Genomic DNA, 72,089 nt, shown 5'->3' on the forward strand with positions numbered 1-72,089 from the left:
AATTTTTCATTTACTCAAGTGAACATTACAATCTCAATTCCAGTTTTTATGTTTTAAACATACAATGGCACTATGTGCCAAATGATTTTGAATCACATTCTAGATACATGAAAATTTTATTCTGGTGACCTAAGCAATTCTAACTATTTTGCAGTGTAGCAGAGTACAGGCTTCAGATTCAATACCATTTTTCAGGGGAAGTAAGAAAATCTGCTTTGCGTTTAAGACTATGATGTAATGTCTCACATTTGCAGATTATTTAAAATGAAAAACAGGTTTTCACCACTTGGAAGCTTGTATTTTCAGTGGTATTCATGACAGGCAAAGCACATTTGAGGCAAAAGTATATATATGTATATACAAAAATATGTATGTATATATTTATATATTTATGTATATAACTTTCAACTGGTGGGCCTGATCAGAGCAGGTGACATTAAATAATTAACAAGTTCTCTTTCCAAACCGCAAACCATGCTTTAATTAATATCATTCCTTAAAAAAGGGGTTGTTTACCAATGCTGCCTCTGCAAGCTGATTGCTGCTCACAAAAAAACCTCTGAGACATGACTATGCCCAAGGGATTGCTTTCATTTCATTGTTTATAATAACTACAAACAAAGAGCTGCAAAAGCTCATCTCGCCATGAGGCATCCTGACAATCTGCCAGTTTAGTCACCAATAATAATGAGACTGGCACCAGCAATAAGCTCAGTGCTAATCTAATGAGGGCCTGTTTCATTCCCCCATTGATATTGCAGCAGCTGCTAAGCACCCAATGTTTAGGACATACAAACAAGAGGTGTGTCTCCAACTAGTTGAAAGATAATTACCCCCACAATATGGCCTTGATAGCACACACAAGTAGCAGCGCCGTCTTATTTTTCTGCAACATTTCCTAGAGATAGAATATCTTGTCAAGAGTACAAAACTAATGAGGTCATCTGCCTATGCTAAGCTTGAAAAGGGCTCAATTAGTTGTTATTGTTGCTGGTGGGGTTTTGTTGTCACTGTTTTGCTTTTTTTTCCCTCCAGTCATCCATGCAGATATGAACATACATGTGATTTACAAACTTGTGTATATAAGGAACATGTGATGTCACTTCCTTCACTTAGTTCCTGGGGTGAATGCAATTATGAACAGATGGGCAAATGACATGATTCCACTGCTAATGAACTTCCCTACTGAGGAAGAGGACAGTGCATTACCCTTTTGTACTTCAGACTCTTAATTATCACTTTTTTTTTCCAGTGTGAATATTACACATGCAAACATCTTTGAATTTAAGTCATGTTGATGGAGCATTATGGACATCATTAACTGCCTCTGTTCTGGTTGGGAAGCAACAAATGCTTCTGAATGCTGCAGAATAAAACATCTAGTATGGGCAGAATTGTCGTACTGGATTCTAAATTAATCGCCTGTAAGTGAGGAGAGATCTTAGTAAACATGTCATTTGTTTGTTAAGGAACAAATGTCAGAAAGATCCTTTCATTCTCTATGTTTTACAAGAGAAGGAAGGACAAAAATGTAACTAAAAGCATTCTGCTCAAGGTGGGGACATTTTGTGCACGCTCTAGTGCATGTGTTAAAAGCTAACTGATCCTTTAATTTAGCCATAGTTATAATCAAGTACAGTCAGCATTAGAAATTATTCATAATGCACTTATAATTTTTTAAAACAGATCTAACATCTTTTCCTGAGAAGATATCATAATTACCCTGTCAGTAGGCCAAGGGAATTGGGTCATTTCCATAGTATTCAAAGAGGGGTGTTATGAAACCTGGGTCACATCCTTATCCTAAATATCCAAAGGATAGAGGGTTCTACAAAAATATATTGATTAATGAACATTCCTCATATACCTAAGCAAATCAGACTTATGGGTCTATTTTAGACACTCTAGATAATACATCAATGTAGGAAATGGCTTGGTTTGCCTGTGTTAAATTCAAGCTCCTATCTAAAGTTTTGCATGTTTGAAGCCCTGGGATGAAATTTTGTGTTCTTGCATATTAATGACATGCTACATCTTATGTTCCTCAGATTTAGGACTAACATTTATCAAATACAAATACAGATCACTCAGTTACATTTGAATTTCAGGTACAAATAATTTTTAGTATAAGTGTGTTTCATGCGAAATTTTGGACATACATATACCAACTTTGTATCTGAAATTCATATTTAATTTAGTCCCCCGTACTTTATCTGGGAACCTTACCCAGTATAAAAAGAGTATGTTTCCTTTTTCAGGTTGGTTATCTAATTTTTAGTGTTAGCATCACGTAGAATTAAAGAGAAACATCATTATTCCTTAATTATTTAGCCTCAGTCATTTATTTTGGGATTTTGTATGTTCTAGATTACTTAATTCGCCATATTTTCTTAATTTGAGCTGATTATTAACAATTCCTCAACTGGAGAATATAAAAATAAAACGAACAAGAAAATTTCTCTGTGAGGACAATGTCAAAAATGAAGCCTAGTTTGCTGCAGATACAGAAGAATGAATACTGGGAGGTGAATCATGAGTTCTGATGCCACCATACTCATTTATTGTGCGTCCTTAGACAAATCAATAAACTTCTCTGAGACCCATCTTTCTTGTTAATAAAATAAAATAGGTTAATTTAAAACATTTTAATATTTTATTGATTTTAAAATAGTATTTTTTAATTATAGTAAATCCACCCAAAAGATATTTTGTTCCATTTGGCCTTAAAGATGGCAGAAAAACATAAGCTGATTGCCTCATCTCAAATTGTTTAAATCCGACAATAAAAAATTATTGTACATTTTTTCCTGTTATATGCTATGGAACTGATAACATAAGCCGTTGTGTTCTTTTTCCATTTCTGTAATAACAAAGTACAGTGGGCCCTGTGTATCTGAAGGTTTCCCATCCACAGATTCAACCAACTATGGATCAAAAATATTTGGGAAAAAAAAAAACACCAAAAAAATAACAATTCAACAATAAAACTACTACAATTGAAAAAGTAATACAGTGTAACAACTATTTACATAGCATTGACACAACATTAGACATTACCAGTAATCTAGAGAAGATTTAAAGTACACCAGAGAATGTGAGTGGGTTATATACAGCTACTAAGCACTTTACGTAAAGACATAAGCATTTATTGATTTTGGCATCCACAGGGAACCTGGAATCAATCCCCCATGGATACCAAGAGACAACTGTACCACAAATTTAGTGACTTGAGGCAACACACGTTTATTATCTTATACTTCCAGAAGTCAGAAGTTTGAGATGGATTTCACGGGGCTAAAATCAAGACTTCTGAAGAATTTAGTTCCTTCTGGAGGTTCCAGGGAAAAATCTATTCCCTTGCCTTTTTTGGCTTTTAGTTGCTACCTGCATCCCTTGACTCATGACTGCTCCCTTCATCATCAAATGTGGTTGGGTGATGTCTTCAAATCTCTCTCTGACTCTAATGTCCCTGCCTTTCCCATAGAGAGACCCTGTGATTACATCAGGCCTGCCTGGCTAATCCAGGATAATTTTCCCATTTCAAAACTCTTAATCACATCTTCAAAGTCTCTTTGCTGTATAAGGTAACATATTAACTGGCTTTGGAAATCAGGGTGTAGCAATCTCAGAGGGCCATTATTCTACATATCACAGGCATTTATTCACAGATTTCATTTATAGTTGCTAAACACCAAAGATTTTTCAGATTTTCAGACAATGGACTTGCTTATAAAGAGACATAGATAATACATAGAATTTGTGCCCTAAAGAATCTCAGTGGAAGAGACTGATAGAGAAGCTGACAATTAAATTATAGACAATTAGGACTAGAAGTCATGTGATGATAATGGAAGACACCTAACTCATTCTGAAAGATGGAATGATGAAAATAATACTATCAGAAGGTGGGATTATCTAAGGTAAGTTATGGAGGGTAAGAGTGGGCTTGGGCAGGAGATTCACTAAGAGAGAACAGCATGAGCAAAGGCAAAGTCACAAGTAGGTTTCTTAAAGATAATAGAAAGTAATTAGACATAGGCATATACACTGTAGAGAGGTGAGTGGTGATCAGTGAAGCTGAAACTGAAATCAAAGTCCTAGATCACAGAGGGCTTTATATATGTTAAGGAGAAGGCACTGCAAACATTGAAACAATTCAACGAGAGAAGTACATGATCAAGTGTGCCTTTAAGGAAAATGGGTATTGTTGTATGAGAGTGAGTCAACCTAGAATACAGGTAATATAAATATTGTTGTGGATCACTTATGAGATTGACATTATTTTAGGCAGTGGTAACAAATATGGAGAGAAGAAGGTGTATTTCAGTGAGACAGGCACAATTGTATTTCAGGAGCAACTGAGTATAAAGATTAAAAGTCTTGATGAAAAGTTTTTCCATACTTATTTGGTTAAGTAAAAAGAGTTCCATTTGTGAAAATATAGAATATGGAAAGAATATATTGTGGTGTAAAGATGATAAGTTTAGTTTTTATTAGTCTAAAATTAGGGTGCTAACAAAATTATAAGTTGAGTTGTTTGGTAGACAATTAAATTTATAGTGTCTAAGGTTCTTTGTAAAAGTCAGCATTCGAAATATAGATTTGAAATTTATCTAAATACAGATGATAGAAGCCATGACAGTAGATGAACTATTCCAGGAAACACTGTTAGAGTAAAAAAGTCATGAAAAATGAATAGAAGGATATGATGAAAACTAATTATCTAAAGGACAGACAGAGTCCATAAAACAGATTGAAAAAGACAGGCCAGCTGGTTAGAGGGAAAACAAATTGAGACTAAATCATGAAAGGAGGGAGTTTTAAGGACCATAGAGTGATCAAATCAAGTATGATAAAAGCTAATAAATATTGAATGTGATTTAGAAACTAGAGGCCATTGTTGACCTTGCCAAAAATAAGACCTTATTTACAATGAACAGATAATATAGTTGAAGAGATGATATAAAGATTAAGGATGTTACATACACGCCTGTGCATACTCACATGCACAAAGTATATAATCACATGAAGTTGGGTTAGCCTATAAATGAAGTGACCACTTATTTCTTCCTCTTCTGACACCTTTGCCTGATCTTTCAGTTTTAGCATTGTGTTTTATTTATCAAGTGGCCCAATGGACACACATTTAAATGAGCTGTTTTCTCTTTTTCTCTGTCATTTCAGATTTATTTCCTCATTTCTGAAAATCATAGGTGTATCTGCCACTGGGAAAAACATGAAAAATAATGCACTTGCTTCTTTGAAAAATATTGATTTTAGTTAAAAACACTTGGACAAGACATGACGCTTCAATGAGAATTTTATTATTTTTTGACCCAAGAATTTTCTAAAACTAAAATATTAGAATTTTTTCTATGCTTTTACAATTTTTAATTATTTTATTTCAGTAGGTTTTGGGTGAACAGGTGGTGTTTGGTTACATGCATAAGTTCTTTGGTGGTGATTTCTGAGATTTTTGTGCACCCATCACCTGAGCAGTGTACACTGTATCCAATGTGCAGCCTTTTATCTCTCGCCATCCCCCACCCTTTCCCTTGAGTCCTCAAAGTCCAATGTATCACTTTTATGCCTTTGCAACCTCATAGCTTAGCTCCCACATATGAGCGAGAACATACGATGTTTGATTTTCTGTTCCTGAGCTACTTCATTTAGACTAATGGTCTCCAATTCCATCCAGGTTGCTGCGAATGTCATTATTTTGTTCCTTTTTATGGCTGAGTAGTATTCCATGATGTGTATACATATGTACATATATATATATATAAACACATTTTCTTACCCACTCATTGATTGATGGACATTTGGGCTGGTTCTGTATTTTTGGAATTGCAAATTGTGCTGCTGTAAACATGCGTATGCAAGTATCCTTTTTTGTATAATGACTTATTTTCCTCTGAGTAGACACCTAGTAGCAGGATTACTGGATCAAACTGTAGATATACTTTTAGTTCTTTAAGGAATCTCTACAGTGTTTTCCATAGTGGCTGTGCTAGTTTATATTTCCATCAATAGTGTAAAAGCATTCCCTTTTCACCACATCCACGTCAACATCTATTATTTTTTGATTTTTTGATTACAGCCATTCTTGCAGGAGTGAGATGGTATCGCATCGTGATTTCAATTTGCATTTCGCTGATAATTAGTGATATTGAACATTTTTCCATGTGCTCATTGGCCACTTGTTTATGTTCTTCGGAGAATTGTCTATGCATGTCCTTAGCCTCTTTCTTTTTTTTTTTCTTTTTTTTTTTTTTGTAATAGAGCCTTGGTCTGTCACCCAAGGTGGAGTGCAGTGGCACAATCTCAGCTCACTGCAAACTCTGCTCCACGGTTCAAGCCATTCTCCTGCCTTAGTCTCCTTAGTAGCTGGGACTACAGGTGCATCCCACCACACCCACTTAGCCCACTTTTCGATGGGATTGCATGTTGTTTTCTTGCTGATTTGTTTGAGTTCTTTGTAGATTCTGGATCTTAGTCCTTTGTCAGATATACAGATTGTGAAGATTTTCTCCCACTCTCTGGGTTGTCTGTTAACTCTGGTGATTATTTCTTTCGCTGCACAGAAGCTTTTTAGTTTTGTTAAGTCCCATCTACTTATCTTTGTTTCGTTGCATTTTGCTTTTGGGTTTTTGGTCATGAAGTCTTTGCTTAAGACAATGTCTAGAAGGATTTTTCCGATATTATCTTCTTGAATCTTTATGGTTTCAGGTCTTAGATTTAGGTCTTTAATCCATCGTGAGTTGATTTTTGTATAATGTGAGAGATGAGAATCCAAATTCACTCTTCTACATGTGGCTTGCCAATTGTCCCAGAACTATTTGTTGAATAGCGTGTCCCTTTCCCACTTTATATTTTTGTTGGCTTTGTTGACGATCAATTGGCTGTACTTGGCTTTATTTCTAGGTTCTCTATTCTGTTCCATTGGTCTATGTGCCTATCTACAGGCACATAGACCAGTACCATGTTGTTTGGGTGAATATGACCTTATAGTATAGTTCGCAGTCAAGGTACTTGATGACTCCAGATTTGTTCCTTTTGCTTAGAATTGCTTTGGCTATGTGGGCTCTTTTTGGTTCCACATGAATTTTAGGATTGTTTTTTCCAGTTTTGTGAAGAATGATGGTGGTATTTGCATGGGAATTGCATTGAATTTGTAGGTTGCTTTTGGCAGTACAGTAATTTTCACAATATTGATTCTACCCATCCATAAGCATGGGGTGTGTTTTTATTTTTTGTGTCATCTATGATTTTTTTTCAGCAGTGTTTTTTAGTTTTCCTTGCAGAGGTCTTTCTAATTCGTAAGTATTTTATTTTATTTTTATTTTTTGCAGCTATTGTGAAAGGGGTTGAGTTCTTGATTTGATTCTCAGCTTGGCTGCTGTTGGTGTATAGCAGAGCTACTGATTTGTGTATCTTACTTTTATCTCCTGAAACTTTGCTGAATACATTGACCAGTTCTAGCAGCTTTTTGGATGAGTCTTTAGGATTTTTTAGGGTTAGCAAAGTTTGAGCCTAAGTTCCAAAGCTGTGGACACTAGAAAATTGGATTATATCACCAGCAAACAGTGACAGTTTGACTTCCTCTTCTCTGATTTGGATGCTTTCTTGTCTGATTGCTCTGGCTAGGACTTCCAGTACTATGTTGAATAGAACTGAAAAAGTGGAGATCCTTGTCTTGTTCCATTTCTCAAGGGGAATGCTTTAAACTTTCCCCTGTTTTTGCTAAAATACACCTATGCTAATATTATTCTCTCCTCTTTAGAATGAAAAATTTAAAAATAAGATGTCATCGTTTTTAAACAGGAAATAAAGAAGATTCTCAATAGCATCTAGATATATTTGCTTTAGAGTCAGAAAAATTCTAATGTTGTAATTTTCCTCAAGATATTTGCTCTACGTGAGCATTGCCATTGAGGATTTTTTCACTGATAGAGGTAAAAGACATTCTGTATTTTTAAGGCAGTCATTCAAATTTCTATTAAAAATGCAAAAAGAATACAGGAGAGACACAAAATTTATACAATTTTCAATTGACAGGCTTATTTTAAAATAAGAATTGGAAGTCCTGCTTGAGACTTAATGCATTTTTAAGCTTTTAAATCACAACAGAAAAATGTCAAATGGGATGTGAAAATTGTCAAACTCTGTTTTTGAAAAAATCATTTACACGGTCTTCCTGATAACATTACATATAGTTCTCTTTCCTTTCTTTTTAAATATAAGCCTCATTAAAAGTAAATCCAACATTCGAACTCTGGAACAGCATCATAATATGTAAATTGATTAAAAAAATTTTAGTCTCACAGATACAATATTTCTTTTTGACAAATGCTACTTTCAGTGTTATAAAATATTCGTCTCATAATTTACTATGAGATAGACATAAATATTCTACCTACTGTGAATGCAAGGGATGTAATGGGCTTCTCAAATGGAGGAACCGAAGTATAGGAAACTGAAGTAATTTGCTCAAAGTAACACAGGTGGTCAATATCTAAAGTAATCTGAAAGATTCAAAGACCCTTCCTGAGGTATATGAGTGTAAAGTCACTATATGGGTTAAGAGGTTAGTTTGTGTGAATGCAAGTTTCTTAATGATTTAGCTTTATCCTATATTTGGTAGAGGACACAGCCCAATAGCAAGTGAGAGAAGCCTATCTCTCCACCTTTTGTAGCAGCCAAGTGGAGGACATTGCTCTATGCAGGAAAACAATGGTAAGACTACGGGTAATGCTCTCTCTCACTGTCATTCCTGAATTGAATTTTGTATTGCCTGGTGTCTTAGATTAATTTATTGTTTATTTGGATGTGTCTGGAGCTTCTTCCTGCTTGTGGGTTCGTGGTCTCGCTGTCAGGAGACAAGCTGCAGACCTTCGTGGTGAGTGTTACAGCTCTTAAAGACAGCGTTGAGTTTTTCCTTCTTTCCAGTGGGTTCGTGGTTTCGCTGGCTTCAGGAGTGAAGCTGCAGACCTTCGAGGTAAGTGTTACAGCTCATTAAGGCAGCTTGGACCCAAAGAGTGAGCAGCAGCAACAGTTATTTCAAAGAGCAAGACAACAAAGCTTTCACAGTCTGGAAGGGGACCCCAGTGGGTTGCGCCTGGCTCAAGCAGCCTGCTTTTATTCCCTTATCTGGCCCCACCCACATTCTGCTGATTGGTCCATTTTACAGAGAGCTGATTGGTGCATTTACAATCCTTGAGCTAGACAGAGTCACAGAGTGCTAGTTAGCTAGATACAGAGTTGGCTAGATACAGAGTACCAACTGGTGTATTTACAAACCTTGAGCTAGACACAGAGTGCTGATTGGTGTATTTACAAATCCTGAGCTAGACACAGAGTGCTGATTGGTGCATTTACAATCCTTGAGCTAGACACAGAGTCACAGAGTGCTAGTCCTCCAAGTCTCCACTAGGTTAGCTAGATACAGAGTACCAATTGATGTATTCACAAACCCTGACCTAGACACAGAGTGCCCATTGATGCACATACAATCCTCTGGCTAGATATAAAAGTTCTCCAAGTCCCCATGAGGTTCAGGAGCCCAGCTGGCTTCACCCAGTGGATCCTGCACTGGGACTGCAGGTGGAGCTGCCTGCCAGCCCCGAGTGGAACTGCACTCCTCAGCCCTTGGGCTGTGGATGGGACCAGGCGCCACAGAGCAGGGGGTGGCACCCGTCGGGAAGGCTCAGGCCGCACGGCAGCCCACCACAGCGGGAGCAGCTCAGACATGGCAGGCTGCAGGTCCAGAGCCCTGCCCCGCCAGGACGAGCTAAACCCAATGAGAATTTGAGTGCAGCCCTGGCGGGCCGGCATTGCTGGGGGACCCTCCGCAACTTCCGCAGCTGCTGGCCTGGGTGCCAAGCCCCTCAGTGCCCTGGGCCTACGGTGCCTGCCAGCAGCTCTGTGTGCTGGGCCCGCTGAGCCTGCGCCCGCACCCGCCCCGCCGGAACTCGCACTGGTTCACAAGCGCCACGTGCAGCCCTGGTTCCGGCCCGCGCCTCTCTCTCGGCACCTCCCCACAAGCAGAGGGAGGCAGCTTTGGCCTCCGCCAACCCAGAGAGGGGCTCCCAGCTAGCCTTGGCGGGCTGAAGGGCTCCTCAAGCGCCGCCAGAGTGGACGCCGAGGCCGAGGAGGCGCTGAGATTGAGGGCTCCTAGCACATTGTCACCTCTCATGAGGAATGGAGGTGGTGTGGAGGTGGTGGGACTAGAATGACAAATAGATTCTTATGGAACCTCTTTTGAGATTACGAGCTTGAGATAAATAGATGATGCTTTTTCCTTTTTCTTTCTTTCTTTTCTTTTTTTTTTTTTTTTCTGATACAGCGTCTTGCTCTGTCGCCCAGGCTGGAGTGCAGTGGCGCAATCTCGGCTCACTGCAAGCCCCACCTCCCAGGTTCAAGCCATTCTCCTGCCTCAGCCTCCCAAGTAGCTGGAACTACAGGTGACTGCCACCACGCCTGGCTAATTTTTTTGTATTTGGTAGAGACGGAGTTTCACCGTGTTAGCCAGGATGGTCTTGATCTCCTGACCTCATGATCCACCCACCTTGGCCTCCCAAAGTGCTAGGATTACAGGCATAAGCCACCGTGCCCGGCCCCTCTTGTTCTTGTTTAATGCAATTTTCTACAGTCCTCAGCTTTGGAACTTAGGCTTAAATCTTGCTAAGAAAAATCTTAATATTTCTCTCTTTTGTCATATATATATAATTGAATATATATATATATATATTTTCAGCCATCTTTCAGACACATTGGGAGGCATTTGCTTGTGACTTGTAATAAGGCTCAGATTTAGGCATCTCTTGGATATTGAAGTCAAATATTACCTAAAAGTCTCCAAATAGCACCCCAAATTCTAAAGTATACTTAGGAACTATTAAGAGGATAACTTCCATTCAAATTAGACACACAATCTAGATATAATGAAAGAAAATATTGATAGATTCAAATAAAAACTTTTCCATGGCCAAAAAATTAGCAAATAATAAAAATCAACTGATGACAAGGAGAAAATATTGCAGAGATAAAGTTCTAAAAATTAGAGAATTTTAAGGTAAAAAGTATAAACACCTGACAGAAAGAAATTAATAGAAAATTTGTAAGAAAATCAGTATAAAAGTGATTCTCCAATGCCAGAAGAGATATTAGCTCTACCCATATGAGAGAAATACAAATTAAAATTACTGTGTGCTGGGGGGCAGTGGCTCACTCCTGCAATCCCAACACTTTGGGAGGCTGAGGTGGGAGAATCACTTGATCTCAGGAATTTGAGACCAGCTTTGGCAACATGGTGAGACCAGGTCTCTAAAAAAAAAAAGTTTAAAAATTAATCATCTGGGTGCATGGCACCTCACTGTAGTACCAGCTACTGGAGAATAAACAATCAATGGTAAAACTAACTCAAAGAATGAAATACTTTAGTTAGGTAACACCATACAAATTAGTGTAGACAAATGATTAGTGTAGACAGGGATACTGAGGCAGGACCCCCAGAGGTCCAGGCTATAGGGAGCTATAATTGTGCCACTGCACTCCAATCTGAGTGACAGAGTGAGACCCCATCTAAAAAGCAAACATACAAACAAAACACAACACACACACAACTACATATCAACTTGGCAAAAGTTAAAAAGCTTGACAAAACATTCTGTTGGTAAAAGCTGTGGAGAATCAGACATGTTTTACAAATGGGAATGCAAATGGGAATACAAACAGGTCTTGTGAAGTAGAAATCAGAAATATCTAGCAAATTTGCATTTATGTTTTATCTTTGATTCAACAGTTCCACTACTAGAAATTTACTCTGATGAGTAAAGTATGAAAATATGAAGTATGAAAAGACTTCTGCACAAGATTATTCATTGCACAGTTTTTTAATTGCAAAATATTGCAAACAATGTAAATGCAAATAAGCAGGATACTGGTTAAGTTAACTGTGGTACATATGTAAATGCAAATATACAGGATACTGGTTAACTGTGGTACATACACAAGGAAATATTGGATAGCTTTTTAAAAAGAGCTCTTTGACTAATATAAAATGTAAAATGATTTGTCAGAATTTTTTAGTGAAAAAAAGCTAAGTGTAAATAATATTGACAACCTGTTATTTCTATATAAGAAAAAAGAGAAAATATGTAAAAGAATCAACCTACTTTTGAAAGAAAAAGCATAGGAAAGAGAAGTTATAAACTCATGAGATTTGGAATAGGAAGACGCTAGAAGGAATTAGGGGGCAATATGATTCTCTGAATATACCTGTTTTGTACAGTTTTACTTTTGGAGCCACTTTAATATTTGACATAGACAAAAATAAGTAAAAATTAAAAATTGGGGCATAAGAGCTTAAAATATAATATAAAGAAATTAAGCAAATTGTATTTCAAATAAAAAAATACGTATGTATTTCAAATAAGTAAATACCTTCTTTTATCAAAAAATAAATGTTCAAGGAAGATAGGGCAGGAGCAAAAGACAAAGGAACCAGGCTGAAGGTGCTTCCACTGGGCAGATCTTAGACAATCTAAGCCTTAAAATAGGTAATGAAATTAATGGATGCTATGGTTTGAGTGTTTGCCTACCACCCAAATTTACCTTGAAATACTAACCCCAAGGGGATGGTATTAAGTGGTGGGTTTTTGGAAAATGATTAGGTAATGAATGGCATTAATGTGCTATAATAGAGGATCTAGAGATCTCACCTCTTGCAATATGTGAGGATAGAGGAAGAAAGTGTCATCTATGAACTAGAAAGTGGGTGCCCTCTAGACCTCAAATTTGCTGGCACCTTGATCTTGGACTTTCTAGCCTCCAGAACTGTAGGAAATAAATTTCTGTTGGTTATATGTTACTCAGTCTAGAGAATCCCAAAAGGATCAAGACAATGGATTATAACCCATTGAATGAAAATGAAATCTATGTGTCCTTAGTGATGTCAGTTACTAAGTATACAAAGGCTTAGGGCAGAAGGAAAAGTTCTTTACATACAGCATAATGCCAATTACTAAATGCAAAAGGAATGATGGAATTAGAAAATCACCATTTGAAAAACATTGTCAGAATAATTGATTCTGATACAGACAATTAATGGGGATAAATTAATGGGTAAGAAGGGAGAGGGTATTTATGTTATTTCAAAATATATCTCCCCAAATATTCATTAATACAAGGGAACTTTACCCTGCAGAAATCTGCTGACTTCACTTAATCAAGTAATAAGAGTTATTTCTAGTTATGGAACAAAGCAAAATCACTTGCACAACCTCCAATTAATCAAAATGAAGCATCAGACACATATAAATAGGGGGAAATTCTACAAAATAACTGTCCCATAGTCTTTAAAATTTTCAAGGTCATAGATGGATGAAGAATGACTAAAGAACGGTTACCGATTTAAAAAATACTAAACAGATTAATCCTGAAGGCAACATGTGATTTTGGATTATATTGTGGACTTTTTCGGTGAAAGACATTATTGAGACAATTAGCATTTAGGTCTGTAAATTAGATCATGAACTTGCATCAATTATACAATTGGAGTACTTATAATTAAGCTATTATACAAATATAATAGCCAGATAAGTATGTATTTATCCTGTTGGAAAATCTACACAGGCATCATATCTGCAGCTTACTCTCAAATGGTTTAGAAAAATATGAAATGTCCTTGTATAAGGAGAAAATTCTGAGAGAAAATATGGTATATGTTAATAATTGGAGAACGTGGGTTAAAGGCATGCAGGACTTTTATGTGTTACTTTTTCAAGGTTTCTGTAAAATCATTTAAAATTTAAAAACTATAAAAAATGAAAATATGAAAGTTATAAAATAAAAATATTTAACTCTTCACAGACAACTTTAAGGATAGACAACACGACTGAAAGCTTATGAGCAAGTAAGAACTCTGGAGCCAAATTGTCCTAGAGCTACAATACCAGCTCTAACATTTATTTGCTGTAATATCTTGGGCAAGTTACTTCAAAGGTTTTGTCTCAGGTTCCTTATGTTTAAAATATAAGTGTTTTACATGGGGGCTATTAGGAAGATTAATTGAATAGGTACGTATATATCACTCTCAGACAGAGGCTGGCACATAATGAATAATGTATAAATGCTTGTAAAATAAAATGAAATGTATTTATTTTGATATCTATCATGAAGCAAAGAACAAAATATTTATAATATGTAATATATATCATCAATATGGTCAAAATAGGAACCAAAATACATCTTGTTGAGAAATGAATTCCTATTCAAGATAGTGCATACAGCATTAATTTTAAAACAGGAAAAAACTAATGAGAACTAAGACAAATTAAGTAATAGCACCTAAGAGCCATAAGACAGCCTGGTTGAATCAGGACCCACCATTAGTGTAATGCAAATTAAAAATTGGCATTCCTAAGTTCTATAATTAGAATAAAATCTGAATACCAGTCTAAATTTGGACCATACTTTTAACAGTAAAAGTTAAGGAATGGAGTTCTGAGAAAGATAGAATAAAATAGATAGAGTAATTTTTTTCAGAGGTAATACATGAACATAAAACCACTATATATATTGAAAAGATCATAAAACAGCTGAAAAAAAAGTTCTGAAAGATAAGCGTGAAATCTTTGTATTGTATTGTTTATTATGTATGTTTTGGAGGTGTTTAGTCTGGATGTAATTTGTTTATGGATGTTTAAAAACTTTGTATAGTTCTATCAATTTAGAAGCGTATATATGCGTGTATGTGTGCGTATTTGTATGCTATTTCTGTGTTGCTTTTATATGGAATCAATAAAATGGATAAATAGATGCCTAACATTCAAAGGAAACACGGGAAACATTAGCTGAAAAATGGGAAAGTTTAAGCAAAGATGAAAGGAATGCTTTTGTAATTTCATCACTTGAAAGGGAAAGAAGAAATAGGAAAGGTATGGAGAGGTTAGAACGATTCTAGGGAAAGTGCCCAAGGAGTGTATGCTGATCTCCAAGAGCCAGGAGACTAGGGCAAGAAGCAAGCACTGTGGATGCAGCACATCTGCATTCAATCAATCCTTTTTTATAAAATGCTCTGTTTCTCCTCTCCTTCTGTGAAATCACCCTTCTAAAAGCCCTGAGGCGGTTGGAACGTGTGTGCTTCCTCCTTACAAACCTCTCTTGGCATCAGGGGACATGTCTCTGTTAATTTAACACAAAACAAAAAGTATACGTAGAAAAAGTTTACCTCTCTTTTTCTGTTGTTTGGAATAGTTTCAGAAGGAATGGTACCAACTCCTCTTTGTACCTCTGGTAGAATGCTGTGAATCTGTCTGGTCCCAGGCTTTTTTTGGTTGGTAGGCTATTAATTACTACATCAATTCCAGAACTTGATATTGGTCTATTCAAGGATTTAACTTCTTCCTTGTTTAGTCTTGGGAGGGTGTATGTGTCCAGGAATTTGTCCATTTCTTCTAGATTTTCTAGTTTATTTGCATAGAGGTGTTCATGGTATTTTCTGATGGTAGTTTGTATTTCTATGGGATCAGTGGTAATATCCCCTTTATCATTTTTTGTTGTTACTCTTTGATTCTTCTCTTTTTTCTTCTTTATCAGTCCAGCTAGCGATCTATCTATTTTGTTAATCTTTTCAAAAATCCAGCTCCTGGATTCACTGATTTTTTGAAGAGTTTTTCGTGTCTCTATCTCCTTCAGTTCTGCTCTGATTTTAGTTATTGCTTGTCTTCTGCTAGTTTTTGAATTTGTTTGCTTTGCTTCTCTAGTTCTTTTAATTGTGATGTTAGGATGTCTCTTTTAGATCTTTCCCACTTTCCCCTGTGGGTGTGTAGTGCTATAAATTTCCCTTTAAACACTGCTTTAGCTGTGTTCCAGAGATTCTGGTATGTTGTGTCTTTGTTCTCATTGTTTTCAAATAACTTACTTATTTCTGCTCTAATTTTGTTATTTACCCAGTAGTCATTTAGGAGCAGATTGTTCAGTTTCCATGCAGTTGTGTGGTTTTGAGAATTTCTTAATCCTGGGTTGTACTTTGATTGCACTGTTGTCTGGAGACTGTTTGATGTGATTTTCGTTCTTTTGCATTTGCTGAGGAGTGTTTTACTTCCAATCATGTGGTCAATTTTAGAATAAGTGCGATATGGTGCTGAGAAGAACATATATTCTGCTAGTTTGGGGTGGAGAGTTCTGTAGATGTCTATTAGATCTGCTTGGTTCAGAGCTGAGTTCAAGTCCTGAATATCCTTCTTAATTTTCTGTCTTGTTGATCTGTCTATTATTGACAGTGTAATGTGAAAGTCTCCCACTATTATTGTGTGGGAGTTAAGTGTCTTTATAGGTCTGTAAGAACTTGCTCTATGAATCTGGGTGCTCCTGTATTGTGTGCATATATACTTAGGATAGTTAGCTCTTCTTGTTGCATTGATCTCCTTACCACTATGTAATGCCCTTCTTGTGTGTGTGTGTGTGTTTTGTCTTTGTTGGTTTAAAGTCTGCTTAATGAGAGACTAGGATTGCAACCCCTGCTTTTTTTTTTTTTTTTTTTTTTTTTTTTTTGCTTTCCATTTGTTTGGTAAATATTCCTCCACCCTCCTTTATTTTGAGTCTACATGTGTCCTTGCATGAGAGATGAGTCTCCTGAATACAGCACACCAATGGGTGTTAACTGTTTATCCAATTTGTCAGTCTGTGTCTTTTAATTGGGGCTTTTAGCCCATTTACATTTAAGGTTAATAATTGCTATGTGTGATTTTGAGCCTGTCATCATGCTGCTAGCTGGTTATTTTGCTCATTAGTTGATGCAGTTTCTTCATAGTGTCAATAGCCTTTACAATTTGCTATGTTTTTGCAGTGGCTGGTACCAATTTTCCCTTTCCACATTTAGTGCTTCCTTCAGGAGCTCTTGTAAGGAAGGCCTTGTGGTGACAAAATCTCTCAGTATTTGCTTGTCTGTCAAGAATTTTATTTCTCCTTCGCTTATGAAGCTTAGTTTGGCTGGATATGAAATTTTGGGTTGAAAACTCTTTTCTTTAAAGATGTTGAATATTGGCCCCCACTCTCCTCTGACTTGTGGGGTTTCCTCAGAGAGATCTGCTGTTAGTCTGATGGGCTTCCCTTTGTGGCTAACCCAACCCTTCTCTCTGGCTTCCGTTAACATATTTTCCTTCATTTCAACCTTGGAGAATCTGACAATTATGTGTTTTGGGGTTGTTCTTCTTGAGGAGTATCTTTGTTGTGTTCTCTGTATTTCCTAAATTTGAATGTTGGCCTGTATTGCTAGGTTGGGGAAGTTATCCTGGGTAATATCTTGAAGAGTGTTTTCCAGCTTGGTTCCATTCTCCCTGTCACTTTCAGGTACACCAATCAAACACAGGTTTGGTCTTTTCACATAGTCCCATATTTCTTGGAGGCTTTGTTCATTCCTTTTCATTCTTTTTTCTCTAATCTTGTCTTCACACTTTATTTCATTAAGTTAATCTTCAGTCTCTGATATCCTTTCTTCTGCTTGATCAATTCAGCTATTGATAGTTGTGAAACTGGAAACATTCCCTTTGAAAACTGGCACAGGACAAGGATGCCCTCTCTCATCACTCCTATTCAACATAGTATTAGAAGTTCTGGCAAGGGCAAACAGGCAAGAGAAAGAAATAAAGGGTATTCAAATAGGAAGAGAGAAAGTCAAATTGTCTCTGTTTACAGATGACATAATTGTATATTTAGAAAACCCCATTGTCTCAGCCCCAAATCTCCTTAAGCTGATAGGCAAATTCAGCAAAGTCTCAGGAAAAAAAATCAATGTGCAAAAATCACAAGCATTTCTATACACCAATAACAGACAAACAGAGAGCCAAATCATGAGTGAACTCCCATTCACAATTGCTACAAAGAGTTAAAATACCTAGGAATACATCTTACAATGGATGTGAAGGACCTCTTCAAGGAGAACTATAGATCACTGCTCAAGGAAATAAGAGAAGACACAAACAAATGGGAAAACATTCCATGTTCATGGATAGGAAGAATCAATATTGTGAAAGCAGCTATCCTGCCCAATGTAACCTATAGATTCAGTGCTATCCCTATCAAGCTACCATTGACTTTTTTCACAGAAGTAGAAAAAACTACTTTAAGTTTCATATAGAATAAAAAAAGAGCCCATATAGCCAAGATAATCCTAAGAAAAAGGAGAAAGCTGGAGGCATCTTGCTACCTGACTTCAAGCTATACTACAAGGCTACAGTAACCAAAACAGCATGGTACTGGTACCAAAACAGATATATAGGCCAATGGAACAGAATGGAGGCCTCAGAAATAATGCCACATGTCTAGAACCTGACACATCTAGATTTTTGACAAACCTGACAAAAACAAGCAATGGGGAAAGGATTCCCCATTTAATAAATGATGTTGAGAAAACTGGCTAGCCATATACTGAAAACTGAAACTGGATCCCTTCCTTACACCTTATATGGCAATTAACTCAAGATGGATTAAAGACTTAAACATAAGACCTAAAACCATAAAAACCCTACAAGAAAACCTAGGCAATGCCATCCAGGACACAGGCATGGGTGAAGACTTCATGACTAAAACACTAAAAGCAATTGCAACAAAAGGCAAAATTGACAAATGGGATGTAATTAAAGAGTTTCTGCACAGCAAAAGAAACTATCATCAGAGTGAACAGGCAACCTACAGAATGGGAGAACATTTTTGCAATCTATCCATCTGACAAAGGGCTAATATCCAGACTCTACAAAGAACTTAAACAAATTTACAAGAAAAAAATGAACAACCCCATCAAAAAGTAGGTAAATGATATGAACAGAAACTTCTCAAAAGAAGACATTTACACAGGCAACAAACATATGAAAAACAGCTTATCATCACTGATCGTTAGAGAAAGGCAAACCAAAATCACAATGAGATACCATCTCATGCCAAATAGAATTGAGATCATTAAAAAGTCAGTAAACAACAGATGCTGGAGAGGTTGTGGAGAAATAGGAACACTTTCACACTGTTGGCGGGAGTGTAAATTAGTTCAACCATTGTGGAAAACAGTGTGGCAATTCCTCAAGGATCCAGAACTAGAAATACTATTTGATCCAGCAATCTCATTACTGAGTATATGCCCAAAGGATTGTAAATCTTTCTACTATAAAGACACATGCACAGGTATGTTTACTGCAGCACTATTCACAAAAGCAAAGACTTGGAACCAACCCAAATACCCATCAATGATAGACTGAATAAAGAAAATGTGGCACATATACACCATGGAATACTATGCAGCCATTAAAAAGGATGAGTTCATGTCCTTTTCAGGGACATGGATGAAGCTGGAAACCATCATTCTCAGCCAACTAACCCAGGAACAGAAAAACAAATGCCACATGTTCTCACTCATAACTGGGAGTTGAACAATGAGAACGCATGGTCACAGGGAGGGGAACATCACACACCTATCCGGTGGTGGTGGGGGGCTAGGGGAGGGATAACATTAGGAGAAGTACCTAAAGTAGATGACAGGTTGATGGGTGCAGCAAACTACCAAGGCTCATGTATACCTATGTAACAAACCTGCACATTCTGCACATGTATCCCAGAACTTAAAGTGTATATATACACACACACATATATACACACACACACACGTATATATATATACACACACACAGGTATATATGTATATACACACGCATATATGTATATATGTATATACACACACATATACACACACATATATGTATATATGTGTATATACACACACATGTATATATGTGTATATATACACAGACATATATACATTTATATACACACAGACATATATACATTTACATACACACATACATATATACATATATATATATGTAAAAAGTTGACCTCAACTTTGTTTGACGATTTAATAATATTGATCTGAAAATCTTGTCTTCAATTGCTGGATTTGAAATCTGCCCAAGTCACTAGTCTGTCTAGCTATATAACCAGTGGAAAAGGTGAAAACTGCAATAAAATCTATCTGATCTCATTCATGGTTTATAAGCCCTCTCTTACACCTTACACTTCATATTTTTTTTTTCTCTCCACCTGTTTTTCTTTTTTTTTTTTTTGTTTTTTTTTTTTTTTTTTTTTTTCGTCGGAGACAGAGTCTCTCTTTGCTGCCCAGGCTGGAGTGCAGTGGCACAATCTCAGCTCACTGCACTCTCTGCCGTCTAGGTTAAAGTGATTCTCTTGCCTCAGCCTCCCAAGTAGCTGTGATAACAGGTGTGCACCACCATGCCAAGCTAATTTTTCTATTTTCAGCAGAGATAGTGTTTCACCATGTTGGCCAGGCTGGTCTTAGACTCCTAACCTCAGGTGATCTGCCTGCCTTGGCCTCCCGAAATGCTGGGTTTACAGTCACGACTCGCTGCACCTAGCATCCCCACTTGGTTTTATTTGAAAGTTTGACTTTTTTTTTTTTTTTTTTTTTTTGAGACAGAGTCTCACTCTATTGCCCAGGTTGGAGTGCAGTGGCACGATCTTGGCTCACTGCAACCTCTGCCTCCCAGGTTGATGCGATTCTCCTGTCTTAGCCTCCTGAGTAGCTGGGATTACAGGTGCCTGCCACCACACCTGGCTAATTTTTGTATTTTTAGTAGAGATGGGTTTTCACCATGTTGGCCAGGCTGGTCTCGAACTCCTGACCTTGTGATCCACCTGCCTCAGCCTCCTAAAGTGCTGGGACTACAGGCATAAGCCACCGCGCCCAGCCAAAAGTTTTGACTTTTGAACATTAGACCATGTTGAAATTTTTTTCTCAGATCTCCTGTATTTCTTCATTCCTGTGTTTCAAGTGTAGACATGGCATTGATGATGCTAAAGTAATAAAGTATTTTTAAAGTAAAGGTTTTCTTTAATTTTCCTCTTGCATCTTTGTAAGTCAGTTTATGATAGCCCCTATCTAAAACAAACAAACAAAAAATTGTATTTTCATTAAGGTCATTGGTCCTAGAAATGATTGTAGGGCTTTATCCTTAACATTTCTAATCTCTGTGTTTCTATTCATAGGGTTAATATTTTTTTCTTTTTTATTTGTCTTGCTTCAGATTTGATTAGCACACTTGTTCTATTTCTCCCACTATCTGTTAAACTGTTCTGCTAGTTTTGTATTCATAATTTCCCCATGACATACCTTCTCTGATATCTTATCACTAGCTCTGACTTTACAAGGTGATTCCTCCTTGATTTATCTCTATTTTATTTTATTTTTTATTTGTTGGAAAGTTCCCCAAAATATAGACAGCTATTTACAATATTTATATAAATATTTTGTTTGTTCCTTATGACAAAATTTCATCTATGCAATGAATATTCTTGAGCACTCTCCCTCATTCTAGTGTTCCAAATAATGGTAGGTGTTTGTGATACAAAAATGGAAAATATGTTCCAGGATTGTTCTCCAAAAGAGAGTGAAAAAATGTGGTATTATTTGAGGGGTTTTAACAAGAAATGTATGTGCAACAAAGAAAGAACACTCTACTATGTCTTTTAGCATAAAATGTAGTAGGTATTTACAGACAATGCCAGAAAAACAGAGGAATAACATTCCATGAGATGAAGATATTATGAACAAAAATGCATATGTGTCAGATAGTGCATAGCAGAATACATCAAGAAAAATCAGATATTTTCAGTGTTGCTAGAGTATAGCATGCAAAGGGAAAAGATGAAAGGAGATAAGAATCAAAAGATAGAGAGGTTTCCCAGTATTTTGAAAGGAACCTTGACTATATTTTGGGGAGTCACTGAGAGACTTTAAGCAAAGTAACAGTGAGATCATGTATATAATTCAGAAATATTGCTAGAACTTCAATATCAAATGAATTAAAGAGAAATAAAATTAAAGGACAGGAGGCCAATGTGGAGATCATCGAATAATTAATACATACTTACATGTGGTGACTACTGAACTATTAATACAGACTTGATAAAAATATGAACTAAAGAAGTGGTTAAAAGAATTAAGAGAAGGGGACAAACGTGAAATTCACTAAGAGGATAAACTCTACGGAATTGTATAATCAATTGAATACAGGTAATGAGAAGTCAGATATGGTTTCCATATTTTTATTTAGTAACTCGATTGACAATTGCTCTAGGAAAGGTGAAGGAAATGGGGAGTGGCAGATAGGTTCTGGGGAGTAACAGTTCAAATTCGAGATTTCACAATCTTTGAGTCTGTGGAGTTGTCAATAAGGCAGGAACAATTGGTAGAGGTCTGAATTAGAGGTAATATTTGGGCATTTATTGCACATTTATAATAGGTGAAGGTCTGGTCATGGAAGACATTGTCCAGGCTGAGGTTAGCATAGAAAAAAGAACATGTGAAGCCCAAGGCAGTGATCTCTGAAATAAAAAGAGAATCATGATAGTCAGATATGAGAGAATTTCTTGAGAGATGACAGGAAAACAGAACCCAATGAATCAGTGAAGTTAACAAGTAAAGGGCTAAAGTATGTTTATTGAACCTGAAAATTCTGAGGTTATTTGTGCAATCATCAGGATGATTTTTAGTGGAGTAGAGGGAGCATAAGCCAGATTACTGGGATTAGGAAGTAAAAAAATAGAGACAGAGATCTTTCAAGAGGCTTAGATTTGATAGAATAAAGAAATTGGGAGAGTGCTATAGGGGAATAAAAAATCAACAGAGAGAAATTGTTAATATTAGCAATAACTTGAACTTGTTTCTGGATGGAAGAAAAATTGCCAGAAAGGTGAAAGATTGTTGAATATTACAACTGCTTCTGCTACTAGTAATATTATAAGAATTACAAGAGAATTCACAATTCCATTTGAGAGGACATTAGGCAAAGATATGAGAGGGAGGAGCATGTTCTTAAATCAAGTAAACTAGCATTTGCTAACATATTGCATATGTGCATGTTTATAGGAAACTTCTGGAACAATGTCTAAACCCAAACAATGACGAATAGTTGAACATTCAGACATCATAATTGGCAAAAGAGGAAGTGTCTTGGCAAGCAAGCCCTACTTGCAATGTCAATTGTTATTTATTCTAACAATTCCAGACACAGAAATTTCATTTCAGAAATGAGGGCCCTCCTAATCCTACACTACTTTAAGCACCTAACTTTCACTGAGTAACTTTCTTTTGTAATCAAGCCAATTTATTTATTTCAACTATGTCCATCTACATCCCTACATTATTTTTTATTATTCAACCTTATATTTTTATCTTTGCTTCTCATTTTCTTCCCTCACTCTTTCTTGAAATCTCTCTCTTCTTTTGCCAGCAAGTTCTGCAGTATTTCTAACTAAATTCAACTCTATTGTAGTAAGTAATTAGAAATGTGTTATATGTAGTCACTCTTCCTAATTATTTTCAATCTATGGATGGAAGAGTATTTGTCCTTTGAGCAGCGAGAGAATCTTAAGCCTCTTTTATCTGCAGGACTTGAAACAGTACATAGCTGAATGCTAGAGATATACTACTCATTTAATAAGCTGATTTTTAATTGAAAACACAATACTGATATTATATAAATGGTCACCTATTTTGCCTGCTATTAAAGTGAAATATTTCTTGTTTACTCCTTATTATATAGCTCACTCTCTGACTTTCATCATCTTCACTCAAACGATACCTTCTCAGTGTCATTTCCCTTGACCACTTTATATGTAATCACAGTATCTACAAACATATTGTTATGTTCCTATTCTCTCCAAATTTTCTTCCTAAAGTATAAAATTATTTATTTATTTATTTATATTCTATATCCTGAATTAAGCTGTTAATTACATGAATGTTAAGATTTTAATTGGTTTTATTTAGTGATGTATCTTCAAATACCCAGAATGAAGCCTAACATGTAAAAAAAATTCAATAAATATAAATATACCCAGAAATTTATAATTAATCTTATTACCAAGTTTTTCTTCTTCCTTTGCAACTCTACATTCTGTTTTTCTTATTTTTGTCCTCTATATTCAATATTTTCACAAGAGCCTGCATTACTCCGTTCTCATGCTGCTAATAAAGACATACCCAAGACTGGATAATTTATAAAGGAAAGAGGTTTCATTGACTCACAATTCAGCATGGCTGGGGAGACCTCAGGAAACTTACAATCATGACAGAAGGGGAAGCAAACAGGTCCTTTATCACATGGCAGCTGCAAGACGTGCCAAGCAAAAGAGGGTAAAGCCCTTTATAAAACCATCATATCTCATGAAAAGTCACTGATTGTCATGACAGCAGCATGAGGGTAACCACCTCCATGATTAAATTATCTCCCACTGGGCCCCTCCCATGACACATGGGGATTATGGGAGCTACAATTCAAGATAAGATTTGGGTAGGGACACAGCCAAATCGTATAATGGCCAAACTACCACCTCAGTTTAATATATTTATATACAATGCTGTTGTTCTTAAGTATTTCACCAATGCCAGAAAAGATATTTGGGAAGCTCTATTAATTCAAACAACTAGTATAAGACAAGTTTAAACTAGGAATAAACTGGAAACACTTTTTGGAAACTTTTCTCTTAATGAGCCTTGAAGTAAGTTAGGAAACAACATTAATTCCTTAGAGCCACTCTGGTTCCATTTAATGTATTACAAGTTCGCTGGTTAAATAGTACCTTAGTGGAGGGAAGCTGAAACAACTTTTTTATACTAATGGCAAGGGCTAATTTAATTTTTCTTTCTTTAAAGTTGAGAACAAATTAGGTCAGAGTGATGGATTAGAGCCAAACATAGTACCTTGGCTTGTCATAAAAGGAAAGTTCTGGTCAAGAATTATACAGAATCTGTACTTGTAGCGCTAAATTTGTGACTATGTAGAGTTAGTGACAAGACTCATGGGAAAGGAGAAATAAAAAGAAATGAGTCCCTTAGAAAATCTAATCAGAAAAAAAATTATGTTTTTAAAGAGTTTATAAATTAGGAATTCTTTGATGCCTAAAAGTCACACATTCTTCATTCACCGAGCAAGCTACAAGTTAGTATAAGCTCATGCCCTGTCTAGAGCTTGCACAGATATGCACCAAGCTTGTCATAAGGGAAAAGTATGTTTGACTTGCATTAACCTCCATGGATCTTGATTCATTGTCCGAGCAAATTGATAGTGTAGCATTCTGAACTGATGTCTAAAATAGATGCTGGCACACTGTCGTGACTAGCTCTGTCTTTTGTTTGACTGGTTTCAGACAGATTCCAATAGGTTGTCGAGGAATAGACACAGCGAGTCTTGAGACCTGGTTCTGCCAAGGAACAGGAAGCCACAACTCATGGGAGGCTGACCTTGAATTCCCTTACTTGAGCAATAAACACTCAGGAATGTGTTGGGATTGTTTTGTACCAGTGATTTCACTTGGTGAGCAGGCAGGCACACAGCCAGTTTCAGAAAAATCCAGCGTAACCAAAAAGAACCAAGAGTGTATGAAAACTCTCTGAGCTTGGCAAATATTATTTCTCAGATCTGGTAGAAACTTATTCTATGAAGGCACTATCTGGAGCTGTGTACCTCCTTGAGGGCTTTGGGAACGTGGTAGGCTCTCATGATTGGGAGTATGCCGCAATGTTTCTTCTTGTAGCTGTCTCGGTTGACAGAGGTTTCTATATCTTCTGCCACTAACGAAAATTTAAAACAATTCTTTCACCCTGCAAGTTGGCATCTTTGCATCAGTCAGTTCTTAACTCATTGTAACAGGTTCTTGCACTCAAGGTCACACAGCAAATTAAAGGTGAAGTCAAATATATAGGTGTAATTTAGTTTTATTAAACTCCAAACTACTTATCCATACTACATTCCTTCCTATCCCTGTCATCTTCTTCAAAACCCAAAACAAACAAATCATTAAAAACAAAACTAAGTTAAACTAAAATTTAAATAATTTGTAACTTTAAAAGGAAGCACACAAGTTATTTAATATTTTTTGGACTTATCTTTTGAGGCATAAACACCAGCCAAGGCTAAATAAATGGAAGACCTATTAAAACTTATGTAATCCTGGTGGGGTAAAACGTGGTTCCTCCCCCAGGCCTGTTTCTGCTCATGGCAGGATTGAAGCATGAGCATCCACACATATCTTGAGCTCCTACTGCGGCTCCCTCTGTCCTATCACCTTTGTCACTGCTTTTAGCAGTGAAGTATCAGGAAATCCATTTTTTGATAATGATGCAATTAAATTTAATTGATAAAAGTAAGATAAATAAAAAGCCACACTGTTTGGAAATTTGACACCTCGTTTTGTAACATCTATTAAGATATAATTCTTGCAGCATAAAATTTGCCCTTTAAAATGTATTAAAAACTAAATTTTAAGTAATGCATATATCTCAAAGAAAGCACAAGCGTAAATAAAGCATATTTTAAACTGAATGATAATAAAATCGCAACATTTAAAAACTGGGGCAATACAGATCAAATATTTAGAGAAAAATTTATAATCTTAAAGGCTTTTAGTAGAGAGAAAGAAATGTTTACTAACATCTATCAAGTTTTCACCTTAAGAAGCTAGAGGAAAAAAAGCAAATTAAACTCACACAAGCATAAAAGTACAAATAATGAATAAAGAGCAGAAATCAATGACAGATCAGAAAAACAATAGTCTAAGTTAAAAAAGCTAAAAGTTGTTTTAATGAAAAAATTAATAAAATAGAAAAGTATCTTGATACACTGATTTGGAGAAAAGAAAGATAGAATACAAATTAACACTATCATAAATAAAAGATTTACTACAAAACATACTACTGGTATTAATAAACACAAGATATTTTTTAGCATGTCAACAAATCATGTCAACAAAATCAACAATTGTGATGTTGTATGAACTCCCCAAAAAACACAACTTACCAGAACTGACACAAGAAGAATTTTTTTAAGAAAACAATATAACTTTATATCTGTTAAATAAATGACTTTACTATAAGTCATTATAAAATGTCTCACAAAAAATTCTCAGCCCTGATGGTTTTCCTGGCAAATTCTATCAAACATTAGGGAAAACTAATATCAATCATGCACAAACACTTCCAGAAAGCAGATGATAGAAAGAAACTTCAAAATTTATTTTATGTGATCTGCATTATTCCAATACGAAATAAAACAGAAGTATTACAATAAAGGTACAGAAAAATAATTATTATGAATACAAATGCAGAAACTTTTCATAACATATCATCAAATTGAATTCATCAATATATAAAAAGAAGATAAAATAAGATGATCAGATAGTATAATTCATTGCATGACTAGAATGACGGAGAACAAAAACATACAATCTTTTCAATGGGTGCAGAAAATTTACTTGGCAAAGTTCAACATTTCCTAATGAAAACTATAAATAAAAGAGTACTCCTTGAATTTGATAAAGAGCATTTCTAAGAAACAAAACAAAACAAAAAACTAATGCTAGAATATTACTTAAAGGTAAATTATGGAAGGCTTTCCTTCAAAGATTGGGAGTAAGGCAAGTATAGTCACTCAGCTTTTATTCAACAGAGTACTGAAAGTTCTAGCTTGCGCTCTAGGGCAAGGGGAAGAAATTAAGAGACTGAAAAGATAAAAATAAACTCTCTTTTTCATAGCTGGTATATCGTATGTCATACCTAGCAACTCATATGGAATCTTCATAAAATTACTAGAACTAATAAATAAATTAACCAAAGTTATTGAATACCAGGTAATGTCCTCAGTCCTCATCCCTACATGTAAGAATCAACTCTTCCCTTAGGGTGCCATAACTCTCATGGCCTCTGTGACATTCAGTACCCTTTTTTCTCCATATGTCTTTCCTTTTCTATGAACTCTTTGAAGGGAGCATCTATGTTTTATTAGGCTTTGCTTTTCTGGGACTTGGCATAATTTCTCCCTCAGAGAGACACTTAATACATGTGTATTTTAAGAACAAATAGGTAAGTTAATCTGCCACTTAACTGGATCTGATGCTTTTGCAAGTAATTTTTACAATTACATTTTGAGTAGAGTTAAAAACACAAAATTTCAACAAATGTAGTATAAACATCTGATTGTCATTATTAATAATTTATGAATTAGGCATCATCCAACCTAAATAAAATGTGGTCTGGTGGGCATGTCAGAAAAGTTGGTTTTTGAAGGTATGTTGAGGAGGAACAAGGAAAGAGAATAATAGCAAAAAGAAATGGATTAGTTAACATTAGCTTGATTCAGGTGACTTTCCTCGCAAGGGATAAAGCAGAGGAGACTTCCTTTTCATGTTGGCTCAGGCTGATTAGGCCCTTTCTGATCGGTTGCTGGGAATCTCTTGATTTTAGAGAAAAAAAAAAAGTCTTTTAGGGGATTTTCCTGCTTTCTTTCTTTCTTTCTTTTCTTTTCTTTTCTTTCTTTTCTTTTCTTTTTTTTTTTTTTTTAATTATACTTTAAGTTCTTGGATACATGTATAGAACATGCAGGTTTGCTATGTAGGTATACATGTGCCATGGTAAAGTTATAGTTTGATGGCATGGCACTTAGCTTAAGCAACTTGATTTTGATTTGGTCTATTGATGTATAGTAGCTGATGTATGTATAGTAGCTCAGTTCACGACAATGACGTCTTATAATTTTATTGAACAGTTGGTGTTATAACCTCAATTTTTGAAGAAGATCTTGAAGCCAAAAATAGATTTTCAACTAAAACTTCATCAATTAGCTTGGAATTAACAAAATGAAAGCTTCCTGATTTAAGGATATTTCTCTTTCTACTATAAGTTGCTGCCTAAATCAATAGATTACTCTGTTGTCTTTTATATTATAAGCTGCTGCCTAAATCAATAGACTGCCTTGTTGTACTTTTGAAATTTGTTTACATCTGTTTTTAATTATGAAATAAATTATCTCTGAAAAAAAGGAGGAAACCTGAGTAATGAATAGGCAGCTTCTCCACAGTAGATTTGTTCTTGCTAGGCTCGCTATTCTTTATAGGTCATGGTGCCCACAAATAATCTGATAAGTTTTTCTCTTCTCTACATGCCTGGGTACATACCTTAAGAGATTTCACTACAAATATTTGTTTTAAATTAGTCCACTAATGTCCTTAAAGCTCAATCTTTTTAATACAATTCTAATACAAGCTTTAAACTCCATAATATTTTTGCCAATTTTTTTCTTTTATTACTGATATAGGAAGAGATCCCTTTTATACCTTATTTGAATATTTGTTTTATTTAAAGGCAACAGAATGTGAACTTGCAACCTCTTTCTCATTCTCTTATACTCTGTGGATTCACCTGCTTTTTGCAAGAAGTAGTTCGATAAAGCATGCCATGGAACCATATCAGATATTCGTTCTACGTAATTATTTAGTTACTCTGTTCTGCCTTTAGACTGTCTTAGAACACATTTCTGAATACTTCCTAATTAGTTATTTTTATAGCCATATTAGATATTTTCATTAGGCAGAAATATTTTAGGAAATTAAAATACAGTTCAACCAGATTGTCTCTTTTAAATCATGTATTTGTATGGCATCATTACCAATCCACATACACACACTTAAATAATTTTTCAGCTAATTTAGACCTTTTGCCTTACAGCTCCCCATACATTATTGTCTAATTTCACAGATAGTTAAACCACACATTCAATCCTGTGCACCTTTGGCTAAACAGAAATCAGTGGTAACTAATAATTAGAGACTAAAGGGCCTTAACCCCAGCATTGGTTCGTTTTCTTATTATTTCTCTCAGCCCGTGAAAGCATTTGATTTTTGTTTCTGGATTACATTTGCTTATAGAAAATGGAAGTATCTTTCCCTTTACGAAAATAGACCCTATCCAATTCTGCAGGTTGCTTGGTATATGCCTAAATGAGACAGAAACTTCACTCATAGCTCAGGCATTTTATTTAAACTTTTATTGTCTTTTCATATCATAGTAACCAACATGTATTTTATGTTTCCACTATTGCTGCATTCAACAGCCAAACCTATTTAAAACTATACATATTTAGGATCTTAGCACAGTGGTGGTATTGGAGGCCATTAAAGCATTCAAAAATATAATGCTTAGCAATGGGAACAGAGGGCTGAGCAATAGAGACAAGTCGGATTCTCTCACCTTGTATGAAATAATCTGAATTGCCTGTTAGGACAAGAGAAAGAGATTTCTGCTGTAAATTTCACTTGTCTTTCATTGAGCAGGAATAAAATTCATTAAATATCAGTAATTTTTTCTAGAATGTGATTTGTTTTTAGCTTTTAAGTGAATACCCTTCCAGGTTTTCCTATTTTTTTCCAGGTTTTCACTTTAGTACTTTTTGTCAATCAATGTCAAGAAAAATAACTAAATAGGAAACAAATAAGGTGACAAAAGAATAGAATAATAGTTTGAAGTCAGGTAGCGTGATGCCTCCAGTTTTGTTCTTTTGACTTAGGATTGTCGTAGCAATGCGGGCTCCTTTGTGGTTCCATATGAACTTTAAAGCAGTTTTTTCCAATTCTGTGAAGAAACTCATTGGTAGTTTGATGGGGATGGCATTGAATCTATAAATTACCTTGGGCAGTATGGCCATTTTCACAATATTGATTCTTCCTATCCATGAGCATGGTATGTTCTTCCATTTGTTTGTGTCCTCTTTTATTTCACTGAGCAGTGGTTTGTAGTTCCCCTCGAAGAGGTCCTTTACATCCCTTGTAAGTTGGATTCCTAGGTATTTTATTCTCTTTGAAGCAATTGTGAATAGAGGTTCATTCATGATTTGGCTCTCTGTTTGTCTGTTACTGGTGTATAAGAATGCTTGTGATTTTTGCACATTAATTTTGTATCCTGAGACTTTGCTGAAGTTGCTTATCAGCTTAAGGAGATTTTGGGCTGAGATGATGGGGTTTTCTAAATATACAATCATGTTATCTGCAAACGGGGACAATTTGACTTCTTCTTTTCCTAACTGAATACCCTTGATTTCTTTCTCTTGCTTGATTGGCCTAGCCAGAACTTCCAACACTATGTTGAATAGGAGTGGTGAGAGAGGGCATCCCTGTCTTGTGCTAGTTTTCAAAGGGAATTTTTCCAGTTTTTGCCCATTCAGTATGATATTGGCTGTGGGTTTGTCATAAATAGCTCTTATTATTTTGAGATACATTCCATCGATACCGAATTTATTGAGAGTTTTTAGCATGAAGGGCTGTTGAATTTTGTCAAAGGCCTTTTCTGCATCTATTGAGATAATCATGTGGTTCTTGTCTTTGGTTCTGTTTATATGCTGGATTACGTTTATTGATTTGCATATGTTGAACCAGCCTTGCATCCCAGGGATGAAGCCCACTTGATCATGGTAGATAAGGTTTTTGATGTGCTGCTGGATTCTGTTTGCCAGTATTTTATTGAGGATTTTTGCATCGATGTTCATCAGGGATATTGGTCTAAAATTCTCTTTTTTGTGTGTCTGTCTCTGCCAGACTTTGGTATCAGGATGATGTTGGCCTCATAAAATGAGTTAGGGAGGATTCCCTCTTTTTCTATTGATTGGAATAGTTTCAGAAGGAATGGTACCAGCTCCTCTTTGTACCTCTGGTAGAATTCAGCTGTGAATCCATCTGGTCCTGGAGATTTTTTGGTTGATAGGCTATTAGTTTTTGCCTCAATTTCAGAGCCTGTTATTGGTCTATTCAGGGATTCAACTTCTTCCTGGTTTAGTCTTGGGAGCATGTAAGGGTCCAGGAAATTATACATTTCTTCTAGATTTTCTAGTTTATTTGCACAGAGGTGTTTATAGTATTCTCTGATGGTAGTTTGTATTTCTGTGGGGTTGGTGGTGATATCCCCTTTATCATTTTTTATTGCATCTATACTACAATGCTACAGTAACCAAAACAGCATGGTACTGGTACCAAAACAGAGATATAGACCAATGGAACAGAACAGAGTCCTCAGAAATAATACTACACATCTACAGCCGTCTGATCTTTGATAAACCTCAGAAAAACAAGAAATGGGGAAAGGATTCCCTATTTAATAAATGGTGCTGGGAAAATTGGCTAACCATAAGTAGAAAGCTTAAACTGGATCGTTTCCTTATTCTTTATATGAAAATTAATTCAAGATGGATTGGAGACTTAAATGTTAGACCTAATACCATAAAAACCCTAGAAGAAAACCTAGGTAGTACCATTCAGGACATAGGCATGGGCAAGGACTTCATGTTTAAAACACCAAAAGCAACGGCAATAAAAGCCAAAATTGACAAATGGGATCTAATTAAACTAAAGAGCTTCTGCACAGCAAAAGAAACTACCATGAAATTGAACAGGCAACCTACAGAATGGGAGAAAATTTTTGCAATCTACTCATCTGACAAAGGGCTAATAGCCACAATCTACAAAGAACTCAAACAAATTTACAAGAAAAAAACAAACAACCGCATCGAAAAGTGGGCAAAGGATATGAACAGACATTTCTCAAAAGAAGACATGCATACAGCCAACAGACACATGAAAAAATGCTTGTCATCACTGGCCATCAGAGAAATGCAAATCAAAACCAGAATGAGATACCATCTCACACTGGTTAGAATGGCGATCATTAAAAAGTCAGGAAACAACAGGTGCTGGAGAGAATGTGGAGAAATAGGAACACTTTTACACTGTTGGTGGGATTGTAAACTAGTTCAACCATTATGGAAAACAGTATGGCGATTCCTCAAGGATCTAGAACTAGATGTACCATATGACCCAGCCATCCCATTACTGGGTATATACCCAAAGGATTTTATTTTATTTTATTTTATTTTATTTTATTTTATGTTATTTTATTTTATTTTACTTTATTATTATACTTTAAGTTCTAGGGCACATGTGCATAATGTGCAGGTTTGTTACATATGTATACTTGTGCCATGTTGGCGTGCTGCACTCATCAACTCGTCAGCACCCATCAACTCATTATTTATATCAGGTATAACTCCCAATGCAATCCCTCCCCCCGCCCCTTCCCCATGATAGGCCCTGGTTTATGAGGCTCCCCTTCCTGAGTCCAGGTGATCTCATTGTTCAGTTCCCACCTGTGAGTGAGAACATGCAGTGTTTGGTTTTCTGTTCTTGCGATAGTTTGCTGAGAATGATGGTTTCCAGCTGCATCCATGTCCCTACAAAGGACACAAACTCATTCTTTTTTATGGCTGCATAGTATTCCATGGTGTATATGTGCCACATTTTCTTAATCCAGTCTATTACTGATGGATATTTGGGTTGATTCCAAGTCTTTGCTATTGTGAATAGTGCCGCAATAAACATATGTGTGCATGTGTCTTTATAGTAGCATGATTTATAATCATACCCAAAGGATTTTAAATCATGCTGCTATGAAGACACATGCACGCGTATGTTCATTATGGCACTATTCACAATAGCAAAGTCTTGGATTCAACCCAAATGTCCATCAGTGACAGACTGGATTAAGAAAATGTGGCACATATACATCATGGAATACTATGCAGCCATAAAAAAGGATGAGTTTGTGTCCTTTGTAGTGACATGGATGCAGCTGGAAACCACCATTCTGAACAAACTATCGCAAGAACAGAAAACCAAACACCGTATGTTCTCACTCATAGTTGGGAACTGAGCAATGAGATCACTTGGACTCCGGAAGGGGCCTTTTATGGGGAGGGGGGAGGGAGGAGGGGGGAGGGATTGCATTGGGAGTTATACCTGATGTAAATGACGAGTTGATGGGTGCTGACGAGTTGATGTGTGCAGCACACCAACATGGCATAAGTATACATATGTAACAAACCTGCACGTTATGCACATGTACCCTAGAACTTAAAGTATAATAATAATAAAAAAACTCAAAAAAATGAATAGAATAATAAAAACAGAAATAAACATATTTAGTATTATAGTGGATGGAGAGCAATAATTGATATAGTGATAGAAATAGTTAAATAAGAGTTAAGTTAGGCAAAAAATGTCATTTTTAAAAGACATTTGAGGTGAGGAGTTAGGACATAAAATATGGAGAAGATGAGAGGAGGAGATGATAGATTTTTACCCCTGAAAATTGGCATACAGTCATGCACTGCAGAAGGACATTGTAGTCAAAGATTAACTGCATATATGACAGTGGTCCCAGAAGATTATAATATCGTATTTTTACCTTACCTGTCCTATGTGTAGATATTAAATATATCTAAATGATACACAAATATATACCATTGTGTTCCATTGCCTGCAGTGTTCAGTACAGCAACATGCTGTACAGGTTTGTTGCATATTATAAAAGTAGGCAATACTGGCTGGGTGTGGTGGCTGACGCCTGTAATCCCAGCAGTTTGGGAGGCGGAGGAGGGCAGATCACGAGGTCAGATCAAGACTATCCTGGTTAACACGGTGAAACCCCATCTCTACTAAAAATACAAAAAAATTAGCCAGGCATGGTGGTGGGCACCTGTAGTCCCAGCTACTTGGGAGGCTGAGGCCGGAGAAGGGCGTGAACCTGGTGGGCGGAGCTTGCAGTGAGCCAAGATTGCGCCACTGCACTGCAGACTGGGCGACAGAACTAGACTTCTTCTCAAAAAAAAAAAAAAAAAAAAAAAAAAAAAAGACAATATCATCTATTCTAGGTATGTAGTAGGCTTTATGTACCTCCTAGTAGGTTTGTGCAAGTAGACTGTATGATGTTTGCAAAGTGATGAAATTGCCTAATGACACATTTATCATATGCATCCTTGCTGTTAAGTGACGTGTGACTGTGTTTTAATTAAGGGATGCATGGATATATTTGTGAACTCAGAAGGTTATGAGCAGAGCAGGTGAGGGTTCCTTGAGGGAAGAACAGTCAAGGATGGAAGCAAAATGAGAGAATCACTTAATACATGTGATGAAGAAATCCCAGCTCTAGTTTACAAGATAAATTGTGTTGCCTCTCTGGGAAAAGAGCAGCTGCTCCTTCCTCTTTTAAATTTGGCTTATATAGTACTTTGTATAGCAAATTTAATTTATAGCATTGCTAACATTACTTTGTGGGAATGAGTTCTTCTAACATACTCTAAATAATGAACTCTCTTCTATATAAGATTTAACATTTGCTTATCTAACCAACATAAAGATTGCTGTCCATTTAAAGTAAGTACAAGTTGGGACTTCAACGTTGACCAATAAGCAAATTTACCACCACCAACTCCACCCTTCTTCAAAAAGCATAATATATCCAGTTTCCAGCTCAGTATTAACAATGGAAACTTTTGAGTTAAATACTGGTGTAAAACATGAATCATGTGTGCTATTTTTAAGAAGATTATCCTTGGTGCTAGAGTATTTTGGATACTATGTATAGAAATAGGATTTTTGTGCTCTCTGGTTATACATTGAAGAAGCTGAGCTTTTTGGAAATCAATATTCAAATTTAGAGCTTATCCTCTCCTAAAAGAAAGCAACATAAGAATAAAAGAACATCTTCTTTCAGAAACTTAGTCTTGCTAACGTTAATGAAGGCATTAATTCTCAATAAAGTAATTTATAATGTGAAATGGAGGCTTTTCTCTCAAATCTGTTAAGATTCTCTTAGTACACTGTTCATCTGTGATAGTTTTATTCCAGATTATGCCAGAATTATGTCTTCAGTAGTAAATGCATATGTAAAATAATTTGCACACACAATTGTTTCAGATTTGGATAAAATGAGTGATGATAATTTTATTGTCATTGCCTATGGACCCCTATATATATATGTACACACACACACATATATACACACACACACATATATATACACACACACATGCATACATATATGTGTATATATACACATATGTATATATACACACATACATATGTAAATATACATATGTCTATATACAAATAGCTATGTATATATACGTACATGCATACATACATATAGGTATGTACATACACATACAGCCATACCCAAGATATAGCTATTTGTATTTCTCTCCTGGTCACAAAAACAAACAATTATGCTGTGTTCAACATTTTCAGTCTAAATTATGCAAAGTGTTTAAAGAACAATAAAGACTTGCAAAATTTAAATTTACTGGGTAGATAGCAGTTACATTTTAACAACTATCTTCAGCATCTAAACCCATTGGCACAATTATAATAATCCTACATCACAGGTCAATGGGCTATTTTTGTTACCATTAGACTTTTCGCAGATTCAGCTCCTTGGACTCTTCCAGAACCCTTATTATACTTGTGGAAATCTCTTAAGACCTAAATACATATTAATGGCTATTCTTTAGGATATATCAGAGTCACTATGTGAGTAAAATCTGTTCTTACTCAGGAAAGGCTCTACTTATTCAGGAAAGTTTGAGAATTGCCTAGGATAAATGCAAGTAATTTGGAGGGAGAGATGGAATAGCATGGTCACTGGCACAGAGATTAAAGAAAAAGGAACCAGAAAAACAAAAACAAGCAAGTTTGTCAAGTCAGCTAGATTGTATATCAGGGAAGAAATATATTACTATTTGAATTTGAAGGAGGGAGGTGGAAGTGAGACGTTTGAAGAAATCTTGAAATCCTTTAACAAGGATTTGACACTTTACCATTTCAAGGCACCTTATGTGCTTGTGGTGCACTATTTGTAAATGTTATAACCACCCTTAGATAGATGCCAATGGAAAGATCTAGTGACAAGGAAGGGAGGAAAGAACAGCTATTTTTAAATCATTGTTTCTATTCTGAAAATTTAGTTGACCTTTTTTCCTGCTATGAATGCTTACATACTTTTATATAACCATTCTATTTATAGTGAAATGGGATGATAAAACATAACGTATGATTTTTTTAATAATAAAAAGAGCTGTGAGTCCTACTGTTTATGTAGGACAAGTGCCGTGGCACGGACGTTGCCTGCTGTGTCAGTGACATTGGAAGAAAGCAATGCAGAGTGGGGCAAAAACATAACAAAACTATTCAGAGCCTCTACAGCCTTTTATAATGAGATGTTGTTGTGTAAACTAGAAATAAGGGGACAGGAGAGGTTCTCTCATATTCTATTATAAATATTGATGGTAGTTTGCGATGAGTGGTAGGGCGTATGGAAAAAAAGATAAAATAGGAAATGAAATCAGCTTTAATTTCAACAGGTCAGACCTCTGGAATTAAATATCAAAAGATAAGATTCCAATTGGGTGAATGCCTTTGGATTTTGTTTATAAAGAATGAAAAGCCTTTTAAAATGTGAAGAAAAGCAGCTTAATATTTTTTTTCCTCTAACTTCCCTCCTTATAAATTGTGACTGTGGAGATTTGAGTCCTATTATTCTATAAATATGGGAATTATGATTATATGTGAAATTATGAGTTTTTAAAATTTTACTGACACTTCAGAAACTACTGTTTCGATCAAAATATGTGTTAAAGATCTCAATGAAATGAACATTGAACATGCAAACTAATTTTCAATACCTTGCATTACTCAACACATAGACTGTGATTTTATATATATTATTTTATTGCTATGATTGTTATTAATGTATAGCTGGGAAATTTGATTTAATTAGATCAATGCTCTAATTATGAACACAAAGCAAGTGAGTAGCATGTTGAATCTGATACCCCTTCAACATCACTATACCATTCAGAATGAATTTATAGTAAGAATCCAGAATGGATTTTATCAAATTCAGAGAGATAAAGAGACAGCTGAAGAAGGAAGGGGTATATGAGAATGTCAGTTAACTTTAGAGATATTAGAGAAAAAATATAGTGATACAGTTATAATCAACTAAGGGCTGCCATGTTAGTACTTAAAATATATTGAGCAAATTAAGCTTCTGTTTGAGTTGTTTTCAAGTCAAAAATCACTGAGTTGCTGTTCTCCATACAAACAGCTCAGTTACACTTAGCAAGCTTAACATGTGGAAAGATTGACAAATGGTAACAGTAGCAGTCACTCAAAAGCAAAGCTGTCAAATAAAGAAGGAATTGTTCCAAAATCAGAAGATCAAAAAGATAAGGCTCTCAGAGGAAGGAGATTACTGACCATGGCAGCACCCACACAAATATTTTATTGTATTTGCTTTCCAATTTCATAAGATTTTAATGAGCTGTGGAAAAACAATAGGTTTAGATTACACTATATTGAAGCTACCTTCAGCAGCTGTCTCTGGCCTTGAATGGCATTTAATTTCACAATAAAATATTTCAAAGAATATGAGCACATGCATGAAACTGCTGATTTTAAAAACGCCAATCAAACTAGCATATTTGTCATTTTTTAATGCCTATGAAACGTATTTATCTGAATAGTATAGGGAAAACAACTTTTTTTCAGGCAATCAGAGACCCTTTATGAGAAAAATAAGTTGTTAAAAAGCAGTCAATAATTGGGAATGCTAAAGGTATTTTTTAGGGCAGCATGTTTCCCGAAACTAATTTAAAAAGCAAATAATATTAATAAAAACATTGCGTCATTTTATTCTGCTGTATCCTATCTGACAAAGAACATAAAAATGTTTTTAAAATTAAAAAATGAGAAAATAAAATATCCTGTCCTATTTTTGGAAACAGACCAATGACCTTCCTTGTTAAAAGCACATTTATTCACACGAATCTTACTAAATGCTTTCTGGCCCAGTTCTAAAATAACCACTGTCATGATTATATTTGTAATATGCTAAAGAACATTGTTTAGTTCCTATTTTAGAAAGAGAGAATACTGCAGTTTTGAGTTAATTCCATTAGTGTACATTAACAAAATAAAAAGATTTTAAGTATAACATTTATATATTTTTAAAATATGTTATATTGACTTCTATAATTTCAGGAAGATATAATCATAATTATAAAGTTAGATTGAGTATTTGTGCTGTTTTACGATACCCATCTTTTCAGAATCATCAAGGTCGTTAATGAATTTTTGAAGTTTAAATAATGAAATACATTTATAGCCATATTCCTTAAAAATCTTTCTAAATCATTGGAACGATAAAAATCAGTTAATTTTGAGAAACTTTAAGGAGTATTGTTTCTTAAGGAAGAAGGAATCATGACTATCTTAAGGGAGATAAACATATTTTTGCGTGAAAACTCAGTATCTTAAAGTACAAAAGGAGGACTAATTAATTTTGGGTTTATTATGTACTTAGATGAGATTCTATGCCAATTTATTTACCCAATTTATTTCACGTAATAGTTGCAAACACCCTACTAGGTCAGAATATTTTTTCTGTTTTTCAGATGAAGAAACTGAGGTGCAAATAGATAAGGTTACTTGTTCAAGGTCCAACAGCTAAACAGCACTAGAGTTCATGCTTACTTAATTTTAGTTTTTTCTGACTCCAATTTCTGTGTTCTTCCTAGTATACGATAGTATATTTCTCACCTTAAAAATTATGTAGGCATTTGGCAAATTTGGAAGCTGCATCACTTTTTTCATCATGTAAAACTGGTATCTTCAAAGTTCCTTGGTCAGAAATACTATTTTTTTCCATATAACACTTCATGTAATTCTAATTATTTCTTTTTCTCATACTTTTCACAAAAAACAAGGCAAATATATCCACAAGGTATTTTATTAAGAACTAGGAAACTTTCTAGAAAAGTTAAAAAGTAGTCCATTTCACTTCCAAAAAATTCTAGAAAGACGTTAAATCCAAATAAAAGGAGATAGATAGTAAAGATAAGCAAAGAAGTCATGAAATTAAAAACAATACAAACAACAACTATAAAAATATAGACTATAAATTAACACAAAGCTAGTTCTTTGAAAATATTAAAATTACTAAAACTTTAGTCTAACTGATGATAATAAGGCAAAAGACAGAATTTATCAGTATTAGAAATTAGGAGTATCAGTTCATATTTCACTGAAAATAAGGGAATAAAATAAAAGAATGATATATATTTTATATTAATAAACTAGGTAATATAGATGAAACTGTCAGATTATTTGAAAGATACAAAATATCAAAGCTCCCTCAAGACCAACTAAAAAAACTAATATCCCAGTATCTATTCAGAAAATGGAATGTGTAGATAAAAACCTTTCCATAGGAAAAACTCAAAGTCCAGGTAGCTTTCCTTTAGAAATTTATCTAATATCTAAGAAGGAAATAATATCAATTCTATAGAACATTTCCTAGCAAATATAAGAAAAATAATCTTCCCACTCATTTTATTAAGCCAGCATTGCATTGATGCAACAACTAGACAAAACGTAACAGGAAAAAAGTATACACCAACCTTATTTCTCATCAACATAAATGCAAAATCCCTTAACACAACATTAACAAATTGAATCTGGTAATACATAAAAAGAATGATACATCATGATGAAGTGGAATTTACTTCAGGAATGCAAGTTTAGTTTAATACCTAAAAACAATTAATCAAATAACCATATTCAGAGGATAGATTTAAAAAAGAAAAAACATATTATCATCTCAATAAAGTCATTCAACAAAATTTAGCACTATTCTTGATAAAAACGAAATAGGAGAAACTTTTCTCAACCTGATGAATTTAAGTTGTAAAAAAATCTTGTGCTAACATCATAGTTATGGTGAAAGATTGAATGATTTACCCCTAAATCTGGGAAGGAGGTGGGGAGGTCAACTCACATCATTTACATTCAAAACTATACTGGAAGCCCAAACAGGTACCATAATGCAAGAAAAAGAAATACAAAAGATATGGATTGGAAAAAATAAATCATTATTTGTTTGTAAACGGCATGACAGACTCTGTAAAACAGTCCATCTTTGACTGTTCTTCCCTCAAGGAACCCTCACCTCCTCTGCTCATAACCTTCTGAGTTCACAAATATATCCATGCATCCCTTAATTAAAACACAGTCACACGTCACTTAACAGCAAGGATGCATATGATAAATGTGTCATTAGGCAATTGCATCAGTTTGCAAACATCATACAGTATACTTGCACAAACCTACTAGGAGGTACATACAGCCTACTACATACCTAGAATACCTAGAATAGATGATATTGCCTTTTTTTTTTTTTTTTTTTTTTGAGACGGAGTCTAGTTCTGTCGCCCAGTCTGCAGTGCAGTGGCGCAATCTTGGCTCACTGCAAGCTCCGCCCACCGGGTTCAGGCCATTCTCCGGCCTCAGCCTCCCGAGTAGCTGGGACTACAGGCGCCCACCACCATGCCCGGCTAATTTTTTTGTATTTTTAGTAGAGACGGGGTTTCACCGTGTTAACCAGGATAGTCTTGATCTCCTGACCTCGTGATCCGCCCTCCTCTGCCTCCCAAACTGCTGGGATTACAGGCGTCAGCCACCACACCCAGCCAGTATTGCCTACTTTTATAATATGCAACAAACCTGTACAGCATGTTGCTGTACTGAACACTGCAGGCAATGGAACACAATGGTACATATTTGTGTATCATTTAGATATATTTAATATCTACACATAGGATAGGAAAGGTAAAAATACGGTATTATAATCTTCTGGGACCACTGTCGTATATGCAGTTAATCTTTGACTACAATGTCCTTCTGCAGTGCATGACTGTATGCCAATTTTCAGGGGTAAAATCTATCATCTCCTCCTCTCATCTTCTCCATATTTTATGTCCTAACTCCTCACCTCAAATGTCTTTTAAAAATGACATTTTTTGCCTAACTTAACTCTTATTTAACCATTTCTATCACTATATCAATTATTGCTGTCTATCCACTATAATACTGAATATGTTTATTTCTGTTTTTGTTATTATTCTATTCTTTTTTTTTGAGATTTGTGTTTTATTATTATTATACTTTAAGTTCTAGGGTACATGTGCATAATGTGCAGGTTTTTTACATATGTATACTTGTGCCATGTTGGTGTGCTGCACTCATCAACTGGTCAGCACCCATCAACTTGTCATTTACATCAGGTATAACTCCCAATGCCATCCCTCTCCCCTCCCCCTCCCCATAATAGGCCCCAGTGTGTGATGCTCCCCTTCCTGAGTCCAAGTGATCTCATTGTTCAATTCTCACCTATAAGTGAGAACATGTGGTGTTTGATTTTCTGTTCTTGCTATAGTTTGCTGAGAATGACAGTTTCCAGCTGCATCCATGTCCCTACAAAGGACACAAACTCATCCTTTCTTATGGCTATATAGTATTCCATGGTGTATATGTGCCATAAATTTAATGAAATGTGTATAAACATGTATACTGAAACATGCAAAATGTTGCATAGAGAAATCAATGAAGATTTAAATTAAAGGACTAATATACAATGTTCATGGATCAGAAGACTCAGTATATCTGACATATCAACTATCAAGTCAAAGGAATCCAAATCCCCATTAGACTTTTTGTGTGTGTGACACAAATTGAATGGCTGATTCTAAAAACAGAAATTATAATATATATTCAAGTTTTATCTGTAATATATATTATATACATATACATATATATATAGTCAACCTTTAATATATATACCTAACAACACATAAATAAGTTAACTAGAAATAGGTCATAACTCCAAATATAAAATAAGAAAGATATAAAATTATAAAGCTCTAGTAACTGTGGGTAAGCAAATATGATTTAAATTGGATCAAACACATGTAAGAGAAAAAATGGACAAGTTCAACTTCATAAAAATTAAAAACCTTTTTCTTCAAAATATTTGTTAAAAAACAAACTGCAAAGTCATAGTCTAGAAGATTATTGCAAAACCTACAGGACAAAAGTTATGTGCCAGAATCTATAAATAAATCTTGTACCTTTACAAGAAACTAAACAACCTCATTATAAAATAGACAAACAGGACCGGGCGCGGTGGCTCAAGCCTGGAATCCTAGCACTTTTGGAGGCCAAGATGGACGGATCACGAGGTCAGGAGATCGAGACCATCCTGGCTAACACGGTGAAACCTCGTCTCTACTAAAAAATACAAAAAACTAGCTGGGCGAGGTGGCAGGCACCTGTAGTCCCAGCTACTCGGGAGGCTGAGGCAGGAGAATGGCGTAAACCCGGGACGCGGAACTTGCAGTGAGCTGAGATCCAGCCACTGCACCCTAGGCTGGGCGACTGAACGAGACTCCGTTTCAAAAAAAAAAAAAAAAAAATGGACAAACAATTTGAACAGAGACTTTACTAAAGAAGATATGCTAATGACCAATGAGCACACAAAAAAGAAATATAACATAATTAATCACTGGAAAACACAAATTGAAAGTATAATGATATACTGTTACACATACTCTTAGAATGGCTAAAATTAGAAAGACTGACAATACCAAGTGTTGGTGAAAAAGTAGAGTAATTTTAACTTATGAACTGTCAGTGAGAATGTAAAATATTACAAACACTTGGTAAAACATTTTGGACATTTATTATACAGTTAACATATATTTGTCCCATAACCAGTAGTTTCACTGCCAGGTATTTATTAAAGATAAATTAAAACAAAAAACGTCCCCAAATATTTAAGGCTGCTTAATGCATAGTAGCTTTACACTGGAAAGAAACTTACTAGTCCCCAATTTGTGAAAACTGTGGTATATTGAAATTGTGCTATATCTACGTTAAGCAACAATATCCAGCATTCAAATGAATTACCTACCGATACATGCAGTGACATGGATTAATAACAAGAGCTATATAATAAATCAAATAAATGACATAGAAAACATGAGATATTTTATGTTTACATTTACATAAATGTCTAGGAAATGCAAAACTAGCAGATCATTGGTTGTCAGAGTCCAGGACATTAGGAAAGGGAATTGACTGTGAAAGGGCATTAGGTTACTTTTTAGAATGTTGGAGGTGTCTTATGCCATAATTTGATGGTGGGCACATGGCTATGTATAAATTATCTTATCAAATTTTACACTTAAAATTTTGATGGATTTTATGGCATGTATATTATACCCCAATAAAACTTATCTAACATAAAAGTATGTTAGCCAAGGTCACATATTTTGTAAATGGTAGAAGCAGTTCTTAAACCCAGATATGCTGCCTCTGAGTAAACTATGATATATATTTCTGAAATTTAGTACTACTATCAAATATGAAGGAGTCCACTGAACATGGTGAACATGGGCTCTTCCAGTTGAGAGGGAAAAAAATGAACTGAAAGTATCATTTATCTCATGATTCTCATTACAATTAATATTGTGCTACAATTACAAAAGAGGTACATACCACATAGACATGATATTATTTATGTGAATGGGAACCTTTATGGGTTAAATTGTGTCCTCCACCAAATTTATATGTTAAAATCCTAACCTCTAGTGCCTCGCAATGTGGACTTAATTGAAAATAAGTCATTGCTGATGTAATTAGTTAAGATGATGTCATACTCATGTAAGGTAGGTCCATAATTTCGTAGAACTGGTATCCTTAAAAAAGTGGAACATTTGGAGACAGATCTGCACACAGGGAGGACATCATGTGAAGATGAAGGAAAAGATTAAAGTAATGCAGAGGCCAGGGCATGCCAAAGATTGCCAGTGAGCTGCAGAATCTAGGACAGAAGCATGGAACAGATTCTCCCTCACAAACTTTAGAAGACACCAACCCGGCTGACACCTTGGTTTTGGACTTCTAGCCTCCAAAATTGTGAGACAATAAGTTTATGTGTTTAAGACACCGAATTTCTGGCATTTTGTTATAGCAGACCTAGCAGACTAATAGGGATTCATGAAGTTGTGCAGTGCACAACCTGCACTGATATAAGTGGTCTCCCAGCAGGTTGCCAAGGCTTAGGTCTAGGTCATGCACGTGAAACTCAGTAAACTTTTAATGCTTTTTCAAAGTTAATTTATTTTGAAAATGAGAATAAATGTGTAGCTCAGACTATATCTTGAATAATATTTTTCTCTTATAAAAACATTGTTCTTCTTGAATTGTAGATCCTTTTTAAAGGATGACATTTATTGTATTCTTTTTTTCCTCCATCACTGACATTATTATGCCTGTGGAAAAATAACCAACTCTGATGTCATTTAGCATGATTTTCCAATAGTATCAATTTCAAAAGTTTCCATTTACTTACTAAAAAGTTTTGTTAATCAAGGACATGGTTCATATAATTATGAATATTAGAGTTACTGGGAGAACTCTAGATGCTGTTATCAATTTTTTTGATTCACATTTTTGGCATGTAGCTTTAAGATAGAACATTAATGTATCAATAGTAGATTATTATAATTGTTATTGCTTACTCTTAACTACATACTTAGATGCTTAGTTAGTTAAATTTGTTTATTCAGCCAAGAAATTTCACTACATTCAAATCTGATTTTCTCTACTTACATAGAATATATTTGTTTGTGTGTAGATTATGAAGCAGCTTTGTTAATTTTGATTTTGATTATTTTTTAAATTATACTTTTAGTTCTAGTGTACATGTGCACAATGTACAGATTTGTTACATATGTATACATGTGCCATATTGGTGTGCTGCATTCATTAACTCGTCATTTCCATTAGGTATATCTCCTAATGCTATCCCTCCCCCACACCCCCACCCCATGACAGGCCCTGGTGTGTGATGTTCCCCACCCTGTGTCCAAGTGTTCTCATTGTTCAATTCAGACCTATGAGTGAGAACATGTGGTGTTTTGTTTTTCCGTCCATGTGATAGTTTGCTGAGAATGATGGTTTCCAGCTTCATCCATATCCCTACAAAGGACATGAACTCATCCTTTTTTATGGTTGCATAGTATTCCATAGTGTATATATGCCACATTTTCTTAATCCAGTCTATTATTGATGGACATTTGGGTTGGTTCCAAGTCTTTGCTATTGTCAATAGTCCTACAATAAACATACGTGTGTATGTGTCTTTATAGCAGCATGATTTATAATCTTTTGGGTATATACCCAGTAATGGGATGGCTGGGTCAAATGGCATTTATAGTTCTAGATCCTTGAGGAATTGCCACACTGTCTTCCACAATGGTTGAACTAGTTTGCAGTTCCACCTACTGTGTAAAAGTGTTCCTATTTCTCCACATTCTCTCCAGCACGTGTTGTTTCCTGAGTTTTTAATGATCGCCATTCTAACCGGTGTGAGATGGTACCTCATTGTGGTTTTGATTTGTATTTTTCTGATGGCTTGTGATGATGAGCATTTTTTCATGTTTCTGTTGGCTGCATAAATGTCTTCTTTTGAGAAGTGTCTGTTCATATCCTTTGCTCAATATTTGATGGGGTTGCTTGTTTTTATCTTGTAAATTTGTTTGAGTTCCTTGTAGATTCTAGATATTAGCCCTTTGTCAGATGAGTAGATTGCAAAAATATTCTCCCATTCTGTAGGTTGCCTGTTCAGTTTGATGGTAGTTTCTTTTGCTGTGCAGAAGCTCTTTAGTTTAATTAGATCCCATTTGTCAATTTTGGCTTTTGTTGCCATTACTTTTGGTGTTTTAGACATGAAGTACTTGCCCTTGACTATGTCCTCAATGGTATTGCCTAGGTTTTCTTCTAGGGTTTTTATGGTTTTAGGTCTAACCATTTCCATTGTTATATGTGCCCGTTTCCACCTTTAAATGCCCCTGTTTCCACTGTTATATTTGCCTGTTTCGACTATTTTTATAAGTATCTGTGTAAATCAGGAGATGAATTGGGTGGGATGTTAGTCTGAGTGTAATACCAAGTTTCGAGTGGGGAAGCAAAGTAAAGGATGAGTGATGATCAAGGTGACTAATGAAAGCTATGGAGAACTAAAAACTCTGGTGGATACAATGGCCTAACAGAAGTCACTGAAGATTAACAATTAAGTTGCCCAGATAATCTCTGGTTTGGGTAAGCCAGAAGCATAAAAACAGATCTGATCTGTAGCTTGGGACTTGTTTATTCAATGAATGTGGACAATATCACCATTGCCAATTATTTCATATTTATTTGTTAGTAATGATTTAATTGAACAGGTAATATTGTAAACCTGAAAAAAGAAATCTTAGTTTTAAATAGACTAGAATATAAGATGGAAGGTAGAACAAAGATATGGAAACATGCTTTAAAATAATTTTGTTTATATATGAAAATGGCATTACTCCCTTTTGGCCCAAATTAATATATCTAGCACATAATAATTCTATCTCAAGTCATTTTTTTTGTTGTTGGCCATTGGGATGGTGAATCAACTTAGTTACTAGGTAACGTGGCATAAGTCTTTGAGATAAAATTAAAGTCAATAGTTCTACTACTAATAAACCTTGGCTTCATTAGTTATATCAAAACCAGAAGGTTATAGAATAGAAAAGATACTAGATAATGATTGAAAATGTAGCAAGTAATATATCTTACAAGTATGAATTGTTTTACAGGCTAATTGTTAATGCTATAGCTTTTAATACCCAAAGGAACTATAATGAAGACCTTTAAATTGCCATGTCCTTAAGCTGAGATTAGAATTGTTCAAAGGAGTACTTTCATGTCTATGTCACGTCTAGTTTTCTCCAACATTCCTTATCTCCCTGTGTTAGATTCAACTGGTGTATTCTTTTAATCTATACAGACAATACATTTATAACACTTACTTGACTTTAAATCCTATAGTTCTCAGTTGCAAATGTTAATGCTTCCACATATGTTAAACTCCTCTTCTTATCCAGGCTGTAAGGCTCAAAAGCAAACCCTGTACTACACCTTTTTGTCTCCTCTTCCAGTTTCCGTTCATTCCCAGGCATATTATAAGTATGTTGCAGTAATATAAATGTAGAAAGTGGCACATATTTTTACCATATAGGTTGATACATTCTCACAAATTGAACTTACTCAAGTAAAGTGTTTCCAGGTTAAGAAACAAAACATTACCAGCACCCTCAGAAACATCCTCATAACCCTATCCAGCCAAGACTCAATCCCCAAGGAAAATCAATATCTTAACATCTCATGGGATTTATTGTGTACTTTTTGGAAATGAAATTATACAAGATACAGTCATTAAATTTGGGTTATCTCTTTCATTATCATTGTAAGAATTGCCTGTATGTTATGTGTAGTTTTAGACTGTTCATTCTCATTAATGTATAATACAAAATATTTTAGCTCTTCATTTTACTGTTGATGGGGTTTTCATTAATTTCTAGTTGGGGACTATTATACTAAATGTAGAGTTAAAATATAGTGATGTGTGCTGTGCTGTTTGATTACATTGCTCTGAGGTCAGTCAGTTCTAAGATATGAAAAGCAAATGATAAATTATTCATATTACGTGTGCCAATATCTATTGTACTTTTAAATAAGCATTTTTTAATATTGGGAAAGTATATTTTGAAAATATTAAAATGGAGTATGTGGGCTGCTTTCTCAAGCAGCCACTTTTATTTAGTCCAAATTTTCAAGTTTTCTATTAAAACCTAGTCTTGCATCTTAGATCAAAATATATTATTTTTGCTAAGAAGCTGCCATGTCATATGGAAATTCATATGTTGAAGTCCTATCCTCCAATGTAATAGAATTAGGAGGTGAGAGGTGATTAAACCATGAGAGTAGGACCCTCACAATTGGCATCATTGGCTTTATAAAGGAGACCACATTTAGCTAGCTCCTTCTATGGTGTGAGCATCAAGCAGCACAAAGTCATCATCTGTAAGGAACAGGTCCTCACCAGACACCCATTTGCTGATAACTTGATCTTGGAATTCCCAGCCTCTAAAACTATGAGAAATAAATGTTTATTGTTGATGCAATTTATGGTATTTTTATTATAACAATCTGAACAAACTAAGATAGAAGCATTTAAGGATTAGTATACATGTTCCCGCTTGACGACATTCAGAAATAAAACAAGCCTACAGAAAGAATAAACCAACATGTGTCCTATCACATTCCCACACACCACCCAGTCTACTCTCCATAAAAATCTCGGCATGACTATTGTGAAAAAATATGTGTATGTCTACATATACGTATACATATAAACAGACATATATGAACATATGTCTGTATGTCTACATTTTAATAGACATTTTTTAGAGAAGTTTTAGATTTACAACAAAAAAGAGCAGGAAGTACAGAATACCACATATGGCCTGACCCTCCACCCCCATCCACTCCCACTGTCAACATCCCTCACCAGAGTGGTAGGTTTATGAAAATCAGTGAATCTACATTGACAAATCATCTGCCCAAGTCCACAGTTTACATTAGTGGTGTTTACTCTTAGTGTTATAAATTCTATAGGTTTGGACAAATTTATAACGACATGTATCTACTACTACAGTATCACATAAAATAGTTTCACCACTCTATAATTCTCTGTGCTTTACCTATTTTTCCTTCCCCACTAACTCCTGACAAGCATGGATCTTTTTACCATCTCCATAGTTTTGCCTTTGCCAGAATGTCACATAGTTAGGATTTTACAATGTGTAGCCTTTTCAAATTGGCTTCTTTCGCCTAGTAATATTCATGTAAGGTTGTTCTATGTCTTTTCATGACTTGATAGCTCATTTGTTTTTAGCACTGAATAATATTCCATAGTCTGGATGTAACACAGTTTAGTTATTTATTCACATGCTGAAGGATTTCTTGTTTGCCTCTGAGAATTTGGAATAATGAAAAAGGTGCCATAAACATCTGTGTGTAGGTTTTTGTATAAACATAATTTTTCAACTACTTTGGATAAATAGCAAGGAGCTCAATTGTTGAATCACATGGTTAGAGTATATTTAGATTTGTGAGAAACTGCCAAACTGTCTTGCAAGGTGACTGTACTATTTTGTATTCCCACCAGCAATGAATGAGAGTTTCTATTGCTACGCATCCTTGTCAGCATTTGGTGTTGTCAGTGTTGCAGATTTTGGTCATTGTAATAGATGTTTAGTGGTATCTCATTGTTCTAATTTGGTTTCCCGGATGACATGTGATCTGGAATATCTTTTCACATGCTTATTTACCATCTGTATATCTTCTTTGGTGAGGTATCTGTTAAGGTCATTGGCTCATTTTAAAATCTTTTTTTAAAATTATTATTATGGTTGAATTTTTATGGTTCTTTGTATATTTTGGATAACAGTTCTTTATCAGATATGTTTGTTGTAAATACATCATCCTAGTCTGTGTCATATCTTCTCATTTCCTGACAATGTCTTTTGCAGAACAGAAGTTTAGAAGTTTTTAGTTTTAATGATGTTCAGCTCCTTTATTTTTTCCTAAATCATGCCTTTGGTGTTGTATTTAAGAAATCATAGACATACACAAAGTCATCTTGATTTTCTCATACATTATCTTCTAGGAGTTTCACAGTTTTGCATTTTGCATTTAGGTCTGTGATGGTACTGCTAAAGTCAACTGCCATTTGAGGTAGGCATTAAAAAGGGTATAAATTCTATGTCTAGATACATTTTTTTTTTCTGCATGTAGCTGTCCAGTTGTTCCAAGCATTGTTTTCTGAAAAGACTATTGTTTTTCATTGTAGTGCCCTTGCTACTTTGTAAATATAATCATTCAGTTGATTATATTTGTGTGGATCCATTTCTGGGCTCCCTATTGTGCTTTATTCATCAATTTGTGTATTGTTTGTTTGTTTTTACGAATAACACACTGTCTTGATCACTAGGACAGTGATAAGTAGGACAGTGTCACTCCTCTGATTTTGTTCTTCTCCTTCAATATTGTGTTAATTATTCTGTGCATTTTCCCTCTCCATACAAGCTGTAGAATCAGTTTGTCAATAACCACAAAACAACTTTCTGGGATTCTGATTGGGATTATGTTAAATCTATAGGTCAAGTTGGGAAGAACTGACATCTTTTTTTTTTTTTTGAGGCCGAGTCTCGCTCTGTCACCCAGGCTGGAGTGCAGTGGCCGGATCTCAGCTCACTGCAAGCTCCGCCTCCCGGGTTCCCGCCATTCTCCTGCCTCAGCCTCCCGAGTAGCTGGGACTACAGGCGCCCGCCACCAGAACTGACATCTTAACAATATTGAGTCCTTCTATCCATAATCCTGGAATATCTCTCCCTTTATTTATTTATTCTTTGACTGCTTTCATTGAAGTTTTATAATTTCCTTTACATAGATCTTGTACATACACTGATTTATTTTTGAATGGTAAACCCACTTTACATATCTGGAAAAGTGCTACTTAATCCTGGTGTACAATTATGTTTCTGTTGTTAGATTTCATTTGCTAATATTTTATTGATGATTTTTATGTCTAAGTTCGTGAAAGACATTGGTTTACAGTTTTCTTTTGCTGTAATATCTCTACCTTGTCATTTCTTAGGGTAACACCATCCTTGTAGAATGTGTCTGAAAGTGTTTACCTTTGCTACATTTTCTGGAGAAGGTTGTAAAGAACTGAAAGCATTTCTTCCTTAAATATTTGATAGACTCACTATCTGGTTCTGGTGTACATCAGGCAGTTTGTGTCTTTCAGGCAATTGGTCCATTTAATATAAGCTATTAAACTTGTGGGTATAGCTCTATTCGTCGTAGCTCTGTATTTTTCATAGGATTAGCACAGACGAGCCTTTTAAATTTTTTTAATTGACATTCACATTGATAATGTGTATCTCCTCTCTCTCTCTCTGTCTCCCCTCCTTACTTGTCTTTTGATTTCCACTCCAACTTTATTTTCTTTTTCTGTTGATTCATGTTTTATTTTATCTTATCTTTCTCCAGTTTTCCTGATTATTTTTTATATTTTAATGTATATTTAATCCTATAAATTTCCTAGTTAGCAATGCTTTCAGTATATTTTCATTTTCAATTATTTTAATTAAAACCTTCTTTTGAGATTTGTTTAGCCAATTTTTGTAGCAGTTTGTTTTTTAGTCTACACATAATTGTAGATTTCTTCCATCTATCTCTCTGCTTTTTATGTCTAGTTTAATTTTGTTTTTGTCTGAGAATATACGTTATATGATTTTTAAAAAATTTGTTAAAGTATGTTTCATGGCTAAAAATGTGATCTATCTTGGTAAATGTTCCATTTGAGCTAGAGAACATGTATTCTGCTATTGCTGGATGCTGTATTCTGTAAATGTCAGTTAAGTCAAGTATATTGATGGTGCTATTCAAGTCAACTTCATCTTTCCTGACATTCTGTCTGCTTGGTAAATAAATTACTGGCAGAGAGATATTGAAGTTTCCAAATCTATTTTTCCTTGAAATTCTATTATTTTTTTGCCCATGTATTTTGACACACTATTGTTAAATTCATATATATTTAGAGCTGTTATGTATTGTTTAAAAACTGAAATTCTTATTATTGTGTTACATTCCTGTTTATCCCTGATAATTTTCTTTGTTCCAAAGTCTGCCTTGTCTGAAATTAACACAGTTGCTTCAGCTTTTCTTTGGGTAGCATTAATATAGCATATATTTCTCCATCTCTTTTTTTCAAACTGAGTCTTTATATTTAAAATATATTTCTTGTACTCAGCATATACTTTGGGTTTTGAAATCAATTCTGACAATTTGTCTTTTAATTGATGTCTTTAAGCCATTCATATTTAATGTGATTACTAATATAGATTGAATAATATCTATCAGATTTCTGTTTTCTAATTGTTGAACTTATTTTTTGTTTCTTCTCCCTCCATCCTTATTTTCTATTCATTCTGACTTAATTTAAGCTTTTATAAGATTCCATTTTATGTCCTTTCTTTGTATGCTTTTAAAGCACCTTCTAAACAGTTTGCAATAACTGTTATGGAATTTAAAATATACATTTCCTACTAACCTAAGTATACCTTCAAATAATATTATGTACCTTGTTGGGTAAAGTGGCATTGCTCTCATTCGTTTCACTTATTCATATGTTATATTCACCCAATATATTATTAGTAACATAGCTTTCGACAAACAGATGTCTTTTAAGTCAATTACAAATGAGAAAGAGAAAATATTTCATTTTATCTGTATTTATTTCTTCTCTAAAATTCTCCCTTTGGAGAGAATAAATAATATTCAAATTTCTTAGCTATATCATTTTCCTTCTGCCTGAAAAACTTGTTTTAGATTCTTGCAGGACAGTTCCTCCTAATGAAATTCCTCTGTTTTTGTCTTTCTGAGAAAGTATTTATTCTCCATTTTGACAGATAAATTTGCTGAATATAAAATTCTAAATTGGAGGCTTTTTTCTTCTTCCAATCACATAAATATTTCTCACTCCATTTACTACTGCCTTTCATAGTATCTGATGAGAAGTTCACTGAAATTCCTATCTATGTTTTTCTATAGGAACTAACATTGTGCCCCTTCCCACTTTATGACTTCTTCCTTTGGTTTTTGTTTTCTACACTTTGAATATGATATGCCTAGTTATAGTTTATTTATTTTGTTTTTCTTTATTCTGTTTTGTTTTCTTTTTTTTTTTTTTTTGAGACTGAGTCTGGCTCTGTCGCCCAGGCTGGAGTGCAGTGGCCGGATCTCAGCTCACTGCAAGCTCTGCCTCCCGGGTTTACGCCATTCTCCTGCCTCAGCCTCCCGAGTAGCTGGGACCACAGGCGCCCACCACTTCGCCCGGCTAGTTTTTTGTATTTTTTTTTTAGTAGAGATGGAGTTTCACCGTGTTAGCCAGGATGGTCTCAATCTCCTGACCTCGTGATCCGCCCGTCTCGGCCTCCCAAAGTGCTGGGATTACAGGCTTGAGCCACCGCGCCCGGCCTGTTTTGTTTTCTTTAGGGGGAAGTAGTTACAGTGTTTGGTGTTCTCTGATCTTTGTATCTTTCATTAATGTTGAAAAATTCTCAGTTATTGTTACTCCAAATTATTTCTTCTGCTCCCTTCTATCTCACTTTTCTGGTAATCTAATGTAATGTATATATTGCATCTTATGAAATTGCCGCATGGCTCTTAGATGTTCCGTCCTGCTTTTGCCTTCTTTTTCCTCTTTGCATTTCAGTTTGAGAAATTCCTTTTGACCTATGTGCAAGTTCACTGATTCTTTTATTGGCCACATCAACTCTACTAATAAGCCCGTAAAAGGCATACTTCATTCATGTTAAATTGTTCTTTAAGTTCTTGCATTTCTTTGGATTTTTTCTTAGAGTTCCCTTCTCTATTCTTGCATTAGCCATATGTATTTCGTGTTGCCTACTTTTTTCCCTTAGAGCACTTAACATTTTAATTGTGGCTGTTTTAAATTACAGTAATTACAGCATCTGTGTCATACCTGAATCTGATTCTAATCTTTTCGTTGTCTCTCCAAACTGCTTTTTCTTGTATTTTGGTGTCTTCTAACTTTTTGTTTAAAGAATAATGTGGTGTCTATATTATCCATAGGTACCAGGGGTTTCAAATTCCTCTAGCGTCCTTATTTTTGTCTCCCTGCTTAATTCTTGGCATTCCTATGTATTCCTCCTCTCAGAGAATTTGAGTCTTGTAACTCTGTTAGCTATAATTATGCTGAAGTTTTGGTTGTATGCTAGTCAAGTATGGAGCATTCAATAATTTTCCAACTAAATCTTAGTTTTTCAGTGTCCTGTGTCTCTGAGATGTGCTTAATTTTTTAATAATGTTTGCATATGCCGTATGGAGATGAATAAGTTTCTTCTTTTTCCATGTAGTTTTTTAGTTCCATTGACTGAAAAATATCCTTTTTCCCTTGAATTTCCTTGACAATTTTGGCAAAACTGAATTTACCTTCTATGTGTGGGTGTATTTCATTTCTTTCAAATTTTTCATGATCTATGCCTATATTTATGGCAGTATCGCGCTTACTTAATTAGTGAGGATTTATAATGTCTTAAAATCAGGTAGTACACTGAAACCTCAGCAACCAACCTTCACATGTACTCCCTGAATCTAAAACAGAAGTTGAAAAAAACAAAACAAAACAAAAAAACAGGTAGTACATATTATCTGATTTTGTTTTCCTGTTAAAAGGAAGTTATGATTTCTACATAAATTTCTAAATTAGTTTGTAATTTTTAAAAAGCTCAGTGGGATTTTTATTAGGATCATATTAAATTTGTACACTAACTTGGGGAGAACATCTTAGCTGTATTTGTTTCCAGTGGCATATCTATTTTTTGGTGTATCAATTTTTTAGACCTTATTTGTTTCCTTTCAGTGATATTTGGTAATTTTCATTGTATAGATATTTTGTACATTTTAATGAAGTTTTTTCTAAGCATTTGTTTTGATGTATTGTGAATGAAATTGTTTTTAAACCTTATCAGGAAGTATGTTACAAGTATATAAAAACACAATTTATTTTTATATAACAAGCCTACATCCTAAGATCAGTGACCTTGCCAAATTCACTTCTAATAAATTTTAGTTGTTTCTTTAGGATTGTCCTCATAGGTAGCAACCATGTTATTTCCAAATAAAAGGATCTTTGAGACATTGGACATTACAACATACTGATTATTGAAGTCAATGTTGAAGAAAGAAAATGATCTAAAATCCAGGAAATCCACATCACACCTGTCTTCTGCCTCTCAAGTAATCAAAAGAGATACTTAGCCTATGATTTTGTACCCAACCTTACTGCCCTGTCTCACACAAATCTTGTTGAAAACGTCGTCTAAATAATGTTTTCTTTAATGAAATGATCCAAGTTCTAATTTTGTTGTCTCAAATCAGCAGTATTTATCTTGTTTTCTCAAATGTTTGTTGTTTCAGCATGTTATATGAATATATCAATTCATTGTTTGGACAATTTAGTGATGAGAGCATGTGGCTTCCCGGTGGAGCTCTCTATTGAGGTAGTCTTATTCTTGAAGACTAGGGGAACTAGTGGACAAACTTAAAATCCATGTTCTAATTGCCTATAAATAGAAATTTTGGCCTTTGAAAAATATATTTGGTGTTCCTATTGAAACAGATACAATAATCCCTTATTTGTTTACTTTTGCATACCTTAGTATACATACTTTTGTTGTGTACACATTTCTTAAAAGGAGTATCCTATCAGAAAATTAAGGCATGGTCTTTTTAAAAAGTAGGATTGTCTAAGTGACAATAACATTTAGAAATTTTTAAATCCCTTGGAATATTCTTTTGAATATCATTATGGATTTCATTATGAGTTATAAAAATCCAAAATTCTAGAGAGATTTAATACGTTCAGGAGTTTAAATTTCTTTCATTGCATATAGTTACATTTGCATAAAAGTTAAGTAAAGCAATTTCAGTTCTGTTAAACAAAGGGAGAAAAAATCCATGGTGAATAACCTGTGATGATAGTCTTTTCTACAACTTTGACTTTATCTTTACTCCTCAGGAAAAGGAGCTTAACAGCTTTCTGTCATAACAGAAATCAAACACTAAGCACTTCTTTTCATATATAGCACATGATAAAGCAAGGCCCATAGAAGATTTAGCTGTAAGAAGACGGATATCCATTCACTTAGTGTTGTTTTGGGTATATTATTCCATTTTACTAAGATTAATCTCCCAAGCTGGGTAACCATTGTGCCAACTATTTATTTGATAAAATATGGTATAGTTTGTGAACCTGAATTTATTATTCTTCTTTTTATATCCTTATTACAGTCAACATATTAAATAATACAAATGTGTACATGAATATATATATTCAACATTCTAGTGGGAATGATACATAAAAAATAGAAAAACATATTTGCCTTGGAAAGGAGACAAGATTTTAGGTGGTAAAACATGTTGAATGTTTATGTTGGAAGCGGTTCTAATAATAAATTTGTCCCTTCTATTCTCCAGTCTTTTTACCTCTATTGAGAGTTGTGTTTATGTCTCCTTGACAGACAACACAATGTAGGGGAATTAAGTGAAAGGAATCAAGCTCTTTCTGGTATCTAAATAATATCCTATTCTCTTAAACACACCAGAATACCACCTAAGAATATGTTACCATACTTTCCCACCAGTAAAACACCTGTGTCATCAATTAGAATCCCAGGAAAGAAAAAGGTACAATTGACTGCATTTTAGTATATTTTACAACGTGTTTCTAATCTGCCATTAAATGTGTGACCATGTGTTTTCATCTTTTAAAACAATTTAAACATTAATTTGTGCAGTAGCAACAGAAAAAAAAATAAGACAATTTCAACAGACTGTGTAAGTCTAATTACCAAAGCATTACAAATCTTGTGAAAATGCATACTGGTCTTATTTATGAAACAAAGGGCTCATATTCTCAGAGGGCTTATTACCTCTCCTCGGTCTCTATTTTTAGGAAAAAAAAAAATCAGACTGGGTAAAATCGGTGTAATGGGTTTACTTTCACCCATGATCCTTTCTCTTCCTCATTGTAATCTTGACGAGTCTTTTAGAAACTTTTGATCCCAATTTCCTAATAAGCAAGAAGAAAGCCTTACACTTGATGTGTCTAAGAATAAACCAATTCAAAAATTACATTCCATAGGTTTTATTTTCATTAGATACTGTACCTTCTTTTACAATTTTCATGTCAATGTTTTCCTAAATATTTAATTATTTTAGGTTTTTTTCCCAAGTAGAATTTATGAAATAAAATTTAATCATTTTTTTCCATGTGGAACAGTCAGAGAGAACATGGACACACACAAGACAGTAGACATGGGCATGGGAGAAAACAACAGTGATTCTTCAACCATAGATTTACTTGTCATCTCTTTCAAAAATTTTTCTTTCCTTTACAGAAATCTAATTTTATGCATGAAAGCATATCCTAACTTCAAGAGAGGATGATGGTATCATAATCTGATATACCCATGAATTTACAGTTTCCTCCACATTTCCTCACCTGCTAAGATAATCAGCATATGTTTTTCTCTACTTCCCAATCAGTTGATTAAAATATTGAACAGTATTTGACCTATATTAGGTAGCATTACATTCATTTGGGATCTTGTAATGTGATTTTGTATTATTATTGTTCATTTCAGCAATTCATTGTCTTTTTTCACAGAATTTGCATCTATCTTAATTTGCATCTCACTATTTAAGTGAAATTAAAGTCTCTTTAATAAATGTCACATTGACTTGAAAATCCATATTCTTTAAATAGAAAACACATTCCTCTATTGATGTCTAAACTTATTATTTTCCCCACCATTGTATACCACTTAAAAGGAACCCAACATGGGCAGAATTTAAATAGTTTTCATTATCACAAAGGAACCACCGCATGTAGGGCACCATCTCAATAGTCCATGAGTAGGTTGTGGAGGTGGAAAGAGAAGATATTGTGCAGGTGAGAAATACCTAGTTGTGCAGTTGGGTAAACTCTTAGGAAAGTGGTGAGCTGTGGGTCAGCTGCAGGGCATGGCATATGATTCTGTCTTCCTACTGGGGACTCTATAACAGTCATGGACATAACTCAGGGAAGAGGCAGGTGTGAATATTTCTGAGAAACAAGAGTTTCCCTTATTAATCTGGCAAAGCCACGGCTGGCCCTCTAGAGGCTTAAAGTTTATTTGCTTCACTTCCAGAGTCTGAAGGTTTATAGACGCATATCCCTAGAGTTTTACTATCCTCGTCTTCTGCGTTACACATGATATATTAGACCTCAATGTATTCCTTGTACCACTTTGTCTGTAATGTTTCCAATTTTCTTAGGAAAGTTACACAGGGTTTTGGAAGCTTAGAAAATACAACTTCCCTTCCATGCTTTTGTCCATAGAGGAATAGCAAATTTATAAAATATGAAACATGTCATTTCTAAAATATTCCTAACCTGCTTCCTGGTGTCTTTGACTGATGAGACAGTTCAACTGAAGCTGCAAACACTTGACATATTTTTATGCCAAATTTATAATAGAATGATATTTTTCTAAGAGTTAATGTATCTCAGCTGGTAGAATTGATTAGTATTCATAAGTATTTTCATTGGCACTGCTAACAAACATAATTAATATGCTTTCAACAGATGCCACTTGTGATGCCAGTGAGTAAATAAGGACTTTCCTTTTTATTCTAGACAGACAGAATAAGTGCCAAAAAGTGCTTTTGTACCTTTGTGCCTTTGCTTGCCAAATAGATCAGTACTCATTTTTTAACTGTCTCCACACCAAATTTAACAAAATTTCAGTTAAAAAAAGTATTGTTGGGTTAGAGTGGAGTTCTTATTACGATGTGAAAAAATAATCATGCTGCACAGTTTAAAAATATACAAATTATTGACAGGTAGAAAAGTAAAATGCCTTGATGATAAGAAAAACATTGGTTTAAAAAAAAAACCCTCAAATTTCTAGTTTCTTTACAAAGCCATCACTCTGTTTTTAAACACTCAATTCTTAGAGGTATTTATTGGTATTTACTGGCTTAGAAGACTCAATGTACCCTCAGGTAGACAACAACAAAAAATAAATGTAGACACAAAAAGGAGTAGATTTCCATGGTGTTGTTTTCCAATGTATTTTTTTTATTTGTGAGGTGCCCCACTTCTATCTGTAGCATAATCATAAACCCAATTTCTTACTGGCTTCCTCAATGCTACCCAATCCAATGTTCATGTTGGTGAATGATAGAGTAGTAGGCCCATGACCAAAGGTGGTCTAGGTCCAGTCATTTATGCAGATTCTAGACCCTTGTCCTGGTTTACAATGGAGAGGCACATATATAATTCAATCTGGTATAAAGAAATCCCCTCCCTACGATTGTCAGAGTTGGAACCCAAAACACTGAGCTACTCTGCATTAAGTGAAATTCTGAAGGTAAAGTTCTGGAGTTATCTAGAATTCTTGCCAAATGAATTTGAAAGAGAAAACCGATGCAGCCGATAGTGTCACCTGCAACTAAGAGTACTTATTAATACAGCAAACTGCAAATATTGCTTGATAGGAGAGGCAAGGAAAAGCAAGTCCTAAAATATTTGATTCCAAGTTTCTGATAGTTTGTATAGTTTATTTAAATATCATACCACTGACTCATATCTATACTGTATTTTTTCTTTTTTCTTTTTTTCTCTTAAGCTTGGTGAAGTTATGCTTCCATCACTTGCAACCAAATTAGCATTGAAAATGCAACAAACTGAAAATATTGCTGATAAATATCCTAAGCTACCAAAAGCTTTCCTAGAGTATATTTTTAAGAGTTTTTCAAAATCCTTAAACCCACCATTACCACTACTCATTCCTCAACACCCACACATACCAGAACATTTCATCTTTTGGATCATTTTTGCTTTTAATTGATTTGACGGAAGAGATAAGGTGGAGTTAAATTGGACTAAGTCAATTCTGAAGTTTCTTAACCACTATTGAAAACAGATGATAGTTTTGAAAATACAGTGTAGCTAAAGTAACCTGAGGTTCAACTATAACTCTACTGTAAGTTGTACAGTGTCTGAAATTTTTAAAACTAGTATCATTTAGTAACTCATTTGGTATTATTTATAAATATTTACTAACGATTTATTATGAGTCAAGCACTCTGTTATGTGCTTTTAGTATAGAAGTGAATTAAAAAATTTAAAAGTTCTTGTTAAATGGAACTTACATTTTAGCATAATCCAAACTTAAATGGACTTCAAACTAATTTTAATGTTTTAATTAGTACAATAAGGTTTGAATGAAACAGAAAATATAGTTAGTAAATGGCTTGAAATTTTATTTCTTTTAATCAGTAGTTTTGTGAATACTTTACCAGATGTCATGGTAGATTTGAAAATACTTTCTAAAAGGTTTCAATCTATTGAGACTCAAAAATAATTTATAGATTATTTTCTATTAATTATTTAACATTAAAATGCTTCTATTAATTATAATGATTTTCTGTGAATCATAGTAGAAAACCCAGATCAAACTAATATTATGACATCATCTTCTATAAAGAAAACAGGACTTTAGATTAGATGACTTCTAATAACATTATCATCTGTAAGATAATATGAATATACACAATTAAGCATTTTAATTATTCTAGATAAAACATTTTTTGTAAAGTGAGTAGCATATAGTAAGTTGTGAAAAGTTAGCAGGTACTTATTTTTAATCTTATTTGTATTAATATTTTTTAAAATGAGAAATGTACTTTCAAAATGGCTTTATTGATAAAATTATCCTCCCTTTGACATATTCCTAATTGGTATTATAGCTAATATCTTAAACTTACCTTGGAAGCACACATACTTTTAATTATCTTTAAATGCGGAACCTTGAAAGAAAGAAAATGAAAATAAACCCCCCCTTTTTTTGTGTGCTGGAGTCTCACTTTGTCACCCAGGCTGGAGTGCAGGGGTGCGATCTCAGCTTGCTACAACCTCTGCCTCCTAGGTTCAAGCTATTCTTCCTCAGCCTCCCAAGTAGCTGGGATTCCAGATGTCCACCACCATGCCCAGCTAAGTTTGGTATTTCTAGCAAAGATGGGGTTTCACCATATTGGCCAGGCTGGTCTTGAACGCCTGACCTGAAGTGATCTGCCTCCATCAGCTTCCCAAGGTGTTGGGATTACAAGCATGAACCACCGTGCCTGGCCAAAAATTAAAAATAAACCTTTATTGAGCATGCACTTTTTAATAAGTACTGTTCTAGGCACTTGTACACATGTTTTCTCACAATAACCCATAGATAGGTTGTACATTGCCCCAGTTTTACACTAGAAACTAAATTTAGACCTGTCAAATTAAGTAATTTGAGTCTGGGTGTCTAAGTCCATTCCCACTGCTAAAACAAAATATCACAGACTGAGTAATTTGTGTGTAACAGGAATTACTTCTCATAGTTCTGGAGGCTGGGAAGTTCAAGATCAAATCCAAGATTTGGTGTTTGGAGAAGGCTCACTCTGCTTTCAAAATGGTACCTTGTTGCTGTGTCTTCACAGGGCAGAGAGTGGAAAGGCAAAGGATGCTTCCTTCAACCTCTTATAAGGTCACTAATCCCATTCATGATACTGGAGCCCTCATAACTTAATCACCTACTAAAGGTCTCCCCTCTTAATACATCACATTGAAGTTTAAATTTCAACATGTGAATTTGTGGAGACACATTCAGGCCACAGAATAGAGTATTTGAACTTTTCTTTTTTGATCTCTAGGCTGTTTTTTAATCCTCAAAATACCATGGTTATACAAACATGATATTGTATGTGCAATAGACTGTTTGAAGAAGATTTAGAAGTCCTGTGGTTTTATAAAATTTATTGGTCAGGGAAGAAAACCAATTATTTTTGATATTGTATTTTTGAAAGTAAGGTTAAAGTAGTTGCTTTTTAGTAGTTTTATTTTTCCAGAGCAGCAATGGAAGTTACCTGTATATAAGCTGGTTACCATACTCCCATTTGTATATTTATATATTATATTCTACACATTTTAAAAGAAGACATGACTGACTAAAGCACAATTAACTTGGAGAATAGGAGCCTCATTAGCCATATTTGAGTATTGTCAAAAGATACAGTATCCTGTAGATCTTCTTTCTGATGTTTGAAATATCTATGATCACACGTATTGGTTAGTGCTTTCCAAACCTGGTTGATACTTACTATTCTAGAAAGATAATATTACCTTTCTTTTGTTCTTGGTTTCTAATTTGTTTGGTTCTAATAAACATGTCTACATCATGTTTCTAGAAAGTTTGATTTGGTTGCTCTAGACCATAGCTCACATATTGGAAAATAATTTCTGCTCATTAGGAACACATTGACTTGAATCAACTTGTCAAGTCAGTTTAATGACATCAACTGCTATGAGAGTTCCTGCCAGCATGTTTTAAATTGAGAACAAATAATCATACTATGAAGCAACAATCTCTGTTGACTGATCATACATAAACAGAGATTAGTGTTATTATAAAATAAAACTTCAATGTATGCCTTCTGAGACATTTAATAGGTCCAAGGTAATCTTAATACTGCCTATTAAGAATAAATAGTAAATAGTACAGTATAAGTTTAGAAATGCTGTTTTATTCTCTGTAGTGTAGCCCTACTTCTTCTGAAAATATTCCATTTTGAATAGGAAAAGAATAAAACTAGGAAACTATTCAGAACTTCTGCTCTTCAGATCAACGTGAAATAACAGGGACTGGATTTACCTTCCAACATGATAGAACTAAAAAAACAGAGAAATTATATCAAACAACCATTGTCAATACATTGACTATAAAACAAGGACAATGATCTATGAGAGATATAAAACAAAAGATATAAGTCTATGACTGTCCCAGCTTACTGCCTGGAAAAAATTTTCAGACCCTGGAGCAACTAGGGCGACTCTAGAGAGTGTTCTGAAGTCCCCTGGGACAAGTAGACAGAGCTGAGATAAAGGGGAGATCAAAGGGGCTAGAGTTCCCCGAGAATCAGAAAATAGAGTGCTACATACGGAGAGCATTTCAGAGATAATGAGTCCTAATTTCGTATTCCGCTGAGTGCTGATTAGCCAGCTCACGCATATGAAGAAACTACATGAGTTGGGAAAGAGAACCACTCAAAGTAATTAAAGTGGAAAAATTCCCAGAACTCATACAAATATGTAGAGATAAAAACTACATATTCTGCGATTAAAAAATTCACTTATAGAATTACCAAAACATTAATTATTGCCGAATAGAGTAGTCAACTTAAAGAGATGGGAATAAAATCTACTCAAAATGAAACATATTAAGAAAAATGTGACTAAAAATATTGATAGAGCAACAGTGAACTGTGGGACAACTTCAAGTAGCAATTGGAGTATACTCCAAGTACACTCATATTTGCAATCCATGAAAGAGAAGAAACACGTGTTTGAAAAATTAATGGGCCGGGCGCGGTGGCTCAAGCCTGTAATCCCAGCACTTTGGGAGGCCGAGACGGGCGGATCACGAGGTCAGGAGATCGAGACCATCCTGGCTAACACAGTGAAACCCTGTCTCTACTAAAAATACAAAAACTTAGCCGGGCGAGGTGGCGGGCGCCTGTAGTCCCAGCTACTCGGGAGGCTGAGGCAGGAGAATGGCGTGAACCCGGGAGGCGGAGCTTGCAGTGAGCTGAGATCCGGCCACTGCACTCCAGCCTGGGTGACAGAGCGAGACTCCGTCTCCAAAAAAAAAAAAAAAAAAAAAAAAAAAAAAAAAAAAAAAAAAAAAAAAGAAAAATTAATGGACAAAAATGTTCCAACTTCATGAAAACTATAATCTCACCCATCTAAGAAATTCAATAAATTTTAATCACAAGAAACATGAAGAAAAGTACACAAAATCCTATCATAGTCATAACATTCAAACTGTATAAACTAGTCATCCTGAAAAAAATCTTAAGAATAGCAAAGAAAATACACCTTATATACACAGATAAAGATGACAGCTGATTTGTCATCAGAGAGAATAAAAGTCAGATTTGAATGATGCAATATCTGCAAGGTGCAGAAAGAAAAAAACATTATCAGGCAATACAAGAATTATTCACCTAATATCACCTAATAATAATAGCTTTCAAAATGAAGGTAAAAGAAACACTAATCAGACAGAAAATCAAATTGATAACTATCAGATCTGTACTACAAGAAACATTAAACGAAGACCTTCCAGCATAAGAAAAATGGTATCAGAAAAAATCTGAATCTATACACAGAAAACAAGAGCACTAGAATTGATAACTATATAAGTTGAATAAATATATAAGCTTTTTTCCCTAATATTTGAGATATTTAAAAGATAATTGGCTGTTTAGATGGAAATAAAAACATTATATAGGGCTTATCACATATTCTCAAGCAAGATGCAAAAGCACAAAGGTCAAGAGGAGAAAATTGAACTATACTGTTGTGAGATATATTATGCCTACCATGGAGCACAGACTGTGATAAACTAAAGATCAATAATATACATACTGAAGTCTGTGTCAATATAACCATTAATATAATACAATGAAGTATTACAATTAATAGACTGGAAACAGAAGAAAAATGGATTCATAATAATAGAAAAGAAATAGAAAAAAAGGTAAAAAGAACAAATATAGATTGAACAAATTGAAATCAAATAGCAAAATGACAGACAAAATCAATTATACAAAATAACATTAAATATAGGTGGTATAGGCACACAAATTAAAAGGCAGAGTGTCAATGTGTAACAAAGAAAATCCTAACTGTATGCTCCCTTCTAGAAATATCCACTTAAAAATAAAGACAAATAACTTGTAAGTGGAAGAATTCCCGGGAAAAGATATTTTATGTTAGCACTAATCAAAAGGAAACTAGAGTGGCTCTATTAAAATCAGACAAATTAGGTTTCAAAATGAAAAAATTATCAGAGACAAAAAAGCTCATTTTATAATAATAAAAGGGGTCAATTCACCTAGAGGGCATAATTTAAATTTTAACACATATGAGAGAAGTCCAACATATTTAAAGCTAAAAATCGTAGAACTGCAATAAGAAACAGACAAATCCATAATATTGGTTGGAGGTTTTATCATCCTGGTCTCAATAACTGAAAGAACAGGTAGACAGAAAATAAGTATGCACATAGATGATTTAAACAATGCTATTGTGTCCCATTTGGGTCACCAAAATGTGTCTGGAACTGGTTTCTTCTGGTGGGATCTTGGTCTCACTGACTTCAAGAATGAAGCCGCAGACCCTTGCAATGAGTGTTACAGTTCATTCTCAAAGACAGTGTGTCCGGAGTTTTTCCCTCAGATGTTCACATGCGTCCAGAGTTTCTTCCTCTGGGGGGTTCCTGGTCTGTCTGACTTCAGGAGTAAAGCAGCAGACTTCTGCAGGGAGTGTTGCAGCTCTTAAAGGTGGCATGTCCAGAGTTGTTTGTTTCTCCCAGAGGGTTCGTGGTCGCACTGACTTCAGGAGTGAAGCTGCAGAGCTTCGCAGTCAGTGTTACAGCTCATAAAGGTAGTGTAGACCCAAAGAGTGAGCAGCAGCAAGATTTATTGTAAACAGCTAAAGAGCAAAGCTTCCACAGCCTTGAAGGGGACCTGACTGGATTGCCACTGCTGGTTTGGGTGGTCAGCTTTTATTCCCTTATTTTGTCCTGCCCACATCCTGCTGATTGGTCCATTTTACAGAGCGCTTATTGGTCCATTTTTACAGAGTGCCAATTGGTCCATTTGCAAACCTTTAGCTAGACACAGAGCGCTGATTGGTGCGTTTTTACAGAGTGCTGTTTGGTGCATTTACAAACCTTTAGCTAGACACAGAGCACTAACTGGTATGTTTATAATCCTTTAGCTAGACTCAAAAGTTTTCCGAGACCCCACCAGACCCAGAAGCCCAGCTGGCTTCACCTCCCACTATCAACAACTTGATTTGTAAAAATTCTCAGAACACTCCACCAGCAACACCAGAATACCTATTAAATATGGATACACTTTATCAGGAATGGAATTCAGGGTTTTGAAAGTCAATGTTGAGAGAATAAAAAGATAAACTACAGACAAATTAAATATTTGCAAGTCCTATATCTGACAAAAGACATGTATCCAAAAGATATAAAGAATGCTGCAAATTCAATAATTAGTAACAACACAGTAAAACATGGACAAAATATTTAAACATATGCTTGACCAAAAGAGATAAACAGATAGCAAAAAGCACATGAAGAAATGGTCAACATAAAACCAAACAATTTTCCTTGGCAAGTAAGTGGATGAACAAATTGTGACTTTTCATAAAATGGAATACTGTTCACTAATAAAAGGTAATGAAAAAGGAATATCTACGTTAACATGGATTAGTTTCAGCCTAATTATGTTGATTCAAATAAGCCAGAATGTAGTGTATTTTTCCATTTATATGTTCAGTAAGTAAAACCCTAACTGGTACATATTTGGTGGTAATATAAAGATCAGTGATAGCATACAGACTGGGATATGCCTCAGGCATGGGGAGGAATAGGAAGCATGGATTACAATGCAGCACAAAGAAACTTTGAGAGGAGCTAGAAATGTTCATCATCTTGATTATGGAAGTGATTTCACAGATGTATATACATAAGTCAAAACCAAACAAGAAACTTTAAAAATGTATGATTTATTGTATGTCAATTATACCTAAGCAAAGCTGATTTTAAAAATTGGCTTGGAAAACTCATGACTTAAAATCAGCACAGTAAGCAAGAAAATAAATATCTTCTTTTCTCTCTTCTTTCTTGTAAGACTTTTACCCAACAATGTAACAAATTTTGGGACCTTAAGATAGCTCTCAGCACAGTTTTATGCTCAGATCAATTTTGCTCAATCTGCCTTCCAGATACAAAGGACCTGCTGCTTTGAAAACTTATCTTCCCCAGTCTTTTCTCCTATTGCAGATATCCTCATGAACAGGAAAATTATATTTGGTTGGTGAAAGATGTTATCCTTATATCAAATAGGAAGTTTTGGATTTTAAAAGAAACACAATTGCGTGTGTGTATTTGTGTGAATAAATTGTATCTTTACTTTGGTTTGTAGTTTATGTGTACATTTATTTGTTTTTTATGATTACAGTATAGAAAAGGAACTTGTACTTGGCTTTGAAATAAGTGTAACTTTTAATGAGAGCTTGACACCCTTAAAATTCTTTGACTGGAAGGTAGCAGCTAAGAGTAAATTTTTTAAAGTCATTCATGATTAGGGTGAATGTCTGTATAGTTATCTTATTCTCTTTGTCACTATTTCCTGTTACGAAGTACACTTATAGCTAAGGAGCTATCTTTGAAACCTTTGTTTATATAGACACATTCAAAGTAAGTTAGGAAAAATGAATTACCTATCTTTACTTATCTTTGAATTTTTTTATATAACATATTCAAAGTAAGTCAGCAAAATGAATTGACAATCAGAAAATACTACATAATCTACCAAAAATGTAGAAATGATCAACATTGTTTTAAATAATTTTTAATTTTAAGCATTTCATTTTATATTGACTTGCAGTTGTAATTTTTTGGCTTAAGAAGACTCCAAATCTTACTAGAAATGAACTAATTAATGTTATCAATTTAAGATCATCACATTAATGCATTGATTGCATTAAAAGAAAAGTATCTCCATTTAATTATTTTTGAATTATATCTAAAAGGTGATTATATAACTGTATGTCCTTTGTGCAATATATGTATGTGCATGCCTATCTATATATTTCTCTCTTTTTTTGAGACAGGGTTTCCCTTGGTCACCTAGGCTGGATTCTGGTGGCATGATCACAGCTCACTGCAGCCTTGATGTTTCAGGCTCAAGTGATCCTCCCACCCCAGCCTCCTGAGTAGCTGGGACTACAGGTGTGTACCACCACACCTGGATAATTTTAGTATTTTTTGTAAAGACAGGATCTCTGTATGTTGCCCAGGCTGGTCTTGAACTCCTGGGCTCAAGTCATCTCCCTGCCTTGGCCTCCCAAAGCATTGAGATTGCAGGCATGAGCTACAGTGCTAGACCCCTTTTTAAAATATTATATTTTTCCTGTTATCTTTGTCCATAACTTCACTTTCAAATCACTTTCTAGTTTATCTATAATTGATACAATAAAATACAGCTAATTTTTTTCTGCCTTTTGGGAGAAATTTCCTGTGCTTCTCAGGACTTCCCATATGACCGAAAAGTCCACTTATTTTGTAAATAGAATTTTTTAAAAAAGAAAAAAAAAAGCAGTGATAAAATTGATACAGTATAGTGACCCTGCTTATGGCTAAATTTTAAAATCTGAATTAAGAGAGGTTGTAAAATGAGGTCACTGCCCATGAGTCCAAGGTATTTTATGGGCTCTTTTGGCAACAGTGGGGAGATTGCTTAGGTAACTTTCCTTCCCAGTGTTCTTGCTTTCTAAGATCCTGATTAAAGATGCTATTAAAGCCCTATTTTGTAGTTTTCATTTTTACTGTCTTAATGGTTTGTTTTGTTAAACAGAAGTTCTTGATTTTAATGTGTTCCAGTAAATCTGAGTTTCCTTAGAATTGTGACTTTTACAGTCTTCGAGAAAATTATTTTCCTACTCCAAGATATATGCTCATATATTTACAATGTTTCACGGTTCATTATAATATTTGCTATAGGTTTCCACAAATACATTTTATCAGATTAAAGAGTTTTCTAGTATTTGTAATTTTCTAATTAGATTATTATAAATGCCTACTTACAAATTGACATTGAATTTTATCACCCTTTGATACAATTTAAGATCATTATATAACTTTTAAAAATTTATTTTAATTTGATGAATTACATGCTGGTATTATAATATTAAAGCAAAACTGAAATCATGAAATAAACCAAAATTGATCATTTAGTATTATGTTTTTGCATATTACTAGTTTTTTTTTCTTTTTTTTTTTTTGCTTAAGAAGATTCTAAAATGTACTAGAAATGATTGGTTAATGTTATCAATTTACCATAATCACATTTAATTAATTAATTGCATTAAAAGAAAAATTATCATTTAATTATTTTTGAATTCCATCTAAAAGATGATTATGTAACTTTATGCCTATTGTGTAATATATGTCACTCTATTCTTGTCATATAAAATTCACTTTAACATATATATAGTCATTACACAAACTGTATGAGGAAATGCTCCTTTTTTTTTTTTTTTCTTTTTGAGATGGAGTGTTGCTCTGTTGCCCAGGCTGGAGTGCAGTGCCGCAATCTCGGCTCACTGCAAGCTCCGCCTCCCGGGTTCACCCCATTCTCCTGCCTCAGCCTCCTGAGTAGCTGGGACTACAAGCGCCCGCCACCACACCCAGCTAATTTTTTGTAATTTTAGTAGACACAGGGTTTCACCGTGTTAGCCAGGATGGTCTCGATCTCCTGACCTCGTGATCTGCCCACCTCGACCTGCCAAAGTACTGGAATTACAAGCGTGAGCCACTGCGCCTGGCTGGAAATGTTACTTTTTTATCTATTTTGCAGATGAAGAAAATGAGCAATGGGGAAATTTAAAAGCAAGCACAATATCTTCCAGCTAAAAATAGAGGTTGTTGTATTTTGGACATTTCATTACTAAGTATAAAAGGCTGTGTTTCTAATGGCACCCCCACCCCAACCACACATCCCAGAGATAATCTATATTCTTAGTTTGGTGTATCTCTCAGGATTCAATCAGGAAACAGAAACCACATCAATTATTTTACAGAGATAATTTAATATAAGTGTTGCTAACTGGACATAAAACGTTGAGGGAACAAACGAAAGGGATGGAAATGAATGAAACATAAATGCGTGGAGGAGAGACCTTCAGAGCTGAAGCTCAGACTTCTGAGGAGAGCTACTCTTCAGCTGGCAGACAGTCTCTAAGCTTAGACAAAGTTCTCTACCAGTCTGTAAACCAGATGTCCTAAGTGTTGTGTGCAGGAGGGATCAGCGGAGAAGCCAGCTAGTGAGGCAAAATTGGTTAATCTATTGCTGCTGGAACAAACAGATTGTGATTAGGATAAAGAAGCTGGTTTTGAGTGATGCTGATGGGCATAGGAAGCAGGGAGGAGGCAAGTAGAAAGCAATGTGTTTCTTCTGCTTGCCCCAGCTGTTCAGTCTTCTGTTAAAGCACCTATTAACAGAAGTAAACAGGGAGATCCAGCCAACAAAGGACAAATGCAGTTTGTAAATTCCCAGATCCAACCCCATAGAGTACACAGAAGTGCAGGTTCTAAGTTGGGAGAAAATATCTTGGTAAGTGTTGCACATATTAATATTCCTCTAAGTTTTTAATGCATATGCAGAAATACTCCCTGTCCCTATACCCGTACTCCAACACACAGAGCAGAGGTTGAAACAAAACCATAGCAGCATCTGGTAGGAGACCTATACATTTGAGGACTGCACTATATATAGTCTTTCAGTCGGAAGTAATTCATTGAATCATTCAAGTATTTATTTACCAACTACTCTATGTCAGTTACAGTTCTTTTTTTTTTTTTTTTTTTTGAGACACAGTCTCACTCTGTCACCCAGGCTGGAGTACAGTGGCATAATGTGGGTTCACTGCAACCTCTAGCTCCCAGGTTCAAGTGATTCTTCTGCCTCAGCCTCCCGAGTAGTTGGGATTACAGGTGCATGCCACCATGCCTGGCTACTTTTTGTATTTTTAGTAGAGACAAAGTTTTGCCATGTTGGCCAGGATGGTCTCGAACTCCTGACCTCAGGTGATCCACCTACCTCAGCCTCCTAAAACGCTGGGATTACAGGCGTGAGCCACCACGCCCAGGCCAGTAACAGCTCTATGACAAACACTGGGATCTATACCCTAAGACACCAGAAAATACATGATTAAAATTAAATAAATAAGCATATAATGTACTGATTAGTGAAGGTAAGTATATTTAGTGTATTAGTGCAAATAAGTGCTATTTAGTGTGCTATACTACACCTAAATGTCAGTGTATTGATAAAGAAAACATATTATTCTCTTGTTCATATTAAATATAATACAAAGCTTTGGGGGAAGGATGGTATTCTGCTTTATCCTGTCATGTTGTGGTTCACCTATTTTGAAAATACAGCTTCAAACTTGCTTGGTGTCATATAAGCAATGTGGTAAAGAGAGAATGGGTGGAGAAGGTATAGCCACTGCGAGTCCATACCACACACATCAATTCTGCTCATATTTCTTGGGTGAGAACTGTCCCCATAACCCCACCTAGTTGCATAGGGCCTGGACAAATAATTTGCTCAACAAAGTAAAAAAGAAAACTGATTTTTGTGATTCTTTGAATTTCAATGAATTCTCTGAAACAGCATGTTAGAAAGTGATAATTACTATTGAAATCAGAAAAAGAAGAGCAGGATGAGGGGAACAGGGCTTGAGGAGTTGATTCCAAAACTATATAGACCTCACTGATAAAGGGAATTTTGAAGAGACTGGTGAGGGAAGTAAAGTGATACAGATGTTAGCGATACAGATTTTTTGTTTGTTTGTTTTTTGAGATGGAGTCTTGCTCTGTCACCCAGACTGGAGTGCAGTGATGCAATCTCAGCTCACTACAACCTCCGCTTTCCAAGTTCAAGCAATTCTCCTGCCTCAGCCTCCCCAGTAGCTGGGACTACAGGCATGTACTACCACTCCAGGCTAATTTTTGTATTTTTAGTAGAGATGGGGTTTCACCATGTTGGTCAGGAAGGTCTCCAACTCCGGACCTTAGGTGAACTGCCCACCTCGGGCTCTCAAAGTGCTGGGATTACAGGCATGAGCCACCATACCCAGCTGCAATATAGATATTTATGTGGGAAAAGGACTTTCTTCCAGCAGAGGAAGTTGGCAGTGTAAGATTCTCAGGTACGGAGAATGACTTGATAATATTTAAGACACAACAAGAAGGCCAAGTGGCTGGAGTAGAATCATTTAGAGAGAGTAGTGAGAGATTAGTCAGAGTGGCAGGGTGGCGGCAGATCATGAAAGG

The sequence above is a fragment of the Theropithecus gelada genome, chromosome 4 (genome assembly GCF_003255815.1).
Source record: "Theropithecus gelada isolate Dixy chromosome 4, Tgel_1.0, whole genome shotgun sequence".
In the NCBI taxonomy this organism is placed as follows: Eukaryota; Metazoa; Chordata; class Mammalia; order Primates; family Cercopithecidae; genus Theropithecus; species Theropithecus gelada.